The sequence below is a fragment of the Spermophilus citellus genome, assembly GCF_964194105.1.
Source record: "Spermophilus citellus genome assembly, chromosome: 5".
In the NCBI taxonomy this organism is placed as follows: Eukaryota; Metazoa; Chordata; class Mammalia; order Rodentia; family Sciuridae; genus Spermophilus; species Spermophilus citellus.
This window is the reverse complement of record NC_138186.1, coordinates 91309745-91381833: the sequence shown is the minus strand read 5'-3', so window position 1 is coordinate 91381833 and position 72089 is coordinate 91309745.

Here is a 72089-nt window from a genome sequence, read left to right as displayed (position 1 = left end):
TCTGATAAACTGTTCTTCAGAAACAACTCAAAATCTATCCAATAACTCTTCAACATAAGAACCCTTCACATATTTAAAATTCATTTAAATGTTCTCTGCCTGCACATCTCCTCCTCTGGAGTCCTATAAGCAACACTCATGCAGTGAGTTTCCCAGGAGATACTCATTCAAAAAACCTCTTTTGGATGCATTAATTTGTCAATGTGTTTTTGAAATGATGAGCCTAAAAACAGACACACAAGTCCAGTAATAATCTGCTTGTACCTAGACACGTTGTACAACTAATGCAACTGTAGTGACACATATACTTTTCAAGCCCACATATAATTTTCTTGCACCCATTAAATTTATGGTTGAATAAAATGTTTTGACTTTTTCTAGACAAAAATATGTACATACTTGCATATTCATAAATATTTTTGAAAATATTCACACTGGTATACTACCTCAAGGACAGGAATATATCTAAATGACATGGTAAAAGAGATTTCACTGTCTATTAATTTATAACTTTAAAATTTTGAACCATGTGAATATGTCAGCTATTCAAAAGATAACCATTTTGCAATAGAAAAAAATGGATTACTCCATATTTATTAATAAATGGTTAGAATTTCTTTTCTGAAAATATATGAAAAGATAGTTAACAAGAATTATTTTGGATGTGGGGATATTTTGAATTACTTAACTCAATTGTTTGAAGAATCTAATGATAAGTATATATTTAAATGTCAGCTGATATTACTGGCCACATATTTTTTCTTCATTTAGTTTTTTTTTTCTATTAAAAAAAAAAATTACAAAATAGTTGTTATAAGAGTAGAAAGATAGCTTGACAAACCTCAATTCAGAATGTCAGTAAAGTGCATTAGAAACATCATTTCAGGTCCTTCGCAAACATTATTTCAAGAAACAATCAGATTTCTATATGCATAATGATGTTTTTTTTTAACTTTAAATTTTTATTTAATTAATTAATTTATTTTAATTAGACATTTATGACAGCAGAATACATTTTGTTTCATTGAACACAATTGCAGCATAACTTTTCATTTCCCTGGTTGTACAAGATGTATGTAGCGTCGCACCATAAGTGCAGTCATACAGGTACCTAGCTAGGGTGATGATGTCCATCTCATTCCACCATCTTTCCTATCCCCATACTCCCACCCTTTTGCCCAATCTAAGTTCCTCCATTTTTTCCATGCCCCCCTCCATTATGGTTTAGCATCCACTTATCAGAGAGACCATTGGGCTTTTGGTGTTTTGGAATAGATTTACTTCGCTTAACTTGATGTTCTCCAACTCCATCCATTTACCTGCAAATTTCATAATTTTATTTTCTTTTAATGCTGAGTAATAGTCCATTGTGTATATATACCACATTTTCTTTACCCATTTATCTGCTGAAGGGAATCTAGGTTGGTTCCACAGTTTAGCTATGTGAATTGAGCTGCTATGAACATTGATATGGCTGCATTACTACAGTATGCTGATTTTAAGTCCTTTGGATACAGACCAAGGAGTGGGATAAGTGGGTCAAATGGTGATTCCATTCCAAGTTTTCTAAGGAATAATTGATGTTTTTTTTTTAAACCCCAATTCTTCTCTTTGCAGAGCTTGATAAATACATGTCTGATGATTTAACTTGGTATTTTTCTTGTGCTCTAGGTTCGAATTTATTACTGATTACCTGTGTTCTATGTTGCCTTATCTACATTATTTTAAAACAAAGCTAAGGCCAAAGAGATAGCAATGGAGACTCAATAAGGATTTCAACCCCAAATGTACCTATTGGGGGTGGGAGTGGGGATAAAAACTGTAATTCCTTATTTAAAAAGTTAACTGTAAAATGGCCTCAAGCAGGTCCTTCAACTCCATAAATATTCATTCCTGCCCCTGAAGACCTTGCAGATAAGATACAGAGGGGGAAGACAGAGATATTGATGGTCCTGAGCCTGTGTAGATCTAATCTAATTTGTGTGTGTGTGTGTGTGTGTGTGTGTGTGTGTGTATGGATTATAATTTTTAACAAAAATTTAAAAAGTAAAAAAAAATTAAAAATAGAGAAAGACCATATTAAAGAGGATATTTTTTTGTACAACTGCACAATGTAGTAGTGTTGTAAGCTAAGTATTATCACAAGAATAAAAAAGTCTTTTAAAAAGTTTATAAAGTACGAATGTAAGAAAAAACTAATGTTAATTATTATTGAAGGAAGAAAAGTTCATTTTATAAAATTAGTAAAATACAAGGTTTATAAGATCTATGGCAATGTAGAATAATATCCTGGGCTTTACAATTCACTTACCACTTGCTTAGTGACTCATTCAGAGCAAATTTCAGTCTTGCCTGTTCCATTTTGTAAGTGCCCTGTCTTGATTTACCTTTTTAAAAATATTTCAAATGGTTTTCATACTATGCCTTTCCTATGATTATATTTATGTACACAAATGCTTATTATTGTATTATAATTGCTTGCTGTATTCAGCACAGACATTCTGGGCAGGTTTGTAGCTTAGGAACATAGGCTGCACCATATAACATAGGTGTATTGTGGGCTGTGCCATCTATGTTTGTGTAAGTACACTCTATGATATTTGCATAATGACAAAATTGGCTAAAGATGAACTTCTCAGAACTATCTCCTTTACTAAATGATACAGGCTTTCAATATATAAAATATATACTACTATAAATACTACTAATACATGTAAATATATCTATATCTATCTATCTACATATATATATAGATAGATAGATATATAGATAGATACACACACACACACTGCTATTAAAACTATAAAGAAACTCCAAGTAAATAATAGTAGGAAATGTTTTTAATTTGCTTTAAAATTAAGCATTAGAAGACATTATAGTTTAGATTATTAAATCTTGCTTTCTTTGTTGTTTTTCTTTTTTATTTTTGCTATAAAGGTTTAGAGTTTTATTTAGGAAGGGGGATACATAGTCAAGGGAGAATGCAGGCTGTCTGTAGAGTGAGAAATATCCCTGACTTGGGCTGGGGGTTCAATATTTATAGAAGATATGTATCAGGGTCTGGACTGCAGGAGGATTCAGGGTGGAGCTACAATTTTGTACCAGCTTTTCTGTGCTTGTATATTTCCCCCATTTTACTAGGGCATTGGTCAAAGGCTTGGGCCAAGGTTTACAACTGTGTTTTCTGCATTTCAATGGCTTCATTCTGCATTTCTATGGCTTGACAGTGTTTCCCTTAATATTTTATATTTATATCTTCTTTTGCTAAATCCCTATCTTATTCTCCCCACTTAGACTTTGACCCCTTATTCTTGAGATTTGGTGAGGGGTAAAGATCTGTCCTCTATGGCTGCTTCAGTAGGCGGGCAAGGTGCATATGCCACATTTTTCTTATCCATGCATCCACTGAAGGGCATCTAGGTTGGCTCCACAATTAAGCTATTGTGAATTGTGCTGCTATAAACATTTATGTGGCTGTGTCACTGTAGTATGCTGTTTTAAGTCCTTTAGATATAGTCTGAGGAGAGGGATAGCTGGGTCAAATGGTGATTCCATTCCCAGATTTCCAAGGAATCTCCATACTGCTTTCCATATTGGCTGCATCAATTTGCAGTCCCACCAGCAATGTATAAGTGTACTTTTTTCCCCACATCCTCACCAACACTTATTGTTGTTTGTCTTCATAATAATGTCTTCCGCCATTCTGACTGGAATGAGTCGATATCTTAGAGTAGTTTTATTTGTATTTCTCTAATTGCTAGAGATGATAATTTTTTTTATATATTTGTTGATTATTGTATATCCTCTTCTGAGAATTGTCTGTTCAGGTCCTTGGCCCATTTTTTGATTGGGTTATTTGGTTTTTTTTGGTGCTTAGCTTTTTGAGTTCTTTATATACCTTAGAGGTTGGTGCTCTATCTGATGTGTCAGGGGTAAAAATTTGCTCCTAGGATGTAGGCTCTCTGTTCACCTCACATATTGTTTCTTTTGCTGAGAAGAAACTTTTTAGTTTGATTTCATCCCATTTATTGATTCTTGGTTAAAATGTGGCATATATACACAATAAAGTTTTACTCAGCAATAACAGAATAAAATCATGACATTTGCAGGTAAATGGACGCATTGGAGAAGATAATGCTAAGTGAAGTTAGCCAATTCCAAAAAATCAAATGCTGAATTTTTTCTCTGATATAAGGAGGCTGATTCATAGTGGGGTAGGGAGGGGAAGCATGGGAGGATTAGAAGAATTCTAGATAGGAAAGAGGGGTGGGAGGGTAAGAGAGGGGGCAGGGGATTAGCAAGAATGGTGGAATATGATGGACATCATTATCCAAAGTACATGTATGAAGACACGAATTTAGTGTCAACATACTTTATATACAAACAGTGATATAAACAATTTTGGTATATATGTGCAATAAGAATTGTAATACAAAAAAAAGTACATGTATAAAGACAGGAATTGGCAAGAACATACTCTATATACAAAGATATAAAAATTATGCTCTATATGTATAATAAGAATTGTAATGCATTCCTCTGTTGTGTATTTAAAAAAATAAAATCAATTAAAAAAAAAAGAAGAAGGCTGGCAAGGGTTGATGACCCTGCCTAGAGAGGGATCAAAAGTCTCATTCTGATTATTCAAAAGGAAATAGATACTGTTTGATATTCTTGTGTTGGCATACTTTAAACATGAAATTGTTGTAATCTGGAAGATAAAAGCTTTATTATATTTAAAGATCCAGACTGAGCAATAGGAGCAAGTATAGTTAACAGAGGTTGTAACCGTGGAAACACCCAAGTGAGGTTAGGTAAATAAGCATTAATAGTTTTATTTGCCTGTACATATCTCAGGATCTGGATTTTTTGTTTTTTTGCATGTATGTCAGATCAGAAAATTAACTTAGGGCAAGCATTATTTTATTAGTCTCTTCTAATTATTATCAGACACTTATGCATAAGACTTTTTTTTCTATATCTTTTACTTACTTTTGTTAAGGCTGACACAAAAGTACATCAAGTTATATTTAAAAGGGCAAGTATTTTTTTTAATGTACTTTTATGATTGTTCTTTAGTTATACTTTCCTGCCAGGTGTTGAAGACCAAATTTGTCAAAAATTGATCTTATTTCCATCTCTTGTTAGGATTACCTGAGATTCCTCATGGGGGCACTTTTGGGAGCTCACTCAAGAAGCCTCTTGGCTCTTTCAGTTTTCCTCTACCAGTTGTGCCACCTGCCAGGATAGATAAGGGTATTGCTGACCACATGTGCCTTCCCTTAGAAGTATCAGGGTTATTTGCCTCTCCATTGACCTTCCTCTTTGCAAAATATGCACTGTTTGGCTTCTTGTTCTTTAGAGTCCTATTCATTCCCCTGATCAGGAGGTCAAGTTATTCATCCAGAGTTACAGGACACTTAGAGCAGTCCCTTCATGAATCTTGCTTTCAACGTTCACTTTTTGGGTAATAATTGCTTGATAAATGTTTATTTAAATTCAATGAGACAGTAACCCAACAAATAGCAAATATGACCTGTCAGGTCTTTTTTTAATTCAGTAAAGACAGTGTCTTCACTCTTTATTGCTTCCCAATAATTAGGATCTTCATGCTTTGGCCCACAGGTTTTTGAGACTATAGGGTTCTATCCTCATTGCCACCTATTTGTATTTCCTTTACTAGGAGTCTGGTAAGATTCACATTATACCTAGATATGCCAGATATGATTTTTTTTAAATGAATACCTATTGCAAATAGGTCTAATAATTAACCCAATGCAATGATTTGTGATGCTTTAGTCTTTTAAAACAAAATTTAGAAGATAAAGCTAACTAATTTTTACATATTAACTATAATCTATTTTTACTTCCAAAATTACCCAGTATTATAGAAGAGGGTTTATTTCCTTCATATTTTTGAGGAAATGTCATAGATGTATAATACTGAGCTGAAGAGATTTTTTTTTTAAATCTCATTAGAGAAAATATAAATAAGAGCAGATGAGATATGATTCTGTTTTCTACTGAGTCATAAGAAGTTTTACTCATTGTAGTTTATGACATTGGAACAGATCTGTAGATCATGAGTTTTTTTGGTGACATCAGTGAAAACCAGAATTTACATGGTTTTGGTTTTACCCCCAAACTCATGAGCACACCTTTTGTCAGTGAGCTACATGTACAAAGCACATGAGAAGGTGAAAATGTGGTTGTATGGGTGTCTTTCTCTTTGCCCATAATTTATTCCTTCCACGGTATGTGTGAACATCTGTTTTATGTTTAAAACAATTAATAAGGGAACCAACATGGCGGCTGTCGAGGAAGCAGCACTTTCAATATCTCCACATTAACGGGATCAGAAAGACCCATTAAAACAGCTACATTCTACCTACTGAGGAACTTCTAGCAAAATTCCGTTAAAAGGAGACCTTCCAGGAATTAGTAAGATTATTAGAAGTGACAGGTTGTCCCAGACAAGTGAATCTTGGCCGGCCACGCCAGCGCAGAGGTCCAATCCCACGGCCACCGACAGCTTCTACAAGCGGCCGGCGGCCTGGAGCGGCGCCGCGAGAAGGGTCCCCGCCCGACTGGGGACAGTCCCCGCCATCCCGGCTCTCCTGGCGGCCCTGCTCTCGCTCTGCGAATGGCCACCCCGCCTGCCCGGCTCTTAGCCACACGGCCGCAGCTGCCCGGCTCTACAAGCGGCCTCCGGTGGCCTGGCTCGGCGAGAAGGGTCCCGCCCAGCCGGCAGACAGACCCCGCCATCCCCGCTCTCACTCTGCGAACGGCCACCCCGCCCGCCAGGCTCTTAGCCACGCGGGCGCCGACTGCCCGGCTCTACAAGCGGCCCCCGGTGGCCCGGCGCAGTGAGCGAGAAGGGTCCCCGCCTGGCCCAGCAGACGGCCTGAACCCTCCCTGAACCCTCTACTAACAGCCCCGCCCACCTGGCAAACGCCCCCCCCCCCAGACAACGTGAAGGGAATCTAACCAAGCCTTTATGAAATAGCGAACTGGGAACTAAAACCAGAGATTGTGTCAGACCAGAGACAAGCCAGTTCCACCCCTCCCTTCGGACACTCCGGCAAGGAGCCAGGGGCCCGCCATAGCAGAGAGGGGAAGTCACCAAAGTTCAGCCAAAGAGATTCCTTCCCAGAGGAATCTACTTTAGCAGGTGTGTGACTCCCACCCACATCAGATACAAACAACCAGGAAACTTCAAAATCTCTCCGTGGGCGTGACCGTAAGGGCCAAAGGACTCTTGACCCCCAACTCCCCCTACTGCCAGTGACGAGGGCGTGACTGTAGGGGCAGAGGGAAACAGAGGACACTCCAGACCCTCAACTCCTCCTACCGCCAGCGGAGTAGTTGATTGTAGGGGCTGAGGGAAGCAGAGGGGATCCTCGACCCCCAACTCCTATTACCACCAGCAGCGACACCAATGGTCTTAGCCGCCAGATTCCGAAGGTGTGCCCAGCAAAGGGGTCCGGAAAAATTAAACTATTGACTCCCAGACCACAGCTCTACAGCGCTGGGCCTTAGATGAATGACAGAGAGAGTGCTCAGTCGTTAGGGAAATAGAGCACTCGGTGGGGCTGAAAGTGTAACCAAATCCTTGGGGAAATGCCTCCGGTGAGCAGGACCTGGCTGGCTGGCAGGAGGAAGGAGAGGAGGGGCCGTAGAAGTGAAACGGCTCTGGACCAACAGGATTGAGAGACTCCCAGGAGCCGCCTTACAGAGATTGCTGTTGACACATTGAGGGCAAAACTCAGCCCGGAGGGCTCAGCTTTGCCTACGGGAAGAGAAGAAAATGGATCTCTAAGACCTAATTTTATTTCTTATTTCATTTTATTTTTTTTCTCTCCCTTTTTCCCTCTCTCTCTCCCCTTCCAAGTTTTATTGTTCTTTCCATTCTCCTCTATGCTATCTATCTCCCTCTCCTTCTTTCTTTTCAAGAGCACCTTCCTTCCCCTTCCCCCCAACTTTCATCCCAAGCATTACTTCCTCCATTTCGTGTAACTGTCTAAATGCAAATAGGTGAATGTATCGAGGCTGTCTATAGTGCTCCTAAATACCTAGCTTCTACCAACACCCTGATCCAATTGACGGTTAGTATCCTCCTTCAGTAGAGCAATCTTCTAAAGTAGCCAAGACATACTAACCCTTATACCTGCATAGCACCTAACCTAAAGTCCTAAGAACAAAAAACAAACCACTATATGCATACAAAACCTGGAAGCCCTTTATAAATTGAATGAATCAGCTCTAAAGTACAATAAAGCCCAACATCTATAGGCATAATCTCCCACCACAAAGGAGAGACAACAGAGATAAACAAAGCCAAAACAAATTTATAGGAGAAAGCAGTTACAAAGCAGTCAAACAGAGCTGGAAAGTAACGTGAACAACATGAAAAAAACAAGGGAAAAAAGGATTACAGATAATTCAGGACAACTTAAATCTACAGGAGGACCTAGAAGCATCAGAAACATGGACAGGGAAAGAAATCAAGGCATACCTTACTCAGAAGGAACGGAATTTTAGAGAAGACATGAGACAGCAAATCCAAGAATTGAAAGTATATTTTGAAAATGAACTAAACAAACAAATTCAAACTGCAAAGAATGAGCTTTACCAGGAGATAGAGATCTTAAAAAAACAGTAATTTTAGAAATGCAAGAAACCATAAACCAGATTAAAAATGCTAACGAGAATATTACAAATAGACTAGATCAAGTAGAAGTCAGAACATCAGATAATGAAGACAAAGTTTATCAACTTGAAAAGAGTATAATCAACACTGAAAAGATGCTTAAATCTCACAAGCAATCTATCCAAGAGATATGGGATCTCATCAAAAAACCAAATTTGAGAGTCATTGGGATAGAAGAAGGCACAGAGGTTCAAACCAAAGGAATGCACAACTTATTAAATGAAATAATCCTAGAAAACTTCCCAGAGATGAAAGATGGAATGGATTGCCAAATCCTGGAAGCCTACAGGACCCCAAACATGCAAAACTGTAATAGACCAACTCCAAGACATATAATTATGAAGATAGCCAACATACAGAACAAGGAGAGAATATTAAAAGCTACGAGGGAAAGGAGGCAGATTACATTCAGGGGTAAACCAATTAGGTTAACGGCTGATTTTTCATCACAGACTTTGAAAGCGAGAAGATGCTGGAACAATGTATTTCAAATGCTGAAAAATAATGGATTCCAACCAAGAATACTGTATCCAGCAAAATTAAGCTTCAGATTTGACAATGAAATTAAAATCTTTCACGATAAACAAAAGCTAAAAGAATTCACAGCCAGAAAACCAGCACTGCAAAGCATTTTGGGCAAAATTCTACAAGAAGAGGAATGGAAAAATAGTGCCCAAAACCAACAGCAGGAGATATCTCAGTAAAGGGGGAGGAAAAAAAACAAAAAGTAAAAACTAGCCAAACTAAAATAAATAAATAAATAAACATGACTGGAAGTACAAATCATATTTCAATTGTAACCTTAAATGTTAATGGACTAAACTCACCAATCAAGAGACACAGGCTAGTAACCTGGATCAAAAAAACAAATCCAACAATATGCTGCCTTCAGGAGACTCATATGATAGGAAAAGACATACACAGGCTGAAGGTGAAAGGTTGGGAAAAATCATACCACTCACATGGCCCTCGGAAGCAAGCAGGAGTGGCCATACTCATATGGAATAAAATCAACTTCAAACCTAAGTTAATCAAAAGGGATAAAGAAGGACACTATATCCTGTTAAAAGGAACTATCCACCAACAAGACATAACAATTATCAATTTATATGCACCAAATAATGGTGCAGCAATGTTCATAAAACAAACTCTCCTCAAGTTCAAGAGTCAAATTGACCACAACACAATAATTATGGGTGACTTCAACACACCACTCTCACCATTAGACAGATCCTCCAGACAAAAGCTGAATAAAGAAACTATAGAACTCAATGACACAATCAATAACCTAGACTTAACCGACATATATAGAATATATCAACCATCATCAAGTGGATACACGTTCTTCTCAGCAGCACATGGATCTTACTCAAAGATAGATCATATATTATGCCATAGGGCAACTCTTAGTAAATATAAAGGTTTGGAGATAATACCATGCACCATATCTGATCATAATGGAATGAAACTGGAAATCAATGATAAAAGAAGGAAGGAAAAATCCAGCATCACATGGAAAATAAACAATATGTTACTGAATGATCAATGGGTTACAGAAGACATAAAGGAGGAAATCAAAAAATTCTTAGAGATAAACAACAATTCAGACACAACATACCAGAATCTATGGGACACAATGAAAGCAGTTCTAAGAGGGAAATTCATTTCCTGGAGTTCATTCCTCAAAAAAAGAAAAAACCAACAAATAAACGAACTCACACTACACCTCAAAACCCTAGAAATAGAAAAGGAAGAGCAAAACAACAGCAAATATAGCAGAAGACAACAAATAATTAAAACCAGAGCGGAAATCAACGAAATCGAAACAAAAAAAACATTGAAAAAATTGATAAAACTAAAAGTTGGTTATTTGAAAGAATAAATAAGATCGACAGACCCTTAGCCATGCTAACGAAGAGAAGAAGAGAGAAAACCCAAATTACTAACATACGGGATGAAAAAGGCAATATCACAAAAGACACTACAGAAATACAGAAGATAATTAGAAAGTATTTTGAAACCCTATATTCTAATAAAATAGAAGACAGTGAAGACATCGATAAATTTCTTAAGTCATATGAGCTGCCCAGATTGAGTCAGGAAGACACACACAAGTTAAACAGACCAATAACAAAGGAAGAAATAGAAGAAGCCATCAAAAGACCACCAACCAAGAAAAGCCCTGGACCGGATGGGTATACAGCGGAGTTTTACAAAACTTTCAAAGAAGAATTAATACCAATACTTTTCAAGCTATTTCAAGAAATAGAAAAAGAAGGAGCTCTTCCAAATTCATTCTATGAGGCCAACATCACCCTGATCCCAAAACCACACAAAGACACTTCAAAGAAAAAAAACTACAGACCAATATATCTAATGAACCTAGATGCAAAAATCCTCAATAAAATCCTGGCGAATCGAATACAAAAGCATATCAAAAAAATTGTGCACCATGATCAAGTAGGATTCATCCCTGGGATGCAAGGTTGGTTCAATATACGGAAATCAATAAATGTTATTCACCACATCAATAGACTTAAAGATAAGAACCATATGATCGTCTCGATAGATGCAGAAAAAGCATTCGACAAAGTACAGCATCCTTTTATGTTCAAAACACTAGAAAAACTGGGGATAACAGGAACTTACCTCAACATTGTAAAATCTATATATGCTAAGCCTCAGGCTAGCATCATTCTAAATGGAGAAAAACTGAAGGCATTCCCGCTAAAATCTGGAACAAGACAGGGATGCCCTCTCTCACCACTTCTATTTAATTTAGTCCTTGAAATACTCGCCAGAGCAATTAGACAGACAAAAGAAATTTAAGGTATAAAAATAGGAAAAGAACAACTTAAAATATCACTATTTGCAGACGATATGATCCTATACCTAGAAGACCCAAAAGGGTCTACAAAAAAACTACTAGAACTAATAAATGAATTCAGCAAAGTGGCAGGATATAAAATCAACATGCATAAATCAAAGGCATTTCTGTATATCAGCAACAAAACTTCTGAAATGGAAATGAGGAAAACCACCGCATTCACAATATTCTCAAAAAAATAATAAGATACTTGGGAATCAACCTAACAAAAGATGTGAAAAATTTATACAATGAAAACTACAGAACCCTAAAGAGAGAGATAGAAGAAGATCTTAGAAGATGGAAAAATGTACCCTGTTCATGGATAGGCAGAACCAACATCATCAAAATGGCAATATTACCCAAAGTTCTCTACAGGTTCAACGCAATGCCAATCAAAATCCCAACGGCATTTCTTGTAGAAATAGATAAAGCTATCATGAAATTCATATGGAAAAACAAAAGACCCAGAATAGCAAAAGCAATTCTAAGCAGGAAGTGTGAGTCGGGAGGTATAGCGATACCAGATTTCAAACTGTACTACAGAGCAATAGTAACAAAAACAGCATGGTACTGGTACCAAAACAGGCAGGTGGACCAATGGTACAGAATAGAGGACACAGAGACCAATCCACAAAATTACAACTTTCTTATATTTGATAAAGGCGCTAAAGACATGCAATGGAGAAATGATAGCATCTTCAACAAATGGTGCTGGGAAAACTGGAAATCCATATGCAACAAAATGAAGCTGAACCCCTTTCTCTCACCATGCACAAAAGTTAATTCAAAATGGATCAAGGAGCTAGATATCAAATCAGAGACTCTGCACCTGATAGAAGAAAAAGTTGGCTCCGATCTACATATTGTGGGGTCGGGCTCCAAATTCCTTAATAGCCCAAGAGTTAAATACAAGAATAAACAAATGGGACTTACTTAAACTAAAAAGTTTTTTTCTCAGCAAGAGAAACAATAAGAGAGGTAAATAGGGAACCTACATCCTGGGAACAAATTTTTACTCCCCACACTTCAGATAGAGCCCTAATATCCAGAATATACAAAGAACTCAAAAAATTAAACAATAAGATAATAAATAACCCTATCAACAAATGGGCCAAGGACCTGAACAGACACTTCTCAGAGGAGGATATACAATCAATCAACAAGTACATGAAAAAATGCTCACCATCTCTAGCAGTCAGAGAAATGCAAATCAAAACCACCCTAAGATACCATCTCACTCCAGTAAGATTGGCAGCCATTATGAAGTCAAGCAACAATAAGTGCTCTCGAGGATGTGGGGAAAAGGGTACACTAGTACATTGCTGGTGGGACTGCAAATTGGTGCGGCCAATATGGAAAGCAGTATGGAGATTCCTAGGAAGCTGGGAATGGAACCACCATTTGACCCAGCTATCGCCCTTCTTGGTCTATTCCCTGAGGACCTTAAAAGAGCATACTATAGGGATACTGCCGCATCAATGATCATAGCAGCACAATTCACAATAGCTAGACTTTGGAATCAACCCAGATGCCCTTCAATAGATGAATGGATAAAAAAACTGTGGCATTTATACACAATGGAGTATTACGCAGCACTAAAAAACGACAAAATCATGGATTTTGCAGGGAAATGGATGGCACTAGAGCAGATTATGCTAAGTGAAGCTAGCCAATCCCTAAAAAACAAATGCCAAATGTCTTCTTTGATATAAAGAGAGCAACTAAGATCAGAACAGGGAAGAAGATCCTGAGGAAAAGATTAACATTAAACAGAGACGAGTGGGGTGGGAGAAAGGGAGAGAGAAGGGAAACTGTATGGAAATGGAATGAGACCCTCATTGTTACACAAAATTACATATAAGAGTTTGTGAGGGGAAAGGGGAAAAAAAAACAAGGGAGAGAATTAAACAACAGCAGATGGGGTAGAGAGGGAAAATGAGAGGGAAGGGGAGGGGGGATAGTAGGGGATAGGAAAGGTAGCAGAATACAACAGTCATTAATATGGTATTATGTAAAAATGTGGATGTGTAACCGATGTGATTCTGCAACTTGTATTTGGGGTAAAAAATGGGAGTTCATAACCCACTTGAATAAAATGTATGAAAGATGATATATCATGAGCTAAAAAAAACAATTAATAATTTATTATTTTTACTAATTAGAGCTAGTCATCTAAATAATAAAACATTATTAAATAATATGGCTACACAAAAATATTCTTTTAATATCTTGTAGACAATTTCAAGTATTAGTTTATAAAGTACTGATTATTTGGTATATGTACCTTTAGAATAATACTCTTGCCTAAGTAAGAGCATATTGTCTTCTGATAACTGATTTATATTTAGTAAGTCACTGTGAATATTTTACTATCTCTTTGGCTCTCTCCATTCTCAGAAAGCTTGTAGTGTCCCACAGTGTATTTTCATTTAAAACAAAGATAGAAGACAGGAAAGATTTTATACGGAAAAAAAATTTAGAAGTTTTTTTTTTCCCCTGATGGCAAAGCTGAAACTCATTTTAAATAGAAATTACTCTCAAAATTTAGAGAGTATGTCAGATCTTCCCCTCTTGAAGCCATGCCTCTTCTCAAGACCAACATTCTGTTTTATTTGAGGATTCCTTTGGACATTCCATATGGCCAACTTTCTTTTTAAATTTTAAAGTAACAAATATTAATGACTATTTTTAGTCAGTTTTGTGTGGCTATAACTGAAACACCTGACAAAAACAACTTGAAGGAAAGTTTATTTTGGCTTATGGTTTCAGAGGTGCAGTCTAAGGTTGGTTGATTCCATAGCTCTGGGCCTGAGATGAGGCAGGGCATCATGGAAGAAGGACATGGAAGAGGGAAGTAGTTCAGTGCATCACAACCAGGAAGCAAAGGGAGAGTTCTACTCACCGAGGACAAAACATAATCCCCAAAAGCATACCCTCAATGACCTACTTCCTCCAGCCTACTTGCCTACAGTTACCATCCAGTTTATATATATATATATATATATATATATATATATATATATATATATATATATATATATATATATATATAAATATATATATATATATAATATATATATATATATATATATATATATATATATCAGTGGATTAATACACTGATAAAGTCATACTTTTCATAATCTTAGCATTTCACCTCTAAAATTCTTTCAATGTCTCACACATGAGTTTTTGAGGGACACCTCATACTTAAACCATATCAATAAACATCTTCTCTTTTAAAAATATTTTTAGTAAGTTCCAAAGAAAATGAAAGGGATAGTCACTACCTGTGATAGATACATCCTAAGGTGGACTCATCTTCAAAGAGCAACATCTTTGTATAAACCCCTGCCCTTGGGTACAATTAGAATTGGGGACTTATTTGCCTCTACAGCTGGAAGATAGCTAAAGCATTGGGATATCACTTCCTTGATAAGTTACATATATGGCAAATACAAAGAGATTTTTGCAGATGTAAAGTACATTTGATTTTGTGTTAATTTTAAGGCAGATTCACCTTATTAGGCTGGAAAGAAAATCATGTGAAAGTCTTTAGAAGACAAATTTGGCCTTTATATTAGAGTTTTCCTCAGTGTTTTTAAGCAATTATCATGTCATGAAGGGGTTGTGACATGACAAGAAACTCACAGCAGGCAGCCCTAAGGAACCAGGAATGGTTCATAATTGTCAGTAAGAAAACAACAACCTCAATCCTACAGTCATCAGGAACTGAATTCTGCTAACTATCACATGAGCATGGAGGAGGACCTCTAAGGTCAAGAATAGAACACAAGCCTGCTGACACCTTGATTGTCTTTTTGTGAGATCCTAGAGAAAAAAAAGAGTTAAGTTGTGTCTGGATTCCTGAAGCATAGACATCACAAAATAATGCTTTCAGGTTGTGGTAATTTGCTACACTGCAACAAAAATTCAACATACAGTCTTTAGACAATCTTCTGAGATATTTCTGTGGTCCCAACTTGGATTCAAAATAATGTAATCAGAAATAGAACTAATTAAAGAATAATAAATCATCTAATATATCACACACAAACACAATGTTAGATCATCTTTCCAGCATTTATCAAGCTTTGCAAAAAACAAAACAAAAAACCATGAGTGCATCTTTTAAGTTGTTTGTTTGTTCTGGAAACAGTTTTGTTTTATAAAGAAACTAAAATGACTATTGATTCAACATCATTTTATTAACATCTGAAGTTCTGATACAGCCAGCTGTCTTCTTGCTCTTATTACTACTATCCTTGAAAATATAAATTCTTTTTAACTTGAGCCAGATGGGTAAGAGATTTTAGTTTAATTCCTCAGTTCTTATGATATAGATCCTCTGTAAAGCTAAATTATAGTTCTTTAAAGATTATACTTACTTATGGAGCAACAGCTCTTTAGATCTTAGGTATTTTATGACCACACGAATACCAGACTGTTTCATAGAAACCATCAGTTTACTATGAGGAAAAACTTGGAAAATGAAAATTGCTTTTGATAGAATGTATTTTGCCCTTTTGAAGGAATTAAGAGCATGGTTGTATCTGGGTGACCATAAAGTTTATCATTCAACAGGGATAAATTGAAATGAAAAGGGTAAATTTTGAGAATTAAGCTGAAACTATAATAGTGTACTAGGGCTTTGTAGCAAATAAGTTTTTTGGTCCCTCCTGTTATAAACCACCACTCAGATAAGAGATATAATGCTAACTTTAAGTCATGATTATCTTTGGAGATTTGTTTTTCACATTTATGTATAATACCTCCCCAAGACATTTAATATAAAAGTTGTATATTAATATATTATTCTAAATGTATTAAAGTATTGATGGAGCAAAAACGGTGTTTGATGTTTTAATTTTAGGTGTCCTATTAAAATTGTGTTGCATCCCATCTGTCACACGTATTCTGACTTTATTTCCCTTATTCATTGCTCTAAACATCATCTGCTTAGCTCATTCAGTATGAACCCGCCTCTTGTTCCTTTTGTTTCCTTCAATTTGAGGTGTAGCATAGCATAGGGATTAAAAGCATAGTGCTGTTTCAACTGTCTTGGTTCAAACTCTCACTTTAACATTTATGTACATTAACAATTTAATTTATCCTATTGTTCTTTAATTAACTGTCTGGTAAGTGGGAATAAAAATGGAGGTTGAAGAAGTACCTATATTACGGATTGCTGTGAAATATCATTAGGTAGAGACTTTAGCTCTCAGAAATAGTGATTCTTGCTATCTTTCCCTGTTAATAAATTTCCCAAGCAGGCCAATTCACCTACATTTTGAAATGTAACAACTTTTTCTATAACTAGAAAACTAAAGTGAACTCATCTAAAAACTTACCTTGCTAACTTAAAAAGAAACCTGCTTGGTATCTTCTGACAAATGTTTCTACTTTAGACTTTGTTAGGCCTAAAGAGGAATGTAGTAATATGCTATTAATGATGATATCACTTAATAAACATTGATTACTAGTCAGGATAGATTTAATAAAATATTTAAATGAAAAATATCATCATGAATTAAATAACTAAATCTATAAACTGGTATTTTCTTTTCTTCACTTAAGTAATGGTTTTTTTTGGTAGTTGAATTGAAACATTAGTTAGGGAGATACAGACAATAAAACTCGAAGGATTTCACCAGTTCTCAAGGAAATGATTTTAAAAGAAAAAACTATGGCAATGGAAAAATGTCTGCATATTAAAGCCAAAACATACTTCCGTGACTTTAGTCTTCAGAGACTAAGATTCCTGCTGGATTAACCAGCTGAAGTTCTAAGCATGTTTGATAGTTCTGAATCAAGTTCAAGTATTCACATTTATAATCAGTGCCCCAGAATCAGACATGGTATAATCTGTCAATCACTTTCAATGGATAAATCATGCCTCATTAGAACTACAGCACTATTAAGAGTATGGCATATCGCCTTTGGAAGGTGGATGTATTTGCAATAAAAGAGAATTTGGGTGACTGAATAGTAGAAATTTAATAAGCCTGGCCAGAGAATGTTCTATGATTCATTTTGCTAATTTGGTACATTAGCTCAAATTTGGCATTAAACTAAGCAAAGATCCAATTACTCAATTACCAAAATATCCAGTTTTATGTTTCCAGAAGGGGAAAAAAAAGAAAAAAGAAAGGTGATTCTTCATATATGAGTTAAATATCTTTCAATATTTTGGAAAGGTGAGTCATCTCCTGGATATATTGTTTTTGGTTACGTCATTTGATTTGGGAAAAAAAAGTGATGACATAAAACAGAAGCACAATAATATTCAAAGGAGAAAGTTGAGTGAATAGATACATTTTCTTCTCTTCTGTATTTATTGGTAAATTCTGATTAGCCTATATGAGAACATATTGCATAATATAAAAGAAAACATGTTGAGAAATGACTCTTGAACTCAAACTGCATGCCTACAGGACAAAGTGGAATAGATAACTGAGTATTTCTCCCAAGAATCTAAACAATGTCAATAAATAGGAGATTCAAACCTTAACCTTTGCTCTGACATAGGGTGGCCTATTCTTTACTTCTTTCTTTACTTGAGTAAAATTAATATAAGCTTCATAAATAATCTTAAATTTATACACTTATAAATATAATAATATTTATTATATTTATAAGTGTATAAATTAATAGTAATAGTGGTGATAAGCAAAATAGTTAAGAGCCTCATAATTGAATGCAGATTATTATCCACATATGTAAACAGGGAATAATGACCTCCATTTTCTGGAAGGGATGTTATATCAGTGAAGATACACTAAGTTTGTCTTCTTAAGCTTTAGTATGCACCAGAATCAATTGGATGTGTTGAAACGGGGTTCTGGGTCCTGTCCCCAGGGTTTCTGATTCAGCACATGTGGAATGAGACCTAAGAAGTCTCATTCCAAACAAATTCCCAAGTATATTAATGCTCCCCCACCCCTGTCCAGGACCATATTTTGAGAATCCCTATGCTTGAATGTACTGTGGCAACAAACAGTACCAACAGGGGGTTCTGCTTATCATCACTTGAGGACCCAGGTTTATGACGGCTCCACTGCCACACATCCTTCCATGGTCATCAGAGAGGGAGAACAGATGAGTCATAGTTGGCTCTTAAAATTTCAGATTGGAAGTGCTCACTCAACATTAGCTATTTATAGTAAAGTTGTGGTACTTTCTTTTTCTGTTAATAGCATTGACTAGAGATAAGCAGCTTTCAAGGGGATAATGCTACCCTCTGATACTTGTTTAGAAATACATGAGGAAAACAGAAAGGCAGAGAGGAAAGATCATTCCCACCTTTGCACTGGTGTTGTGAAATTAAATGCTTTTATTACTTTTCTCTATCTTCCTGAAGTGAGTTTTCTGACTCTGTCCTTATAAAAATCTCCTTCTGGGATCATTCCCAGCCACAACTTGACTTCCGAATTCCTTTTCGTCTATCATTCCTCTTCTATTTCAACAAAAGAGATAAGAATTATTGATCAGGACATTATTTTACATGTTTTATACATATCCTTTCCCTTAAATTACTAAATCTCTTATTATCCCCACTTTATAGATAAGGAAACTGAGATCCAGAGACATTTGGCTTTAATCTAACAGTTGTTATCCATCTATTTCCTTAATTTTGATCCATTGAACTTTCCCTTATTTTGAGTTCCCCTTCACTTAGTATGTGGGCTTTATCAGCACAAACCTTGAGCTCAAGTCAGACACTTTCTGTCTAGTTTTTTGGAAAAGAGGTTCCAAGCATGATAATCAAAATGCCTGTTCCTATGTTCATCCCAAGTGTGTTGAAGATACACAAGATATTACAAATGCTTTGAGGTAAGTACATTAAGTTCTTCAGAAAATTATAGCAACAGAGAAATTATTTTCTTCCATTTTGGCTTTATACAGGCATTATTTCTTTAATGAAATCTTTGTGTTCTGTAAATTATAGTAAGAGTATGGGTCATTTTCCCTTGAATACTCAAAGATTATTTGAAATCTCACTTTAGAAAGATAAGAAATTAAGTGGGAAGAGCACAGGTAAACTTGGAGCCAAGTCCCTGTTATACTTCTCAGCTAGCTATGGGAATTTGAGAACATTTGACTTCTCTAGGCCTATTTTTTTTTTTTGTAAAAAAGAGAACAATGTCAAAAAATAAAAACAATTTTAGATAAAGTATCACATATCACCTTTCTGTGCTTCAAGAACTTGCTGGAAAATCAAACAGGAGGTAGCTGGATCACTAAGAGCTTATGCAACTATAATTAATAAATGAGCTATGTGGGGCTGTTCCTTACTGTTTTTTTCAACTTATTTGTACAGTTAACAGATGAATTCTCAGTCTCCCAAGACTGGGAATAGGAGTATGAAAACTTGAAGTGATCTTTCTTTTCTACCATGACTGTTTTTCATCTCTGTTCAAATATCCAAATTGATTTACTTCATAGTTCTAGATTTTACTTTTTATTTTTGGTGATTTTTTTAGTCTACAAATAATTTCATGCATTATAAGTACCTTAACAGTGTTGGCATTACTATGGGCACAAGAAAACTATTAAGTCATAACCCCTGCTGCTCTGAAAGGTTCTATGTTAATTGAGACAGAGTCAGCACTCCAGAAACAACTTAGGAAAATTATATATATTTTTAAGTGCCAGAGTGTGCAGGTACATATCTATAGTGTATAACTGAGACTTTTCTTGTCTTAGATTTTGGGAGAAATTTATCACATGAATACTCCATGAGTGGTATTTTATTATCTGGTAAATAGTGTTTTGGAATGCATGTCTGTGGATATTGACAGAAAAATAGATTAAGACAGTGAGGAATAAATACTTTTCTGTTCTAGAAGTTAAGCTCTCCAATGTTAAACAAAGTGTTTCAAAATACATTCCTTATTTCAGTTCATTTTCTACCATATTGTCAAGAGCAGTCTTTAAAAAATGCAAATCTGGTCATGTCAATTACTTTAAAACTTTCACTAGATTTTTAAGGAAAAAGACCCACATCTTTAACAATGCTTAAAAGTGCCCTATGGACTGATAGGACTACCTCTATGTCCTCACCTTTAAGCTAATGAGACTGAGTAGCAGCTATACTGTAGTCTGTAGTCAGTTCTCCCACACCATGCTCACCTAGAGTGAGCCCTAGGACCAACCTCTCTGTGTGAAAATGCTTTCCCTCCACTTCCCACTGCCTAGCTAGCACCCTACTTGTTTTCAGATCTCCACTAACAATTCCCAGATAAGCTATTAAGCTTTCTGCAAAGTATTTAAGCTTTAAGTTTCTCATCCAAAAAATAGAGATGATAATCCCAACTATATCATATATTGGTTGTTGAGATAAAAAAGATACTACATGTGTGTAAAATTCTCATCACAGTGTTGATGTGTAGAACTAAATATAGGTTGTTAAGATAAATATCAGCATCATCATTATTCTGCATGGCAACTCTTAGCTCAAGGAATGTATGAGCTTATTCCTAAAATGAAGTCAGTCCCTCATGTGGTAGATTTTCATATACCTTTTTTTTCCTGTCTTTTTTTTGGTCAGTCTCTCCCACTAGACCATAAACTCCCAGAAAGGAGGACTTTGGCTCACTGTTTTATCCCCACTGATTGTGACAATTTTTTGTACATATTTATATATGAAAACATATTTTTGATCAAATGAATGAAGTGTGGTTAACCTACATTCACTTTGTCAGAGAGATCCATCTGTGAAAGATTCATTTTCCAAAAGTCTTGTCATCAAAAAAAAAAAAAAAGTCTTGCCATCATTTTCTTATGTTCCAAAGAAAGCTTAGAATATCAGGGTTTTGTTTTTGTTTTGTTTTTCCCCCCTTTTCCTTTATATCTCTTACGTGCCATTTTTTTAGGAAAACTCTTTTAGTCTTGAGTAATTCCCATAAAATCAGAAAAGAAATATATCTCTGATCATTTTAGGACTTATCATAGAGATTCTACAGTTGCTGATATGCCACATCATATTCTCTTTTTGAACTTGAATCTACAAATAATTGGTAAAGTGACAAATTTAAAGCTTTCTAATTTGGTCCATGTGAGCAGGAGAAAGGATAATTAAGTAGAAGCCAATTTCCGAGGGTAAAATTAATTATATGAGGATCTTGACCAATTTGCCATGATAGGTAAGTCAGCAAAGATAGATCTTTCAGACCAAATACTCATTGAGGACAATGTGCTGGGTCTTATTGTTGGTCAAGAGCCTTGTTCAAGTGGGTTATGGAGTTAGGACAAAACTCAAAACACGATGAGTACAAAGATAAGAAATGACCTGAAAGAATGATTAGTAAATGTGTCATTTAAACTTTATCAAACACAGTTCCATGTTTGCTTTCCCAAGATGAAATTAGTTTAACATTGAGCATTATTTTTTTGTCAGTTTGTTTTGAAAATTGTTAAAACCAGTAGTGGTAGCATACTGTTTATCCATAGGGACGGATATATAATATTTCAAGAGATTTTTCTTTAACCAACTTCTGGTCTACCTGATGGTTATTTCAAGCTTCTTTCTTTCCCCTCATATCTTCATTCCTTTAGTTCCTTCATTAAAAATGTAGAGTGTCTATATAGCATCAAGCACTTTGTTGGGTACTGAAACTACAATAAATAGAAATAGTATTTATTTGCTCTTTGGAAACTTACATTCTAATTGTCAGGAAACACAGTGTGGTATAATATAGAGACCCACAAATAAGGATTTCCTAACCCAGAAGCAGGAAATCAACAGGGATTTTACAGAGGGTGTGAAGTTTGAATTAATTCACATGTCCCAATGGAAGTGGGTTAAATGAGGGATGGTGTAAAGAAGGTGAAAGTTGCTTTAGTAGAAGTAAGCAGTGATTCCCAAGCATCTGAAAAGAGAAGACATATTTCATAAACATTTCACATGGATTCTGAGATAGCAGGTGGCATGAGCTGAGACTCCATAATAAAGCTCTCATATGGCAAGATTATTGTACTTCATTCTAAAAATTATTAAGAATTATCTTGAGGTTTAAAACAGAAAATAACTGTTCCTTGACATTTTTATACATCATCTGGCCAATGGCAATTATTCTATCTTGCTCTGGAGTCTATGCTTAATCTGCTGGGTATATTTATGCTATGGGGCTATCTTCCTGCCCATGGGTCATTGGCTGAGCTTCAGACAGATGCCCTAATCAGATTGATTTGGTCAAATGACTTATTTTTTAAATTTGATCTGAGGATCAGCAAAATGTAGATACAGTAATGCTAACTTGTGAGTTGTTGATTTACATACTCTCTTTGGAAGCAGAGAAGGGAAAAAAACACAGCAGTTATCAAGAGGAAAGCAGGAAAACCTACAACAAGGTTAGGCTAGTTTCCTGAAGTTACTCTTGTCATCTTTAATATTTCCAGTCTTAGTTCTTCTCCAAGCCTAACTGCTTTCCTCGATTTAAGTCCTGGAAACACCATGCATTTTTGCCATAGTTTGCATATTCTAGATGTAGACCTTAAGATAGAGATTCATGAGAAAATGATTTATTTAAGAACTGTTCCCAGGAAAAAAAAAGTAGAAGAATTAGGACTAGGAAGGGAAGAAGGATGGAATATCAAGCCAAGGCCAATAAAGGGTAATGTTGGTTGAACACATTAGAGGAATTCCAGAGACAATGTAGGTCATAAATTTGGAGTTTTTGCAATCTGGGTATAGGGAGCCAAGATATTTCTCCCCTGTAAGCCATTGATTCAGAATTACCCGCAAGATGAGTCAAATTCCAAAGAAACCCCTGCTCTCTGAGACTGTGGCTGATAGATGTTCTCAAACATGGATTCTAGTGCTGACTGTGAAGAGTAGGAACATCCTAGGGCCAAGTGCTACACCATAGTGTATGGATCCAAGGGGATGTGGCAGAGCATGGACAGGATTGCTTATAATCCCTCTTGTAAATTTCCCTTTTAATACTGTTTTCAGCCACCTGAAGTTATTTTATGTAATCTTCAATCCAAATTGCTAAAAATAACACCATGATGTTATTAGGTTGTGTTTTACAACCAGCCTCTGGCTGCAGTACAGAGAATGGATACTAGAAAGGATATCTAGAATGGAGTTAAACCACTTAGGACTGTTAAATTAATTCTCTGACCAAGTATTAAATTTTTTATTCATTTATTCAATAAACACTTATAGAACACTGGGGATAAAGTAAAGATAAAGACAAAAAAGATACTAGTTTTGGAAGATAATTTGTCTAATGGAGGTAACAGGACAAGTTGACCAAAAATTATTATTGGATGTTGTCTTGGACAGGTGACACTGCTACTATAGGGCTTATGAACAACAGAAATTTATTTCTCAGTCAGAAAGCCAAAAGTCTAAAGTCAGTGTGTCTACATGGTCAGGTTCCCATTAGGTCCTGTTCCATTCAGTAGACTGTCAACCTCTCCGTATAGCCTCACATGGCAAAGAGTAGAGGGAACCAAGCTCTCTTCACATAAGGGCACCAATACCTTTCATGAGGGCACCACCTTCATGCCTCAGAGAATTCTATTTATCTCTCACATTGTAGGGTAGTGTTTCAAGGAATGAACTCTAGGGAGGAACAAAAATTCAGCATATAATATAATAAGTATGATGAAAAATGTGTGTCTTAAGTAAATATTTGAAGACACTCAATCTGCACCTGAGTGTAAGAGAAGCTTCTCTGGAAAAAGTAGTTTGGAAAATGTTTCTTGTAGGCAGTGAGAGAGAGAAATATCTAATGCTAATGAGTACAGTGAAATTCAAAGATATTACAGAGGTAGAAGTAATTGGCCATAGTGACTGGCTGTGAAAGATTTTTCTACTTGGATAAAATATCAACTTGAGCAAAAAATACAGATAGTAGATTTATCAGTGAAACACAAGTATATCTTGACATTATTAAATGGGAAATGTTAGAGGACATCTGAACAGATCTGTATTCTTTTTGAAAGGCTGAGGTATAGCAATGGAAGTCTTATAAAGAACTCCAAATTTCTAGCCATGACCTGACTTTGAAGAAAAGTTTGAGAAGATGAATTAATTGGTCTTAAGAATTTGCTAGACATAATGCTAATTCCATTTAAACACTCATTTCCATTGGAAGATTATTAAGTTAGATTTATTTTTAAAAAATCAGTTCCTTAGTAATTTATTAAGAATATTTAATGTGTCCTAATTGTTCAAAGCTTTGTTTTCTAAAATTTGTTGTTTGACTTATCTATCAGGTTTCCTAAGTCATGTACTACCTATATTACTTTTCTTAAAATTTCTCTTATTGATCTCAAGAAATAATATAAATAAAATATATTTGATTGCTGTTAGGGTCTGTAAACAAGTCAAGATGGCGCCTGGCATTTTGCCAGAGGGAGTGGTTTGTGAAGTAACACCAGCGAGCCATTAAGTGTGGAGATTCCTTATTGGTTGACTGCTGTATCTAGTTTGTGTTAATTAAGATAAACTGTGTGTAATGTATATATACCCCTCCTGTCCTACAATAAATGGCTCCCACTCCTGCTGTATCAATCTATATAAGTTGCTCATCACCCCTCGGTTATTTTGCTGCAGCCGGACTGCAGCAGATTGCTGATTATATTTTTATAGTAAAAATAAAATAAATGCATAACTCTCATGTACCATCATTGTTCAAGTATTATATCAAATTACATATACCAAGAATGAAGTTTATATTTTGGGAAATACTGAAAATTAAACATGTGAAAGAATTAAATTCTGACACTTCTTTAGGTATAATTTGTTACATACTTACTTTTACAAGAGAAAAAGTAGGTTTTGCAAGTGATGGAAATTCCTATAAGTCAGAGACTACATATGCTTACTGGGGACTCTGTATGAATTTTTTTTTTAAGAAAGAGAGATGTTGATTGATTCAGAGATACATAATAACTCTATTCTCTAAGTATTATAGTTTCTTTTTGGAGATGGTTCACTACCTTCTTAAGGAAAACATGAAAGTGAAGAATGTGACATAAGTTTTTAGTTTTCCTAGAACATTGTATTTGAGACTGAGGGAAAAAGCAGTTTTGGTTCATTGCATTTCTTGGTCCAAATTCCTTAGGTTGAAGACTTCATACGGAATAAAAGATAAAATTCTAAGTTATTAATAAAGAGAAATAAGATGAAATGAAATAAATAGTTTTGAAGGTAGAGCACATGCAAAAGTAAACATTCTGCAGTGGGAAAGAACGAGTCTTGTCTGAATTGAAATGTCTAATGCTACTACTCACAAAATGCCCCATCTGACTGAAATAATCAAGTGAGTTCTTCTTAGGGAAGACATTTGAGGCTTGAATTGGCTTAAAACCCTGAACACTTTTTCTGAGGCCAGAGAAGTTGTACATTAAATATTTACATGTTTTAGGCAGCTAATTTGTAAAACAGGGAGCAAACAGAGGGGTGTTTTGTGGTGTTCCTGGGGCCAGCGCCCTAGAAACTGTTTGGGGAAGAGACTGTCAGTAAAACTGCCCTCCAGCTGGGTTTTTGAGGACCCACACCTTTTACTCATCACTATGAGACTGGTATCCAGGCCTCATGGTCCAGTGGAAGTTAAATCGCTTTTGGAACAAAATTAGAAAGTAAATTTAATAAACAATGTGCATGTGCACATCTTGTCCTGTGATTCTATGGCAAATCCCAATAGCAATTTTAAACAACATCTAGGTTATAGCTTGAGTTTAGTTGTGAAGTACTTCAAACTGTTTTTGTTTTAAATTAGTGACTTTATTTTTTTAGAGCCATTATAGGTTTACAAAAAAAAAATTGAGCAGAAAGTTCAGAGAATTTCCATAAACTCCCCCTATCCCACTCATAGCTTTTCTTATTAATCTTTTGCACAGGTATGGTACATTGACTACAGTTGTATAACTAAAATTGTTATGTTATTAACTAAAGTCCAGAGTTTGCATTAGGGGTCACTCTTTGTGTTTTACAGTTATATTGATTCTGATAATGGCATACGTTCATCATTTCAATAGCATACAGAATAGCATCAATACTCTAAAAATTCCCTATGTACTACCTATTCATCCTGCCGTTGTCTCCCTAGACACCTGGAAAGAACTTGATCTTTTTTAGTATCTCCACCATTGTGCCTCCACCATTTAGCTTTTTCTGAAATGTCATGTAGTTGGAACCATACAGTATTATTCTTTTCATACTGAAATCTTTACTAAGCAATATACATTTAAGTTCAATCCAGATATTTGTTTTGCTTAATAGTCCATTTCTTTCAATTGATAATATTCCATTATAAGGTTGTATCATACTTCTTTCACCCATTCATCTATAAAGACATCTTTGTAGATTCTAATTTATGATTATTTTAAATAAAGTTGCTCTAACCATCTATGAGCAGATTTTCTCCTCCTCCTCCTCCTCCTCCTTCTTCATAAGTTTTCAACTCATTTGCTTACTGGAGAACATGATTGTTGGATTATATAAGACAACATACAGTTTTGTAAAAAATGTCAAACTATTGAAGTGGCTGTACTATTTTTGAGGCTGTCTCTTTGTGTTTTCTCAGATTTTATTTAGTTCCCAGGTGGCCAGGCCTCTCTGTATGGCCCACACCAAGCTGATAGTACCTAGAATGCCCTTTTCAAGAGGACATGAAGTCCTAATTTTTCTAGGACCCTAATATTAACTAGGAAAATGTAATGCAGATGAGCAGAAGTAGTATTCACTCTGTACAATTAACTATCACTCACAATTTTTAACTCAATAATTCTCTGATGAGTTTTTATTTACCTCGATTTAATATGTAAAAACTAATATTTAGCGAAGCTTCATACAGCTAATCAGTGGTATAAATGGATTCAACATTCTTTAGTCATTTTAAAATCTCATATAGAATAAGGAATAATGCAAATTTAATAGGTATACAAGTAAACCAGCCACTTCTCCTGATTCAATTGGATATTTTAATGACCAACTTGGCTAACATGTGATTCTTCCAGATGATGCCGCCATTTTAAAAAAGTTGGTGTTTTTAAAGTCGTAATCCAAAGGAATAACTAGCAATGGTTATTTTAACCTATTAAAAGATGCTTTAATGATCAAACTGTCCTAACTGCAACTAGTTAGAAAACATCTGCCTTTTAAAAATGCCTTTTACTGCTTTTTAAGTAGAATAAAGAATTAATGATGATCCTTTTTGAAACAAGAAAAAATTGTTAATGGGAGTATGGTTTATAAGGGGAAAATTTTTATAGGATTGTTTGCTAAGTTTGAAAGGGATTTTTTATGTACAAGTTAATCATGCACATTAAAGTGGTATATAAATATTTAAATTATTTCCATTTTATCTATAATAAAGGCAAGTCCTGGAACTAAATACTGACATTGCAGTTAGTATATGAAAGAGAAAAAGATTAACAATCCTCCAGAATAACTGTAGCATTGTGTTTAAATTATGTGAGTTCATATCAACAGTCCCTGATGATTCTTATTGTTCCTTTGCAACAGCCTCTACCCATTACAAGGTTTGTGAACATTGTGCTGATTTCCTAACACATTCAATATATTGCTCCCAAATTATGCATAGTTCAGAAACAATGAGGGGATTCAATTGGTTTTCTTTGTTACTCCCATTCAGCTCTTTTCCTCAGATATCAGTGAAGTGGAAATGCACAAATTTCTCTCTTTGGTACCTGTCTTAGTTTCCTAGGACTGCCATAAAAAGTTAGATTATGTGTGGTCGGGTGAATTCTGTAGTGCAGAGTGGAATTGAAGCCTTTATGTTTCCTTGAACTATTTTGTTTCTGCTTCTTCTCCCTTGATAATAGCAGGAAAAATATTCCTCATTGTTACTTCATAGTATAGATGAGGTCCACCTAAAACCAAAATGGCTGCTATTCTCAGCTTACCCATAGTTATCTAAACTTTATGAAGTTCTGAAGTTGAGATATAATGAAAATGAAAGTATATATAGAGAAGTCATTTTTAATTTCAAGGAAATTTAGTCATGGTTTTATACATCTTTAAACCTTGTATTGGGTTCGGTGTGGTGGCACACATCTGTTAATACCAGGAGCTCAGGAGGCTGAGGCAGGAAGATGGTGAGTTCAAAGCCACCCTCAGCAAAAGTGAGGTGCTAAGCAATTCAGTGAGACCCTGTCTCTAAATGTAAAATCCAAAATAGGGCTGGGAATGTGGCTCAGTAGTTGGGTGATCCTGAATTCAATCCGTGGTTACCTGCCTCCCTCCCTCAAGGAAAAGAAAAATCTTGTATTAGAAGAACTGGGGTTTTTTGGGGCTATATTTTAAATTGCAAATGAATAATAAAAGTGTCATGGTATATATTACCTGTCATTAACTTTCACTTTATATTACATACTTCCTGTCTCTGTGTCTATTTTCCTAAAAATCTGTGCCTGCAGTACCATAAGCAACATGACAAAGAAACACAAATACTCACTTGCCGCAGTCTGGCTGGGCACAAATCACAAGCCACTGAAGCAGGAACAAACATTATTTCTGAACTCCACCAGCACACTCCACACACACTCCCCGGGAACTATCCTGAACCCCACATGCTCCTCCAGGAACCAGCAGCCTGAAATATCTCCTCTCGAAATCCCTCCTCCTGCACTTTCCCAACCAATGGGAACTCTCCAGGAATCCCCGGGAATCCCCACGAGAACTCCAAAGTAGGGGCCAAGGTAGATAGTAATGCCTCGCCAGTCAACCAATACTGTTGGCAAAATGCCAGGGGCCATTCTGACTCAGCTGTGGCTCTCAGCACTCACTAATACAAAATAATACTTCCATAAATGTAGTGTGTACAAGTGATTTTTATTCTTTACTTTTTCTGTAATCACAACGTTTCCTATGATTAGGTTATTTTTATAAATAATTTATTAAATGCAAGAAAATTCACCATGTCACTTTATTATGATGACAATTTTATTTTTTTCTATCAATATTTCTAATAGATTGTGTGTTTATTTATTAATACATTAAGAACGGTCATGAATATTGGGCTATGTGTACTTTTCTGTGTTTTTAATTTTTAAATTAATATGTTTAACTTTTGACAATATCTCTAAAGCTTACTTGTGCTGTTTAATAAATACACTTTTTTGCAATTTTTGAGAAAAACAACACAAGAAGAATTATAATTTCAGAATGGGATTTTTCTTGCTGAATGAAGAAGTGGAAGCTGATTTTATCCTCTCCAGGCATCATACTTTGTCATATAATATAGCAGAAATATTTTCAGAAAATAAAGTATCAAAACCATTTTTATTGAACAACATTTTTGTCATTGAGTAAAGTAAAATGATCTGGTGATTCAATTTTAAAAATATAGTCTGTTAACCATATTCAATTTGAATCTCAAGGACACAATCAAGGTTCATGTAAAAAAACAGTTGTTATGGTTTGAATCTTACATGTTCATATGATGAAGGTTTTGTTGCCACCATGTGTCATTACTGAAAGATGGCAGAACCTTTAGGAAGTGGGGTCTAGTGGAAGCAAGTGAGGTCGGTCATTGGGGGAAGTGTCCTTTAAGGGAGCATTGGGAACCCAAGCTCTTTTTTCACCCTCCTTCTTTGGCCACCATGAAATGAACAATATTGGTTTACCACCTGTACCATTGTTTTATCACCTGTTTCATGATGTTTGGCTTCACTACAGGCTCAAGAAAGACTGAGCCCTCTGAAACCATGAAACAAAATAAATCTTTACTACTTGTATGTTTTCTATATTGGATATTTTGTCACAGCAAGGTAAAACTGACTATTAATAAAGTGGTGAATTCAGATTTTTGAATGAGTGTTTTTGCCAAATTTTTAATGTGGAATAAAAATCATCCAGGTATTTTTTTTGTGGATTTTCAAAACTTAATGGATACACACACATAATCATAACCACCTCCAATAAACTTAAATACAACTATATAATACTAAAAGAGATATCTATTAATAAGAGGAGCAATAGGGCTTTGGGGTAGAATGGACTCTCTCTCTGTGTGTGTGTGTATTAAAAACTAAAATCAAGTAGTCATGAAATATTCATCCATAAATATATTCAAAAATATTCATAAATGTTGAGTACACACATTTACACTTCTGTTACCTTTTTATTTTCAACAGAACTCATATAAATGGGACTGAATCTAGTAAAAAATGTTAAATAGATGGATTGTTTTTCAGTTATCACAGAACTTCCTGTTAATTTATACCCATTCTTCATATATTTCATGGGGTCTCTTCCATATCTATTCTCTCAAAGCCTACTCTTCACTAAATATTGTAAAAAATTACCTGTTAACTTCATTTCTAGTAAATTACAGATTATTTAAATAGAACAAATACAATATGCCTGGCACACTGGAAATTTAAAAGAGGAGTTTATATAGCACATCAAGATAATAATGATAATAATAATATCAATAAAATTAAAGGGTATGGATTCAAGAGATTAAAGTTTATAGCATGATCTTTCTATTTTTTGACTTTTTGACCTGGAGGAAATCACTTCTACTCTCTGAGCTTTAATTCTGTCTTTGATCAAGTAAAGATAATGAATCTGCCTTTAGTGCTGTTGTGGGAAGTAAAATTCTTGCTGATTTTTCCCACAGGTCCTGTCTGTAGTAGATAGTTGGTAGTACTCCTGCCCTGCAGTTAAGTTACTGAACCCTAATGGATAGAGTTCTAAAGTTGACATTTCAGATTGTACTTGTAATATACAAAGAATAATGTTTTGTACTTTTAATCTGCTAAGGATTGACCAGACACTTTGGTGAGCAAATAATCTTTAGGGGGCTCTTCTTGGACTTTGTTCTATAACTTTACAGTTATGCCCCTCTGAATGATCTAAAACCTATGTGTAGTTTAAAAATCTTTTATATTTTATGCTTATTTATATCCTATTTTTTTCCATGGAATACAAAACCGTGGGATGTGAGGACAGTATAATAGCATTACCAAAGATTGTTTATGGATAGCTGTCCAGTTTAGTTATTCCCATGCTTGGTAATCTCTGCAGTGCATCCTTGTGACCAGCGATGATGTCTGGGTGCTGCAGAATACAGCTGATGAACACACTTCCTAAGCCTCCCTGTTTCTAAACTCAGCCAAAGAGCCACACATGAGTCTAAACAGATGTTTCTGTTGTTTAGGCCAATGAAGTTTATAGAGTGCATGTTTATCTTTCAAAAGAGAATGTGGAGAGTTCATTCAGTCTTGAGATCCAATCTTTCCGGAGGTTGGACTGCCTAGTAAAGTTGGAAAAGAAACTGGATGATCATATGAAGTCATTTTGGGGCTAGCATGAAAGCTAGTCCTTTACTAGCTGCTAGGAAAGAAATGAGATACGGAGAAATCGATTTCCCTTAAAATGGCTGACATTTTGAAAGGCAAAATCTGAATAAGTGTTTTCATTTTAATCAGTTCACTGCATCTTCAATAGGATGCATAGAAAATGTTCCCTAGGTCAATTTAGTAGATGTGCAATAAGCACAGATATCAACATTTCCTACACATAATTTAAATGAACAATTTTAAATATCATAATATGAGTCATTTGTGATTTGAAGTGCTGGCTATGAAAAGATTCTGCTTGCCCAATTTACATTTGTTGTCTAATGTTTAGCAGGGAAGACAGGAGGTACTCAATTTCTTTGAAAAAAACAGTGAAACACATGAGCTCTACCCCCAAGACATTTGCCTTTTGTTTACTAATCAGTTCATTCTTAAATATGAAGAATTCAATTTGGGCCCAATAAGTGGGCCCTGTTCTCTGATGTAAAGCCAGAAAGGAGTGGACAGAACTCCTCTGAACTCTGCTGGGCCCATTGTGGGTATGCCACTGAGCCTGTGCTAGCATCATGGATGTGTGACCTGCGCACAGAAGGGTCTTAAACTTTGAAAAAGAGGTTTTGCATTTTCATTTTAAACTGGGCTCCTCAAATTACACAGCTGATGCTGCTGAGAGCGCTATTTTGCCCAAGTAGAGTGAATAAAGCAAAGTAGCAGGGAAGTTAGGACTGGTTGATGGTGTCTGGGGCTGAGCTGAGGATCTACTGGTGAGCAGTGAATACCAAGAATATTCTCTGATATGTGGATGCTAATTTATAATGAGGGGACTAGGGAAGAATAGAGTTACTTCAGATTAAGTAGAGGAAAGTGAAGGGAGGGGAGGAGGTATAGGGGTAAAAAGGATAGTAGAAGAGTTCAGACATTATTAACCTATATGTGTATATAACTATATAACAGGTGGGTTTCTACATCATGTACAACTAGAAGAATGGGAAATTCTACTCCATTATATATGAGGTATCAAAGTGCATTCTACTGACATGTATAGCTAATTAAAACAAACCAAAAAATTTTTTTTAAAAAGTGGAGTCCCATCAGACCAGAGCATTCCTGGAGTGTGTGTGTGGTGCTAGCAAATGTCAAGACACAGTTTTATAAATTAATCATTCCCAGGACTGATTTCAAAGGATTTTAAAGTCCCTTAACTCACTAGACATAGAACATAATTTAAATCCCTCTGTTGATTATGTAGGCTATGGTAGTAGTTTCCTAGGGCTATGATAATAGCCTCCATAAACCATGTGTCCTAAATCACAGAAATTTATTTCCTCACAGTTCTGGAGACTGAAGGTCTAAAATCAAGTTTTCATCAGAGCTGTTCTTTTGCAGGCTCTGATGAGCATCTCTCTAAACTTGGCGTCTCACCTTGATTGTGGTGCTTGTTGGAAATTTTTAGATTTTCTCAGCCTATAGATGCATTGCTCCAGTTCCTCCCCAGCTTCACATGAACATGGTGCTCTCCCCTGTGTGTTTGTCTCTTTGTCCAAATTTCCTTTTTCTTATAAGGGCACTAGTAGTAGTATGTAACGTAACTTAAGCCCATAAGAACAAAATATGGACTCATCTTATTTTGCTTATATCAAGGAATTTATTTACAGAGAAGGTATCATTCACAGGTCTGGGAAGACATGAATTTAGGGGACACATTACTCAACTTAGCAAGGTTACTACTATGCTTTTAATTATTTTTTAAGTTATACAGAATATTTTCTATTAGTTCTAATTATGAACCTTGGTGAGTAGAGGTATTCAGCTTAGATAGTTAGGGAAAAAAGGCATTCTCAGACAAAGTTAGTCTCAAACCTGTGTTTTGAATAACAAATTTTTACTAACTAAAAAAAAAAATCTAGAGCAAGGGGGTGACATTCCATGTGACATACACAAGCAGGGAGGCTAAAGGACAGCAAAATATCCTCTAGATCTTCAAGGTGAGAAGCATGGAGGATTTGGAGAACTGGGAGCTGAGGTTAAGGATTTGGGAGACCAAGAACTACACATATTTTAAAAAGCCAGCCAAAAACAGGTCCGGCAACTTGAATGTTATACAGAGTTAATGGGACCATTGATGGTTTTTATATGGAAGTGATATAAATATATTTGTGTTTTGGAAAAATTTTGCAAATAATGACAAGAAGCCTGATGTGGAGTCAGGTTGAAATAGGGGAATTAATAAACAACAGGAATCCAGGAAAGACAGTGTATTAAATCATTGCAATGGGGATGGCAACATAAGGTTCCACTGTGCCTAGAATCTATGAGACTACTGAACTTCTACATGTAGCACATGAGAAAGATAGAGAAAATAGGGATGACTTCTCAGAGAAATTAACCCATTAAATGTTAAATTAATCATTTATCAGTCATTTGGGAAATTAGTCTTCCCATACTCCTGTCCCAATTGACATTTTTGACTAGAAATTCTTTTTGTAGTTGTGGAAGGCAATGTCCTGTAAACTGTAGGATGTTTAGCAGCCTTCCTGGATCCAACCATCATATGCCAGTAATAACCCTCTAACTCCAGTTGTGACAGTAAAAATGTCTCTGGATATTGCTAAATATCCCTTAGCAGCAAAATTGCCTCTGATTGAAAGCTACTGTGTCAATAAGATATGGAGTGGGTTCAAGGAAGAGGGGAATATGTCTTCTTTTGTCACTTCTAAGTATGTTACACCTGGGGTACCTATATTTGGAGACATTCACAATGGACTTAGAGAAAGGAAATGGGATGTGATAAAGATTTGAGAATACTATGTTTACATGAGATAATTGAGACTTGGGTAAAGGCAAATAATCTACAATGCTTAAGAAAAAAATAAAAGATCATGAGCAGGTCCTCTGGGTCCACATGGTTGAGAGTTGGTGTAAGTGGTGGTGATGATGGGGTCACTTAATATATCAAAGACACCAAAGGAGGGCTTGAGAGTTTTTCTCTCCATTTTTTGTTTCTCTTAACAAGTGTATGATTGCAAAATCCTTCCAATCGTAACTATGGAACTATGGAAGTGGGGATGAGGATGTAGTTCAATGGTAGAGTACTTGCCTAGCATGTGTGAGACCCTGAGTTTGAGCCTCAGCACTTTGTAGGGTATTAGAGGAAAAATTGTTGAGAGAGTATCTTAAATTTTTTGGCAGTGCATATTCATCTCCTAGACATTTTTTTTTTGTATAAAACTGCTGAAAGTTAAAATGTTAAATCCGTTTAACATTTGAAAATATTTCAACCTTTTTAAGGTAAATAATTAAGAATACTTAAAATCACCTGGAGAAATGGATTATTAATGAACTTCACAAAAATTAATCTTAACTCAACATTGTGAGTAAAAATCCAATTTCTCATCAACTGAATGAAGCTTTTATTGTCTTTTTAAAATCACACAAGTCATACTTGAATATGTTATTGTTGTAAAAGATTCAAACCACACAGAAAATATTTATTAAAAAACATGAATATCCCCTTCTCCAGTCTGCCCCCCGCCCACTACCACCACTTCCCTGATCTTTCCCCAGATGTAACAATTCTCAACTGTTTGGTGTTCAGCCATTCAGTCACCAGTGAATATGAGACATTGTTCTGAAACTTACTTTCCCCCCTTACCATATCTTGGAGGTTTGAAAGAATCTTTAGCTCCACATAAACAGAAAAATGTTTTCTTTACACAAGGAGAGAGTGAGCTAATATTGTTAAATCAATCCAACATTTATCACACATAATGACAATAACCACACCACTGATAATTCAGTGAGTTGACATAAAGTCTTTGGAACCCATCTGCAGGATTCATTTGGAGATGAGCATACTGAATTTCCCAAGTCTCAATATTTAGATTTGATAACTGCAGAGGCAAAGTACTGTCCTTCATCTCATAGCAACAAGAGACCAGGACACTGATAATATTCTGTTTTGCTAAAATAATCTCTTCATTATACATCAGACATTTTGAGAGGTAACATAATAAAACTGCCTGAAAAGAAAATCTTGGAAGCAAGGTGAAGTAATCATTTTCTTTGCAACAAAAGACACTTAGCTGATTTTGTATTCTTGTTATTTCTGTGCCTTAGCCTCATGAGGAAAGGACGAGGAATATTTCCTAATGAAGAATTAACTTGGCTGAGGAGAAGATTATATTAACCTTCTGATTTCTTTAGTGCCTTTTTAATTCTAATTCAATCATTACATGACAGATAGATGCAAGTATGGGTACCTACAATGAGGCTAACTCCGTAGAACTCCAAGAATGTTCAAATCACTAGCTTCATTTTTCAGCCCTGGTTTTCATCTCCAAACTAATGCTGTCCTGATGATATTGTTTATTATCTTGGATGCAAATGTGGAGTATTTTAATATCATCAGAGAAAAACTGCTGTTTACTCCACTTACAGGGATTCTTTCCTAGATTAGGCTAACAAATCTATTTTATTCCTTACTTTACTAGATAAATCCCATTAAAAAGTTTACTGCTTCTTTCTAAATAAATTCTGTCTCTGCTATCATTCTCATAGATTGTCAAATCTCTCATCAGGACCTTGTCAATCACCTTCTTGAACATTAACATCCTCCTTCCTAGTGAAATAAGCCGTTCTTGTTCTTACTCCCTCTTCCCCAAGACTGTCTTGAATACACAAATCAATAGACATGCAAATAGGAAGAAGACTGTGTGGGAATTGAGATCCTGGGTCAGAGTATGAGTTCTACTCCCACTTTCTCACATGTGACTGTGGGGTGAACCACCTGTGAACTTGAGTTTCTTTGTCTGTCAAAGTGGGAGAGAACACTTTTTACTTATATACCTGTGCTTGTTTTAAGAATTTTTTAAAAAGGGAAGAAAAGTCTATGTAAAAGAACTTTGTAAACCATACACAGTATTTTAGTGTATTTTAGGGAAGTCCTATACATAAAGTGTATGACCAGGAAATTCTTTAAAATGTTGGTTGACTCCATACCTCACACTCATTGTTTGCCTCTCACAGGTGCTACATGTGGGAAGGGGTGAACTTCCTAGCTTACATCTTTGTTCCTGCCCCTTTCTCTCAATTTCACCCATTTCAGAGAGCAGTGAACACATGCAGGTGTGTGTCCAGGGACAACATATCAATCTTGTGACATCTGCTACTCTAGGCAGAGCTGATTGATCTGTGGGGTGGGTACCTGCCCCATCCTATGATAAACAGATCCCTTCTATTTGGAATCTGATTTTTGTAGAGATAAACTCTCCATGCTCCTGAAGCTCTGCTCTAGAGAGAAATCTTTCTGATCACTGCAGCTAACACTTTCAGTTTTACCATGCTTTATTTTCCTTTACTTATTATACATAGAGCTCTCTACCTTCTTACCAATGTATCATATTACCCAATTGGAAATATTTGCCAGTGAGATAAGTTATGGGGCACATTGCTTTAACTTGAGTTTTTCTGATTTCTACCGATAAGCATTTCTATATGTTTATTGACCATTTCCATTTCCTCTTTTGTAAAGTATCTGTTTTCTGTGTGATTATTTAGTGTCTGACTTAGAAGGTCTTCTTTTCCCCCCAGGTGTGATGGGGTATTGCTTGAAAAACTTGAAGAATGTGCTCACTTCTTCCCCAAATTCACAGCTTCTGGTTATGAAAGAGTGAGAATGAATTCTTTTAGAAAAATCTTTCAAATAAGATTTTGAGCTCTTAATTATAAACTTTCAACAGTGCTATTCAAAATGGAGTCAGCAGCATCAGCCTCACTGATTTTAGACAAGTGCATTATGTCCTCTCCAGACTACTTAATCAGAAACTCAAGGGGCAGCCCTAGCAAGCTATGGTTTAGTTTAACCAGTCTGCTAGGTGATTGTGAAACACTATATTAAAACACAGAAAAAACTTAATGATGATAAAACTAGATTATGATTATGTTTACATTTGTCTTCCTATAGTAATAGAGTTGACATTTACAATTGTCATTAGTATATATGACATCTTATATGACTCTTAAAGGAATTATTGTCAGTGAAAAAAGAAAGCCATTCTCATACATACCACTAGATTTCATTTGTTACATTTCTGAAATGAGAAAATTAAAGAAAAACAAAGGTAATGCGGAGTTAGAAGGTAGCTGTAGCAATAAAAAGACACAACAAAGACTTTTTACACTGAAGGAACTGTTCTGTATCTTGACTATAGTGTTGGGTACAGAAATTTATACACTGATTTAAATTGCATGGTACTAATACACACAGACAAATTAACTACGAGTAAAACTGAGTAAATCTGAATAAGATTATTGAGGTTGTATTCTGGTTGTGATATTATATACCATAGTTGTACAAAATGTTATCATTGGGAGAATCTGGGTACACAATACCAGAGACCTCCCTTTATTACTTCTTATCACTGAAAGTGATTCTGCAATGATCTCAAAATAAAAAGTACAATTAAACAGAGACACCAACAATAACAAAAGTTTTAATGGGTTTAATTATTATCAGTTCCTTTGAATAGTGGTAGGAAACTGGGAAAATGGCTCATGGTCATTTGCGAATTTGGCAAAATGCTCCAAGTTTCTTACTTGTAAGTTAAAGAACTGAAAAATAAATTATAAGAATGCTAGATCGAGAACAAGAACACAATTTCCTGTTGAACATAACTCAAGAAAAATAAAGATCGTTTTAAAACACAGTTCTAATTCTTCTTCAAACAGTTTTATCTTCAGTAAAGATAAAACATTAGTTTTATCTTCAGTTTTTTTCTTATATTATAAACTATTTCTGGCTAATAATAACAAGATGATATAAAAGATAGAAATGCTTAAAAATGAACGAAATCATAGACTCGAGTTTCCCAGTGTTGTTTATCCTTCTTCTCATAGTCACCTGGAGGAGGCTTTTGCCTTATATACTATAGGAATCCTTTGTTGCCTCTTCCTGTAATCTTAATGTTCTGAGCCATTTTGATTCAGACTTTATAGATGACAATTCTAGACACGGACTGAATGCTTAGTTTAGGCTTTGGTGGCATATTCAAACACATCCTTTTTACCTGTGAATTCTTAAAGCAGCCAATAAAATTAAGAGGATATAAGAAAGAGGGAATTCCCTATTTTCGAATTGTAATCTTCTTTTCCTTAATTTGACTGGCTTATTCCTCAACTTATGGAGGTAGGATTCTTCATGTAATAGCCTCTTTCTCCTGGAATTTCAAAACCTGCCACAAAAAGAACTGACAGCAGATTCTGTCATATTTAGAATTCTTACATTACTATCCTGACAAAATTTATTTTGCAATTTTTAAAAATAAAATCAGTTACATATATTTATCTAACATGATTTATTATTATAAATATTTTATTTATAAAAACAATTATTTATTTCTATACATTTATTAATTTCCTCTAGCATCCTGTGAGGTAATAGTAGGATACTGCCTTAGAGATAAATGTAGAAGAGAAGCTGGAAGAATATATTAACTGGTAGCTTTTCTTTGGGATGAACTTCCTCACTGTTGGTCTCCATCCTCAGAAAACTTCTGGAAACACATTTGTGTGCTTTGTTGTCTGAGGGAAACTACACTACAGTGGTTATTCAAACTATAAGAAAGTCCTACATTCTAGAAATTTGAGGTTGATTTTTATTTGTGTTTCTCACTGCATTTTGGCAAAATCTTTGTTATTTAGAAGCAGGAAGATTTCTAACATGGGTTTGAGCTCCTTTTTAAAACCACATAGAGAGGAACTTGCTTTTGTGATTGTGCGTACTGAGTCATAACATATCATGTTGCTGGTGCCAGAAACCCATACTAGACTCACTCTCCCTAGACAGCCTCTTCAAACAGGTCAATGAAGGGCTCCTGGAACTTTAATTTATGTTGCCTCATGCAGCGATAAGGAAAACGCTGGACTGAGTTCAGAAACAAGGGTCAAAAGATGATGATGAGAGCAAACAACTTCAAATTGTTGTAGCTGCAGCTGACTACCAGGCTTCTGTGAGAGAATGCACATTACAGAGAACTAAACAGTGGTAACTAAGCCAGGTTTCTTTGTATCCATTTATTTATTTATTTAACCCCACTTGGATCACTTGGGGAAAATGCTTATGTATTTCCATGTTCCTCCTAAAATAGGCAATTGCAAAAAACCAGGAAAGATCTCCTTTTTTTTTTTTTTTTTTCCCATGTACTTCCAATTATGTGAGCTGATTAAAAGCATTTAGGAGCCTTCCTGGTGCTAAGTTGTTCTCTGCTTGTGCTGTCACAGAGCTGGGCCAGAAGATTTTCATTTTCTTATTCCCTAAAGAATGCAATCTGTCTGTACATCACTGTGGCACATTATTATTCACCATTTTCTGTTACCATTTAGATTCTTCCTGGTTGTTAGCATGCTATTCTTTGGGATTCCTTTTTTTTTTTTTTTTTTTTTTTTTACAATTTCTCATTTTTCTGAGTGTACAGGTTGCAGAATCGCATTGGTCATGCAGTCACATATATACATACAGCAATAATAATGTCTATTTTGTTCTGCTGTCCTTTCTTTCCCCCCTTCCTCTCCCTTCCCCTCCCATCATTTCTCTCTACCCAATCTAAGACAAAAGTAAGGCAACAAGTTGAAAAGGAAAAAGATATGTCTCAAGTCTTGTTTGCCTCAGAAGAAATTTGAAGTCTTAATGAATTTTCTATGTGACAGAAAAAATCTCAAATATTTTGAAACACTCCTACATTATTTATATTCACATTGTAAAGGAAAACAAATAAAATAGAAAGAAAGTAGTTACTATATTTCCTGCTTCCTCTGATTTGTGACAGGGTAAAGCTCCCTCTTCTCAAGCAGGGGTGCTTTTACCTCAGGTGGAGTTTTCACAGACCTTTCTCTTATCTGAGCCTCTCCATGAACCTTTCCTCTATTTCTGTCACTTTATCTAATTTGGGAGATAAGCAGAGTCAAAAACAAACAAAAGGAGCTGCCAAAGAAATAATAGAGGCTTTTGTCTCCCTCCTGAATCTTACCCACTGAAGTAGACTAAATTAAAATGTGGTGAGTCATCCTTCTCCAGCATTTGCTGAGTATCACACCTGTTGTCCACCTTCTTAAGAAAGGTCACCCACTGAGAATGATGACTCAACCTGCCCTTCTCCTCAAGGACTTTCTAGCTGTCCATGCTCATCAGAAGCATCAAGAAAATTAATTTCACCTGTCACTTTCTTCAGTCTAGGTCCTAGAAATTACCAGGCAAGGGCTGCCTCTGAGCTAGAATCTTCTTATCTGACGTAAACTCCCCTGAGTAATTCAGGCACATGATGCTCACCCTTAGTACCCTAACAGAAGCCCTGGAATTTAATATGTGTAAAGCAAACCACTTCCTTTGTCTGCAATAGAAAAGGCCAACATCACACAATATCATTCATTCCTTGTCAAGAGAAAGTTTGAATTTATTCTACCTTTATTGTTTATCAAAAGTTTGATATTGTGACAAACTTGCATTTTTTACTTGAAAGCCATTAAATACTGTTGAGAAAATAGTAGTATTTATCATGTCCTACAAGACCAACACTGCGTTAAATGATTTAATCCACGATCATCTGCAGTCCACACCCAAACCCATATGTACTGCCAGTGATCTTTCTCAGAAGGAGATACTGAGGTGTAGAGAAATTAAACTATCATCCCACAGCCAATGAGGGATGGAGGAAGAACCTGAACAATAAACTTGAGAACAAGTTTATTTCCACTTTTTTATACTACCTCAGGAAAGGATTGTTCTAGTTCTGAATCTGCTTAAAGGAATGATGGTGCAATCAGGCCACAGCTAGCACTCATTCACTTTTGAAACTGAGGATAAATTTATTAATTCCACAAATATTTACTGAGTGAAAGATATGTGGTAAGTGATTCCCTTTCCCCTTAAGTTCTTCAAATAGTTGCCAATTTTAGTTATGTAAACATCTGTTTGAGAAGATAACACTCATTTCCCAAGCAGAAATTAAAGATCATGATTTCATCTTGTACAGGATGTCAGAACACTGAGTCTATTAGAAATCATTAATGCATTCTGTTTCTTTCTTTAAGCTTGAGTGTGAATCTTAAGAATTATGTTTCTTGTGAAAGAATTTTATAAAAACTAAAATTCTTTGTTGTCACTACAAGATAATTAAACCTATCATTATGGAATACTTTGAAACTTAATGAAACATTTATTTCCACAATAGTTATGTTACTGCACATTTTACTTGACTGTTATCTACTTCTAAAAGTTCTTTGCTCCATTTTGACTTTGTTAAAATTGCTTTTGAAACTTTCCATAGAACTAGCCCTTCTCCATAGGTTTTTCTCAATCTCTGAAATATAGTCAATATTTATGAGAATCAGATGAAGAGAAAACAAAGAGAAAGATAAAGGAAAATGTCCAACAATATATAAAAAAAAAAAAACAAGAAAAGGGGAGAAGAGTTTAGAAGAAGCTAAGTAAAAGTAGAATTCCATTAATATGTTCAAAATGGCTATATTATCAAAGCACTATACAGACTCAATGCAATTCCAATTAAAATCCCAGTGTTATTCTTTATAGAAATAGAAAAAGCAATCATCAAATTCATTTAGAAAAATAAGAGACCCAGAAGAACCAAAGCAATCCTTTGAAAGAAGAGTGAAGCAGGAGGCATCACAATACCAGACCTTAAACTATACTAGACAGCCATAGTAACAAAAACAGCATAGTATTGGCACAAAACAGACATGTATACCAATGGTACAGAATAGAAGACACAGAGACAAACCCACATAAATACAGTTATCTCAGACTAGTCAAAGATACTCAAAACACACATTGGAGAAAAGATAGCCTCTTCAACAAATGGTGCTGGGAAAACTGGAAATCTATATGCAGCAAAATGAAACTAAACCCTTATCTCTCACCATGCACAAAACTCAACTCAAAGTTTATCAAGGGCATAGGAATTAAACGAGACCTTGTGCCTAACAGAATAAAAAGTAGGCCCATATCTTCATTGTGTTGGACCAGGCCCCCACTTCCTTAACAAGACTCCTAAAGTGCAAGAAATAAAATCAAGAATCAATAAAAGGGATGGATTCAAACAAAAAAGCTTCTTCTCAGCAAATGATGAGGTGAACAGAAAGCCTACATTTTGGGAGCAGATTTTTGTCATACACAGGTCAGATAGAGCACTAATCTCCAGAATATAAAGAACTCAAAAAACTTAACACCAAAAAACCAAACAACCCAATCAATAAATGGGCTAAGGACCTGAACAGACACTTCTTGGAAGAAAATATAGAACTGATCAACAAATATATGAAAAAAAAGTGTTCAAAATCTCTAGTAATTAGAGAAATATAAATCAAAACTACTCTAAGATTTTATCGAATGCCAGTCAGAAACTCCGTTATGAAGAATACAAACAATAATAAGAGTTGGTGAGGATGTGGGTGAAAAGGCACAACTCATATGTTGCTGGTGGGACTGCAAATTGGTATAGCCAATCTGGAAATTAGTATGGAGATTCCTTAGAAAACTTGGAATGAAACCACAATTTGACCCAGCTATCGCAGTCCTTAGTCTATACCCAAAGGACTTGGAAACAGCATACTATAGGGACACAGCCACATCAATGTTCATAGCAGCACAATTCACTATAGCCAAACTGTGGAAGCAACTTAGATGCCCGTTAATAGATGAATGGATGAAATAACTGTGGTATATCTACACAATGGAGAATTACTCAGCAATAAAAGACAATAAAATTATGGTATTTGCTGGTAAATGGATGGAATTAGAGAATATCATGCTAAACAAAGTTAGCCAATCCCCCAAAAACAAAGATCTAATATTTTCTCTGATAAGTGGATGCTAATCCATAATGGGGGAGGGAAATGGGATGAGAGAAGGAACTTTGGGACATAAGAGAGGTGGTGAAGGAGCCCAGGAGTAGGGGCATGTGGTGGAATAAGATTGTCATCATTACCCTAGGTACATGTGTGATTGCACAAATGGTGTGACCCTTCTTTGGGTACAACCAGAGAAGTGAAAATTATCTGCTCCAGTTGTGTACAATGAATTGAAGAGGATTCTGTTGTCATGTATAATTGATTAAAATAAATAAATAAATAAATAGTAGAATTCCAACAAAATGGAGCATTTCTAGCATTATCTTGCGCAAAGATGGATAAGCGGAGTCTGATCAGTGGGAAACCCATTTTTGTCAGTCCTTTCTATTGCCCAGGTAAATGAGGTATGGCCCATGACTACATGATAGTATTTGTAGTAGCTCTGATAGGACCTAGCTCTCTTTGACCGATTCATGAGCCAGGCTAGAGGATGGGGTAAGAACATTATAAAACTCTCTCAGCTCTTTGGGGATATGAATGCATTCACTTACTTGTTCACTTCCTCATTCATAGTTGTTTATTAATTTAAGAAAATATTTATTGAAAATTAAAGCTATGTGCTAGGCACAACAAGAAATTATAGAACAGAAGTATATTTAGAAACTTGCCTGAATACTTCCATGATAAATATCTCTCCAATTTATTTTATAGGACTCTCCAACCTTGGCAAATACAAAACTAAACTAAGCATGCTTTTTGTCCTATGCCATATTAGTAATCACCTTCTCTTTCCATCTCCAATCAAATATCTTCTTTCATAAAAGTTTTGTGTTTTGTTTCTGGTAAAAACCATGTATTTTGTCATCTGAACAAGTACTTCAAAGTCATTCTGCTCTTTTTGGTGCCCTCACCCAACTTTTCTAATCAGACATCAAGTTCCTTCAATTCTGCTTCTGATTGTATCTCCTCCTCTCTGCCCCTGTCATCTCTCTCCTGGACCTGAGATAGGCTCCTGGCCAACTTCTCCTCCAGTCCCATTTAACTCTCTTTGATGTACACTGTCATCTGAATGAATTCTCTAAAATGTAAATCTTACCATATCACTTTCTTGTGAAAAATCCTGCTGTTATTCCTCATTGCCAAACAGGGAATAACATCCCTTAAAATTGAGAAGAAATACCTTCACATATATTTGAATTACAGGTCCATCTACCTAATTTTTTCATTTATATCTTTTATATTTCTTTCCATGAATACTTGGTTTGTGGTATATTGTATTTTTCTTGAAAAATCTGTTACAAATCTTTATTTTTAGAACTTTAAAGGAAGTAGAAACATAAGATTTATCTTAGAGAGAAAAAAAGATCAGGATATGATGAACAAGGATGGGTGTAGTAGCAATTTGAAAGATGAACTGAAAGGCAGACTAGAAACTGAGGAAATTGGCTGCAGCCAGTCGTTCCTGCATTCTGGTGAGGGTCAGGAGGAAAGGAGATAACATGTACAAGATGAGATTACATAGAAATCTTCCTGAGGTATTATGATCCATTTCACCTACCTGGTTTCTTGGCATAACACACATGAACAACTGGTGGAATAGACAGAGCAAAGGGACTTATAGATTTTCTTAAAAGTTAAGATGAAGAATTTAGTAAATAATTGAAAATGCAGAAAACTGCTATACAAATAAGAGCCATTTGTATTTTGCTTAGGTATTGTATAAAATAATATTTCTAAGGTATAAAGGCATTTTTTTGCCATCTGAACCATTTTACAGTATTAATTTGTTGGCAAACTTTTTATAAAATTTTTAGGAACAAGCAAAATCTAAAGTTAAGAGTTATTTTCTTTCTAGTCTGAAGTCCTATTTTATGCTGAGCACTGTATGGAGCCCTGTGGAAATAAATAAACACAAGATAATCCCTACCCTCGAAGGAAATTACAAACTCGTTGAGGGTTTATAACAAGCAAAACAAAAATCTAGAATTCAGTCAATTAAGTAGAAAATTTAGGCTCCAAACACTTTCCTCTTAAAGGTGTATAACTGAAGCATGTAAAAAGGGATATTTAATTTGTTTTGCTTAATTTATTGGTTACCTACTAGAACTGGAGGCCTCAAAACACTAAACAAAAAGAAAGTATTCATGGGAAATATTCAACATGCAAAACATGCCTGCCAAGAAACCAAACAACCCACACGTAGCCAATAAAAGTGAAGACTTACTTCATACTCTAAATGCCTCCAGACTCAAACTGTGTCAGGAAAAGAACATTTCACAGCTGTAGAACTTCTTTTCAGAGAGAGTTTTCTTCTAGTCTCAAAATTCTGTAGCACAAATCATTACCTAGAGAATTACATTCAAACTTTTTAAATAATGAAGAAAATGAACAAGAATATTATTATTTTAAAATTTTAAGGAAGAGGATGCTCTGTTCATCAAACAGCTACTTTGCAGCCCTTAGCATTTTAAAAAGATCACTTTCATAGCTATGGTCAGGGTTCATACCATCTACTTAGAAGGATTAAAGTCCAAAGCACCATAACTTTAGAACATAAGCAAGTACAGATACTTTCTAATGTTTGCTTTTAGAATCTCTACTTCAAATATCTGTCATTTAAAATAAGAATTATTGAAAATGCTCTCCTGCTATAAAACTGTAGATATTGACCCTTTTCCAATCTTGCAAAAAAGCAAAATTCATGCAAAAATTCAAAATATATTTATTTTGCTTTTATTTGTTTCCTCACATAAAGCATAATCAGAACCATTGCTCACTGGCTTGGGGATAAATTATTAATATCTAGAATGCAATTTTAACATCTATTTTCTGTTTTATCCTCATTTTCTCTCTTTATGCTGATAAATAAATGATCATTAAATGTTTCTTACTTCTATTTAATGTTTGAAAGTTTATCCCATCCTACATAAACATAATGAGAGAGCAATATAGAGGAAGCACTTATTGGGAAATTAGTTTCTATGAAAAGTAATAAGGTTTAAATTTAGAGAAGGGGCATAGTCACATTGAAAATGCCAAAATAAATTTTTCTGCTAAAATGGTCGAGTAAAATGTGTCCTGGATCCCTTGAGTATGGACTGGACATAGTGATTTGCATGTAACCAGTAGAGTACAAGAGGAAGAGTACTTCACAGACACCTGAAAGAACACCTTAACCAAGTGATGAAGGTAACATCTTTAGGAATAAATGAAGCTCATACCATGTGCCATTTGCTATGATGTGATGGGTGCCTGGCCTCTGGTATTATTTCCTCAAAACCATATACTCATTAAAAAAAAAATCACAGAAATCCCAGTTGAACGACATTGTACAAAATACTGACCAGTACTCAAAACTGTCAAAACAACAACAACAACAACAACAACAACACACACACACACACACAAACACACACACACTGAGAAATAATCACAGATTGGAGGAGAGTAGGAGACCAGATGACTAAATGCAATGGAATATTCTGGATTTCATCTTGGAACAGTAAAAGAACATTAGAGGAAAAACTGGTGGAATCTGAATAAAGTCTGGAGTTTAATTAATAGTAATGTACAAATGTTATTCTTAGTTTTGACAAATGAACTATGGTCATGTAAGATGTTAATGTTAGGACAAAGGAGGTCAAGGGTATATGAAAACTTCCTCTATATCTTTGCAATCTTTTTGCAAATCAAAAATTATTCCAAAACTAAAAAAAAATCAGTGAAACACACACACACATTCATATGCATACACACAATATCAAAATCAAAACTTAGTTACAATTATAAAGAGGATAAAAAGCCATACTACCTTGATTGGATCCTTCTTTTCCTGGGCACATAGCAGTTTATTAGTTTCTGGTTTTCAAGTCTGGACTTGAAGTTAGAGTACCTATAAGACTGTAGTTGCATTAGAAACTTAAACAGCCCAAATAAGACTATTAAATTTACCTTCATGTGTGCTGAAAAACAATGGTGTGTGAATCATGAAAATAATATTTACTCAAGTTTTCTTCTGTTATTTATTGAATACTGTCAAGATATAAGAATATTTTAAAGCATTACATTTATACATAAGAAAGAACATGATACCCAGAGAATTTATTATGAGACCTGAAATCAAAGCACAATCCTGTGACTCCTGAGCTACGATCTTTCAGCCACACCTTGAAGTGTACTAGATCACTCCACAGTTCCATAGGGCATGTGATATATTGGGTGAAACCATCTTCCCTCCAAGTGGAATTTTGTGGAGACAAAATATTTTGTGAAGTTTCTGACTTGGAAACCTACTGAATGGCCAGAGGTTGTAGGAAATTTTCTATAATAATTTGTTAGAAAAAATTGCTGCATACTTGATGGAGATTTGATTATCCTATTTAAGACTTTACTGTTTAATTGCTGAAATCATCATTTATGAATTATATATAGTAATAAAATCACTTTCAATGTTCTTTTTAAGGTTGGTGTAATAGATTCAGATATGTGAACTAATGATCTTTTTGTGTAATTCTTTTGTGTAATTCCTAGGAAATTAGTGTGGACTGGATTTAGTGACTCCTTCTCTTCCAGAGAATAAAGTACAACATTAGTGATGCAATATCATTTTTTATATTATGTTATAAAAGATTGTGACTTCTATCTTGGGAGTACTTGGGTTCTTTCATTCTAGCTTGAATCACTTATAGATTCTGAGAAGTTAGCTGCAAGTCAGAAGGCTCTCCTGTAGAGAGACCCATCTGGTGAGGAACCAAGGCCCACAAGTACCCTGTAAGTGAGCTTGAGAGTAGATCCACTCCAATTCCCTGCCACCACCCAGTTTAGTCATGAAACAGCCCATGGGACACCGTAAGGCAAAGCCATCTGTCCAAGCTATGCCTTAAATTATCTATTGGAGATATGAGGTAATAGATGTCTATTATTTTTAAGATGCTAAATTTTGAGTAATTTGTTATGCTACAGTAGATAATTAATGTAGTTAATTAAAAATGTGATATTTTAGTCAAATACCTATATCTTCTTAATGCTAAGGACCCTATTATTGTTGTGTGTTTTAATCTCTTTTGTAAAGATTGATATTGGGTTAGTATAAATAATTATTTTCTTATTCAATTTTATCTTTTTGAAAGATGTGGTTTATAATTTCATAATATAAAATCATATTTTGGTTCATTCATTTTCTTAATTTGCTTTTGTTGTACTTAATGCCATTTTTGAGACTACAAAATTAACACTGAAAAAAATGAGCTTTGGTTTTACACTATTATTCTTAAAATATTTTAATAAGATGAAAACTTATCTTTATGTCAGAAAATTTTTCTTTAAAATTGTGGTGGATTACCTAGACTTATATTCATTTAAACATATTGTAGGGCAACACATATAAGTTCATACAAAGACCAGATTAATACTTAATTGGCACAGCAGCTCATGCAATACTTTGAAAAAAGCCTGTCTTTCTATTAATAATCAAATCATCTTTTCACATATCCAAAAATTTTCAATAATTTTTTTCTGTATCTGCTATTTCAGATTAATATTTTTTTAATTTGAGCTCTGGTAGAATATTCCACTACCACTTAGGTGTCATATTTATATCTATTTATATCTATAGCTTTCAAACATATACAAACAAATGTGTGTATGCATATGTATATATATATACACACATATACATACATATGTATATAAATATACACATGTGTGGTACACATACAGCTTCATATATATCTTCATCATCTTTCTGATTGTGATAAATGAAAATCCCAAAGAAAGGAAGCTCAAATTTTAATTGCTGTGATTCTAACCCAGAGCCACATATTGGGATTTTCTGGAAATTTTCTCAAGTAATACATATTCAGTGTGAAGAAAATAGTATGTGATTTAAACAAATTTTCCCAGATGATTCTGTTGTTCAAAGTCAAGTACAGAAATTTATCTCTAAGGGAGTTTTATTTCCTCTCTGAAATCAAAGATTTTAATGAATTGATAAATTAAAAATATATATCATTGTGAATTATTTTTATGGATGACTTATGATATGGGAAATCCCATAGACATTAAACATGGATCTGATGTCAGACACTTTGCAGTCTATTGAAAGGAATAGATAGAAAGTAGCTGCCTAGAATTTTGTGTCTTATAGCACCTTTCAATTTATGGTCCACAAGAAGGGTGACTCTGCTCTGCAGGCCTAGATAATTGGCTTGACCAGTGAAGTATGAACATTTTACTTCCTGTCTTCACATTTACACCAGATTACTATAATTTTGTCATGCTTTTATTTTGAGATAGTGACCATTAATAATTTTAGTTTTATCCAGAGATACAAAAGCAAGGAGGGTTTTAAACACAGACTTTATGGTGATGATAAATACAGAAAATTGACTTATTGGAAGTGAAATGTTATTTGATGGTAGGAAAAAATTCAGAAGGACAAAAAGTAAATAACTCAACATGTGATAAATGTTATTATTCAGCCAAGGATATAGATGGAATAAAAAATGTTAACTATGGATAGAAAGATTGGCATCACAATTGAATGCCTGTTATCTTAATGCCTATTATCTGAAGGGAGGATAAGACTCTGAGAAGGTAGAAATGGAAGAGCCTCTGATGAACTGTTTCCTGGAAAACCAGGTTGAATCACAGTCTGAAGTGGCCAGTTGCCCATTCTACTGTGTGTTGGTACATTCTAGCTTTGAAGAGAGTGATGTGATCCTCATTAGGAGAGGCTGTCTTGTTCCATTTTGTGCCACTCTAATAGAATATCAAAGAATGGGTAATTTACAAATAATAGTAATTTATTTGTCTAATGGTTATGAAGACAGAGAGGTTCAACAGGGTGGCCTGATGTTGTGTCCTCTCATGGGGGAAGCTAAGAGTATGAGAAAGAGGATGTGGCCAAGTGGTAGTGTGCTCGCCTGGCATGCGTGCGGCCCGGGTTCGATCCTCAGCACCACATACAAACAAAGATGTTGTGTTCGCCGAAAAACTAAAAAATAAATATTAAAAAAATTCTCTCTCTCTCTCTCTCTCTCTCTCTCTCTCTCTCTCTCTCTCTCTCTCTCCACTGTCTCTTTAAAAAAAAATCAGTAGTCTCCAGACCCTTTAGAGTTGACATTAATCCATTTATGTGGGCAGAGCCCTCAGTAGCTGAACACCTCCCCTTGGGCTGCATTGCCCAACCCTATTGCAAAGGGGATTAAGTTTCTACCAAAAGCTGTTATTCTTTAGATGTGAAATATCTCCCAGAAGCTCATGTGTGAGACAATGCAATAAGGTTCAGAGATTAAATGATTAGATTATGACCATTGTAAACTAATCAGTGGATTAGTCCACTGATATGAATTTACTGGGCGGTAACTGTAGGCAAATAGAGTGTGACTGGAAGAAACGGGTCACTGAGGGCATACCTTTGGGGGTCATAGTTTGTCCCTAGTTTGCAGAGCGTAGACCTCTCTGTTTCCTTGTTGCCATGTTTCAAGTTACTTTATTCTGCCATGTATACCTTTCTGCCATGATGCCTTACCTAAAGACCAAAGCAATGAAATCGGCTCTCTATGAACTAATTAATACCTCTGAAACCGTGAGCCCCGAATAAACTTTTCCTCCTCTACAGTGTTTTTGTTTCATCTTATGGTCATAGCAAGGAAAAGGTGACTAAAACTCCTGCTCTTTGAGTTAAAGGAGCACATTAAAACCATAGCAGAGGCATTACCTAAACCAACAAGTTTTGGTAGATAAAAGAAGATTCCTTGGGAGAAAAAACTTGGTAAATGACAACATATCAGGAGAAGAAGAGTGTTTTAAGCTTCCAAGGACCCACATGAGTACACATTCATTTTGTGAAAGTGCAAATTAAGTCTGTGCACCAAAACCTCTCTTAGTCATTCTAGAAGTAAGCACCAAGTAACTTTTGAGAGCCCTACTCTGTGAGTGGAAGATAGTAGAAGTTTCAAAAAATATTTATAATTTAGAGCAAACAGGAAACATTCTGAGACTACCTTCCAAATTGGAGTATTTGACAACCATTCTGAAGCGGTCTGTGTCTTAGACCCTAATACAGACCAGTGGTTTCTTTCCTTTTCTTTGAATACATCATCCCAGGTTCAGCTCCCCAGCCTCTCCCTTTTGGCACTGTGACTACACTGTTGCCTGCACTTGACATATTCATTTATGTCACACTTCACCTCCTCTTCTAGTTTTACTTTGTTTCCTGATTTCTTTCATTACAAATTCCTTGACCCACACATTTAAAAATAATAGGATATATTTGAGGAGGATGAACATAATATTCTGTATTCTCCACTGAATAATAAAACCCCAGTAGGTACAAATGCACTATTCTGTACAGTTGAAGTCATGACTTATTCAGGTCACTAATATTTTAAAAGAAGCAGTAATTTCTCATATTGCATGTACACTGAAGGTTTTTGATATATGATCTAGATAGATATATGCAAATAATATTTGTTTTATTTATAGAAAGAATCAATAGTATGGCTGCAATAATCTCAATTTAACCACAATTCAGTTGGTCACACGTACATTATTCGTAAGAGCAAAAGACATGAAGATAAAGTATAAAAGCCATAGAGTAAGCTTTTTAACTCACAAACATATGTGACATTGTTTACAAGTAGCCTGGAGAGTTTGGGTGGGGATTTATCATATTCCTTCTAGTGTCCAGTCCAAGCAGTAAAGGACTATGTAAACTTTCTTCATTTTTCTGTCTGCCAAAATGATTTCATCCATTGCTAGATTTTGGTCAGTTTGAGGGTGAAATGAAGCAGCTGTTCATACCACGTGTCTTTGCTTGCTCTGTGGTTGAGGATAGAACATAGAAGGGTCTGAGATGCAATGCAGGAAAGTCTCCACACACAAAGCTTAACTATCACAAGTATTTCTGATGACCAAGGTTTATTTAGTCATACTAAATTATCCACACAAACCATTTTAAACCACCCAATTTTGAGTCTTACTAAAATTCTAGGAAAAGTAGTAAGTAACTCAAGATTTGATTAATCGTCCTTACAACCCAATCAGAAAGAAAACCTAAATCATAATTAACTTTGGTTGTAATACATTGTATTTGGTTGTAATAGAGTTTCTCTATTCCTGTGCTCTGTCCTGTGAACTTCAAGTGCCTTGGTCTCAACTCAGGTTGTCCATGTGGTCTGAAGGAGTTCCTCCGTTTCCTGCTGCCCCAGAAAACCTCCACAGGCAGGGGATGTGGCCAACAGCAGGACTGACCTGTTTATTTCCTTTCTCTTGGGAATCACTGTTCTTTGCCTAATGTTCAGCATCTTCAAAACTATCCTTTAATATATTTTATCTGTTTTTTGGCTGATTCAGTTAGGAGAGTAAATATAGTTTCTCATTTCATGTTGGACAGAAGTGGAAGTCTTACTGTATTTTAATTAAACAGTTGGATTTTCCTGGTTTGTGCTAGTTCTAAGTAACTGCCAGTCTGGCCCAATTTGAGTTTTCACATTTGGAATGAGATAGAGAATGATGTTCATTTTCTTTTTCCATGGATCTCCAGTTGATCCAGCACAATTGGTTTAAAAGAATTTATTTTCTCAATGAATTTACTTGACAACTTGGTTGAAAATCAATTGACCATACATATGTGAGTCTTTGTAATTGTTATTTTGTTACATTGAACTATTATTTATTAATTTAGGTATTCTTTAATTTTTTAGGTTTTTTTTCTTAATGTAGAATCTTGCTTGTATTTTGTGGGATTCATTCTTATATCTTTGAGAGGTTAGATACTAAAGCAAATATTATTTTAAAAATCTTATTTTCTAATTATTGTTAGTATATAAAAGTATTTCATTTAGTTCTAGGAGCATTTTAGTAGATTACATAGGGCTTTCTATATACATAATCATGCCATCAGTGAAAAATTAGATTTAATTTCTTTCTATCTCATTTTGGAAAAAAAAATTATTTGTTTTAATTAGTTATACATGACAGTAGGATGCACTTATATATTTTGATATATCATACATAGATGGGATATAATCTCTTATTTTTCTGAGTATACATATTGTAGAATCACATTGGTCATACAGTCACATACATACACAAAATAATAATGTCTGTTTCTTTCTACTATCTTTCTTATCCCCACATCCCCACATCCCCTGCCTTCCCCTCCTTTCACTTCCCTCCATCTAAGGTAACACTATTTTTATTTTTTGCATTACAATTCTTAATACACATATATACCACAAATTATATCTCTTTATATCTTTATATATAAAGTATGTTGACACCCGATTCAAGTTTTCATACATGTACTTTGTATAATTTTGCCTTTTATTTCTTTTCTGTGCACCTGGACAGAAATGATAAAAAATTTTTCTTGTCCCAATTTAAAGAAAGATGATTTAATATTTTAATATTGCATCTAATATTAGTTTTAATCAACTTTTTCATTGCTGTGACTAAAAGACCTGACAAGAACAATTAGAGGAGGAAAAGTTTATTTTGGGTCTCATGGTTTCATGAGTACTGTGGCTACACTCTAGCCTGCACTTGACATATTCTGTTATGTCACGCTTCACCTCCTCTTCTAGTTTTACTTTGTTTCCCAATTTCTTTAGTTACAAATCCCTTGACCCCACACATTTAAATATAATAGGATATATTTGAGGAGGATGAACATAATATTCTGTATTCTCCACTGAATAATAAAACCCCATTAGATACAAATGCACTATTCTGTACAGTTGAAGTTATGACTTATTCAAGTCATTAACATTTTAAAAGAAGCAGTAATTTCTCATATTGTATATACACTGAAGTCAGGACTGACTTCTTGACTGACTCCATTCTTTGAGACTCAAGGTGAAGGAGATACCATGGCAGAGGCAGGAGACTGTGGTAGAGGTAAACAGCTCAGGACATGGCACCAGGAAGGAGAGAGAGAGAGAGTGCACTCAGCCTCACCAAGGACAAGATATATACCCCAAAGTCATGCCCCAGTGATCTACCTCCTCCAACCACACCCTACCTGCCTACAGTTACCACCCAGTTAATCGCTCTCAGAGGATTAATGCACTGATTATATTGAGGTTCTCATTACTAGTCATTTCACCTCTAAACCTTCTTGCATTGACTCACATATGAGCTTTTGGAGAACACCTCAATGAAATCATAACAATGTTAGCTGTAAGCTTTTTACATGTGACCTATATAAGACTAAATCTTTTTTTCTCTTTCTACTATGGTAAAATTTCTTGTCACAGATGAGTGTTAAATTTTGTCATATCCTTTTCCTGCATCCATGAGAATAATTGTAAGGTTTATTTTCTCCTTTATTTTGTATAAAATATTAAATTATTCTAATTGAATATTAGAACAATATCCATTCCTGGGATATGTTGTACTTAATCATAAAGTATTATTCTTTTTATTTGTTACTGTATTTGGCATGTTATTATTTTTAGATAATTTTGTATTTATAAGAAATAATTCAGAGTTTAAAAAAAAACTTTGTTTCTGGTGACTTTGCTTTCTTTTGATATCAGAGTAATACTGATGTCCTAAAATGAGTTGAGGAACACTTTACTTATTTATTTTTTTGAAAGGTTTATATAGGGTTATTTTTATTTCTTTCTAAAATGTGTGATAAAATTCATCCATGCAGTCTTTTGGACCTACAGTCTTTATTGTGAAAGTTTTTAATCATATATTTAATTTATTTAGATTATATAGATTTATTTTTCTTTTTTAAAGTTTGTGTCTTTAAAAGGATATGTATATTCTATTTAAGATATCAAATGACAGTTAAGATGTCAAATGTGTATACTAGGCTCTGTAGTAAAAATCCTTGATTTTCAGAGATGGTTTCTTTTATCTATTTTTTTCTTGTTAAGTCTAGAGATTAGTCAATTTATTAGTCTTTTCAATAAAGTAACAATTTTTTTCATTGTCTTTGTTATTTGTATGTTTTTATATTTGTGTAGGAATTTTTTAAATATTTAAATGATGCCATAGTAGAGATAATCCATACTACATAGATTATAATTAATAACACAGATGATTTCTAAGATTAGCATATATTTATATGTCAAATTGGACTTTCATTAGTATCCTTAGAATCTAATCTCTTAAGTGTAGTATTAAAGTTAATAATTTAATTATTATTTGTATATTTTTCATTGATTTCTAATCTTTTTATTTCCTTATTTGTACTTATTTTGGATTTAATTTGTTCTTGCCAAATTTTTTAATAGAACCTTCACTTATTGACTTTCCTATTTTTTTCTTTTTAATTATGATTATGTAAATCTACATGTCTTTCTTTACTCACACTTCTTATATTTCACATTTTGATATTTTAATTTTATTCTTTCAGTTCAAAGTTTTATTCTTTGAGCTCAAATAATTTTTAAATTTTATTATGTTTCTTTAAACACTGATTATTAAGTGTGCTTGACTTAATTTTTAAGAATTTTGGAATTTTTCCAAATCTAGATTATTTATTATTGCTTATTTCTAATTTAATTTTTGAGTGGATGAGGAATATACTCTATGTAACTTAAGTCTTTTTATGTTTGAGATTATTGTATGGCCCTGAGTATGGTATATTATCAATATTACATGTGTAATTGAAAATAATGTGCATTGAGTATGATACTCAAAAGTATCACTGACCTCTAAAAAGTAGTCAGAATTAAAGTTTTCTATTAAGTGCAAGTACATTTAGGATTGTCATTACTTCTTTGTGAGTTGATTCTTTTACCATTTTGTAATATTGTCTTCACTTTGTTTGAATACTTCTTTGCCTGACAATAATAAAACAACATTAGATTTATTATGCTTAATATTTGCACATATATATTTTTCCTACACTGTCATTTTCAATCTTTTACTGTTTATATTTATCACGTGCTTCTTAAAAATAGGATCTTTTGGACTTTGTTTCCTTTTAATCCAGTCTGACAATCTACTAATTGTCATGTTTGGCCTTTTACATTTAATTTAGTTATTGATATTGTAGGATTTAAATATACAAAACTGTTATTTTCTATTTATCTGATTTTTAAATTTTCTCCTCCTTTCTTGCTTCACTTGGTTGAATTGAGTGCTTTTTTGTCAATTTTAATTTTATTTCTTATCTTCTGTATTGGCTTTTTTAGCACACCAGTGTATGTGTGTGTATGTGTTTTTTAGCACACCAGTGTATATGTGTGAGCACTCTGTGGTTAGGAAGATATAGAGTAATATGAATCTTCAATTTATCACAGTCTACCTTCAAATAATTGTGCAATTCTTCATAAAACTTACAAAAATATAACCCTCACTTTTGTGCTATAATTCATCGTATTTTCCATATACATGTGTTTTAAACACCAAATACATGATTATTTTTTAAATAGTAAAAAAGTCTTAAAAATAGATACAAAGGTGCTGGGGATGTGGCTCAAGCGGTAGCGCACTCGCCTGGCATGCGTGCGGCCCGGGTTCAATCCTCAGCACCACATACAAACAAAGATGCTGTGTCCGAAAACTAAAAAAATAAAAAATAAAAAAAAAATAGATACAAAAATGTTTTAGGAAAGATATTTTATATTTCATCAGTATGTTTTTGATTCTAATACTAATCTAGTTTTTCTTTTAATTACAGGAATTTTTCTGCTGAATATAAAATACTAGAATTTCTTTTCTTCTTTTAGTTAGTACTTCTAAATATTCATTTTCCTTTTCGTTCTTTCTCCAGCAGTTTTTTTTTTTCTCGGTGAAAAATCAGCTATCATCATTATTGATGTTCTTATGTTTGTGATGTGTTATTTTTCCTTAGACTACCTATTTGGGTGTGGTGGTGGTTGTTGCTCTGAGGTTCTAGAGGTTGAATCTAGGTCACTGTGCATACTAGGTAAGCACCCCACCATGGAGTTCCTCTTGGCCTGCTTTTAAGATCTGTTCTTTATCTTTGATTTTCAGTATTTTGTATAGAAACACTTAGACATGATTCTTATTTGTATTTATTCTTTTCTGGTTTTATTGATCCTCTGATATCTATGGGATAATTGTTTCTTAAATTGTGGAAAGTTTTGATACAACATTTTTTTTCTCAAATATTTCTTCTGTTTTCTCTCTTTTCTTCCCTCCTAGAAGTACTCTTACATGAATGCAGACTATTTGCTATTGATCTACAGATATTGAATATTCTCTCCTTCCTTCAATCTACCTTTATGTTATAGTTTGGATATATTTTATTGCCTTGGCTTCATGTGAACTAATCTATTCCTCTGTCCAGTTAGGATCCTATGTAGTGAATTCTTCATTTCTGATAACATTTTATATTTCTGTCATTTCCTTTTAGTTCATTTTCAAAGATACTATTTCTTCAATAAAAGTTCTCATCTCTTGGGCTGGGGCTGTAGCTTAGTGGCAGGGTGCTCGCCTTGCCTATGTGAGGCATTGGGTTTGATCATCAACACCACATAAAAATAAACATATAAAATAAAAATGCTGTCCATCTACAACTACAAAAAAAATTTAAAAAGTTAACATGTCTTCACACACCTGTTCCATCTTTTCAACTAGATCCTTTAGTATTTTTATTGCATTTGATAGTCCCTCTTATAATTCTAAACTTACAAACTGACCTGGTTGTAGAGTTACCTTTGCGTTTTACAGCCAGGGCACCAGCTGCGAGCTCTTTGGGATACTGCTAAATTTTTGCATGGTAGGCAATCTCTCTTCAACCTCCCATTCTGACATTAGCTTGGAGGTCTGTGTTGACCCTGTGAAGGCTGGGATGACTCAAGGATTTTCTCACCTCCTTATGGCCAGCCTTCTGCAGTTGCTTGAATTATGTTATAGGATGCTCCATATACCTAGAAGGACCTCTTCCTACTCTGCTGTTGGCCTTTGGTGTATTACATGTGGAGAGTGGTGAGAAAGTGTTGTTGGTGGGTGTAGACTTGCTCTCTGATTATATTTTCTTGGAATTGTAATCTGTTTGTTGGCCTATCCATGGCCATTAGAAGTTCCTCAAAGTTTTGGTTGATTTCTTCTTGTTTCATTCAATGGCAGATTCCTTCTCATTCCACTTCACCAGAAATGAAAGTAGGCTGGTTTCTTCTTTCCTACAAATGGCCTGTCACTGCTTGAAAGTTAGTTGAACTGAGGTCTTTGCTTCTCCGGTCTCTGGTGGATTACATACAATAATAGTAATTTAAAAGTTTATTCATCTTGTTTTGATTGTCATGCCCAAAGCAAAATTGGTTTTGACTTTAATAACGAAATACGAAACTATTCCTAAAAATATAGCTTTAAAATATTGGCAATATAAACAGGTGCTTTCCCTATTGCTATTGGGATGCCTTCTGGTAAGAAAATATTTTTGCAAAAAGCCATGAATGATGACCCATACCTGTAATCCCAGGGATTTGGAGCCTGAGAAAGGAGGATGGTAAATTCTAGGTCTGCTTCAGAACTTAGCTAGATCCTGTCTCAAAAAGTAAAAGGGACTGGGGATGTAGATCAATGACAAAGTGCCCCTGAGTGCCAAGTTGCCCAAAACAAAACAAAACAAAACAAAAAAGTATTTTTGCATTAAATGTATCACAATAAAGGGTAGGTAGTCCTCCTGTGTTCTAGCTATATTCTAGGAAAAAAAAAAAGGCAAGAAGTTATTTACCCAGTACTGTGGAAATGGGAGATAAAGAAACAAAGCAGGCTTGTCCAAGCAAAAAGCTCAACCAAGAGCAAACTTCTTTAATTCATAGATGTGTTTATTATATGATCTATTTATTTAACAAATGAGCCAGCAAATATTGATTGAGGTATTTTATATGGAGGTTCTTTGGAGAGATAGGCATATAAAAGGAAAAAGGAAAAGTTTCCACACATGCAGTAATAGAGTGCTCAATGAATGTTAGCTTTTTTACTACTAATTCACTGCCAAGGCCCATGACCATATCACAAACCTGGATAGCAGAGAGCTACTAGAGGATGCACTGAAACACTTTTCTGACTGGAGACTAAATCAAGTTTGTGATGGTTGAGTAAATGTAGTGTTCTGGTCCCTGTATTAGGTAGAATTTCTGAGAGGTGAGTGGAGTTCAGCAAATATATTAAGTAGCTGGATGGTGGTTCTCAGAGACACAATGTCATATTTGCAGTAGCATCAGGGCAAGAACAGGCAAGGAAAAAGGTGAGAATTTTTAAGGAGGAGAAAAATACAACTCACACCATTGTGATGAACTTGGCTGGATCTATCAGGCAGTAGATAAGACTCAGATGTTTCCTGTATTTCAAAAGAGCTCATCCTCTGAAAATGGGGAACTTCAAGATATTAGCCTCTCTTGGCTTTTTTCCTAGTGAATTCCATCTTCAAAATTTCCTAAATGTCTTAAATTGAGGGCATTATGTTGTCTAGCTAATGTAAATATTTCATTTTATTTCAATTTCTAAAATGCTAAGCATTTAATAAGCCAGAATTCTGAGTACTGGTAATACAGAAATAGGACAAGTCCTTACTTTAAGTAATCCCAGAAAGTAATAGGAGAAAAAATAATGTAAATAAATAAGTAAAATTGTAGATCTGATTTCCTCAGGAGAGACAATAGCATTGAAATGATTGTATGGAGTTATTATAATGTCATGCCATCATTGCTTAATGACTTAATACATTTATTATTTCAGCAATCATTATTCAGTACCTATTGTGTTCTTGTAAAGTGGTACCAATGACATACTACTCCTTTAATCTGAATCTATATTCATGTAACAATCTTCTGACTTTGTTTCCCCTTTGGAAAGAGATCATGCCAATCATTTCATAGGAGTACTATGATCTATTTGAAAATGGTAATTTTTTTCCAGAGTAAATAAATGTTAGAATACAAGAATTTTTTTTTCACAACATTGTAAATTTGGTTAATGTAAACTAAACTAAAAAGTGAAATTAAGTTCCCACATAGGTTAAATTGAAAATAGTTATTAAAGAAAGTGTCCTCTCCTCATTGTTAATTCTCTGTGTGACTTGGCCTACATCAATCCACCTAAATCCTTGCTTCCATGTTTTGCACACAAACCTTTTCATGGGTGGGATTAGCCACACCATTCACTTGCAGTTTGATTTAGCTAATTAGATAAAATGGGTTACTTATGAAATGTGAAATTTAAATTATTTGACTTATTTGCATTGCCATTTTCAACAGGAAAACCGAAATAACTGATTATCCATTTTGAACTTTTGTGCTTACTGGTTGAGCATGGTGATTAGATTTAATTTCACAGTGAATTTTTACTTAGAGCAGATTTAAAATATATTGTGAAAGTAGAATTAATGTATATCAGAAACACAAAAAGAAAAATCTGATCGGTTTTTTAATCATATACTGCTTTGTCCTTTTAAGATAAGAAAAGCAGATGAAGTACATTTTGCTAGGAAACAAAGAAAAGCACCCATCTTCTACTCTGACTCAGGATGGAATAACATTTTTTTTTTTTAAAGAGAGAGTGAGAGAGGAGAGAGAGAGAGAGAGAGAGAGAGAGAGAGAGAGAGAGAGAGAATTTTTAATATTTATTTTTTAGTTCTCGGCGGACACAACATTTTTGTTGGTATGTGGTGCTGAGGATCGAACCCGGGCCGCACGCATGCCAGGCGAGCGCGCTACCGCTTGAGCCACATCCCCAGCCCAGGATGGAATAACATTAAGGAAAAAAAATACTTATCTTTTGAATTATTATATTGAACCTAAATAACTGATAAGAGAGAAGCTAGAGCTACTGTCTTCTTTCCAAGGTGTACTTCTTGTGATTTCAGAGCAATCTGAGAAGGTCAGAGCTGATCATTCTCACCGACTGCAAAGTAATAGAAGACTGTCTCTAATTGTGAGATTAGATGAACATATGGCCAGTAACCTCAGATGGAAAACAATTAGATAGATTTCTGGTTTAGAGAGATAACTTTTATGAAAGGTGGCAAAGAAATTAAGAGAAAAATTGAAAGCTATTTTTGCTTTTTACTTAGCCAAACCGGCATATATACATTACATTATAAAATAATATATAATGTAATTATATAAAATACATAAAGGTATATTGAAAATTATTATATATAATCTCAATGATTTAAATTTTACTTGGAGTTTATAAGTACTCTTTGAAATTGATTAGAACAACAAAAAAATTCTTAAGAAGTCTACTTTTTTGTTATTATTAAAAGATAAGTATCAAGGGCATTTTTTATCATTTTGATTTTCATAGAACTACTGAAACCGGTGACTCTCGTGTTAAATTCAGTCAAGAGTTGGAATTTAACTGGCCTTCTCATTTCTGAAGACTTTATTATAGCCCAAGATAATTTTATGACACTGGCTTTTATAATTCAATAAAAGTAAAATTTATCTTCATATTAATAATTAGACATATGAAGCACTTTAGGGAATGGTTGATGTCATTTAGATAAATATTTAAGCATATAGGAGATAACAAAAAACGTTTTGCAGGTCCACAGTCCAAGTGAGAAGCTAAATCTAAACTCTCATTATGAATCCAATAAACATATTCAGGGGTTTATCTTTGCTTTTTCCAATTTCATTAAAATGACAGAAATTTGCTTCATAGAGAAGTAAAATCCATTGTTGTATGCAAATAGAAAGTGATACTGTCTATCATTTGAAATGGAAATTGGAAATGATTTCTGGAAAACAGTTCATTGACAGATAATTCAGATTAGGGAAAACCATAAATTCAGCATAATCAAAGGTGACTTGTTAGATGTGTTGGAAAGATCTCAAATGCAGTGTGCAGGTCTAAAAAAGATAGTGAGACAGTAATCAGAATAATTACATGATCTGTCTATCGCTAACATGACCAATGTGGCTCTTCACAGCCACCCCAGTGTGAATGACAGCAGTGACTTTTATTCTTTAATCTAAGCCAGAGAAGTTCTTCCTAAAGAAATCAAGAAGACTCCATAGGATATGCTGCCATTTCCAATATGACATTTACCACTCGACAAAGAGTCAGCTGATTTCCAAATATGGCAAGGCTCTGTAATAATATGGAAGGATTTGAAAGGAAAGATCTGTAAGTTGGGAGAAAAATACAGTGAAATAGTTCCTTCCCACAGTAATATTGTTATTTTGGCATTTGAACTGTCTACTGATTTCTCCTTGTTCACATATCTTAAATGATGCACACCAATCTGCATGCCAGTACCTATTTACTGGCAAAAATTCTTTGTTTTGACAAGATTTTCATCTGGCTTCTAAACTTTTTCTAGACCAGTCTGTGCACTGCCTCATAAAATTCAGTTTTGGCAAAGAAATCTGCTGAGTCAGTTTAACCAGAACCACCCCACTCCATTCTTAATATCTGATCATCCTGCATATCTGATCAGGTTCCTCTTCTTCCAGTATCCTCTGACATCTGATCAGGCTGGCCTGTTTCAGCAAGAATCCTGTTAGGTTGGTCTGGCCAAAACCCCATGATGTTTCTTTCCTTATAGTAATTGTCTTTGGTTATAAATTCCCACTTGCCCATCCTGTATTTGATGATGAACCTAAATTCTCTCCTTCAACACAAGTCCTCATTGCAGTAGTTATCGTATATGTTGTGATGATCCTGAAAAAGCCTTCCTTACCTTCCATATCATTCTTAATCAAATATCACTCAATAATTTTTTCATTAACAATACACAGAGAGGAAAATAATTTGTTCCCTTTTTGGGAAACACATCCAGATCTGAGCAGAAAAAGGTATGCAACTCTATTTCATCCATCCAGGTCTTCATTTATAATTGTGACTGTTTGAGTAAAGATCATTAGAGAGTTTAAGAAAATCAACAATATATACAAAAAGAAGCAATCTGAAGACTCAGAGGAAATGGAAGTAATGGGATGAAGAGAAGAAAACCTGAAAGATACACTGATCACCTTCTCAGAAAGATTTGAAGGCATGCTCTGTATTTTATGCAAGATAGAGCAAGCAAAACTGGGTGACTATTAAAGCCAGGCAGGATTTTTTGCCATTAATATACCTTTTCTGAAAATTTACGATGAGAATCAATATAAAATTTATATATCAGATTAGCGATATATTTTGAAAGATAAAGTTGATACACCCATAAAGCATAGGATAAAAATATGGGAAACATGAACAGAATAGTACTGAGTCACTGAAATCATGTTGGGACCTCCTGTCTTCTTAGGAGTTTTAGAAGAAGAATATGGGAAAAAGGCAAATGATGAAATGAGTTAATATTAGAAAGTAAAAAAAAAAATTGTGTTAAACAAAGATGGACAGAGCAAGTCTTCAGATGGGAAAAGCCAACCAACTGATGACATTGCAGAACTCAAAGGATAATGAGAAGGTTGCAAAAGTTTCCAGAGAGGAAAGCTACTGAAAGGTGCAAAATATTGCTTTAGCAATAGGAATCAAAGAAAGGAAAGCAGCAGGTTTTCAGCTTGCTCAAGGAATTGACCACGAGAGCAATGAAAAATTTGTAAGCTAAGTATTACAACAAAATGACAAGGACTCAGGCTGGCATCAGTATAAAGGCGGCTAGAGTTCTGGAGGAGAAAGAGATGCTGGCCCTTGGGGAATTTGGAGAGACTTCAAAGAGCAGGTAGTGTCCTTCTGACCCATCCCTTGAAGCACAAAAAGCAGTTTTCCTTAAATGTCAGAAAATCAGAGGCAAATATGGTAATCTATTCATTTCAGGTTACTTTGCTTTCTATTCAAGTTTTCTTTTCTATTTTATTCCTGTTGTCTTATTTATACTGTGCTCTTTCTCCTGTAAGAGACTGAAGACTTCTTGTTGTAAATAAGAAGTGTAGTCAAAATAAATGAAAACATTTTTTTAGTTAAATATAAAAAGCAGTTGGTTGAAGATTTTATATTTTTTCAGAGATTTGAATAAACATAATTACATTGATCCTTAATTTTTTATAGGAGTGTCTCACTTCTGTGCCAGAGGCTTTAGTTTATAATATTAGTGATTTAGTTACCTAGATGGTACTGCTAGTGGAGAGATATAGTTAACCTAGACTCTTCAACAAGAAATGAAATCTCTAGATGAAGCATTCAGATTTTACTTTTTTAAAATGCCCAAACAAGAAAGACACAGTAAAGATGAAATGCCTTGTGTGAGTGGGAGGGAAGGAGACTGAGATGTAGCTCTGATGGTTTTGGTAATCTGATTTGTCCTTGAATGTTTATGAGTGACAGGGAAAACAAGATGATGAAATCTGCAGATGATGTGGTATGCTTTTTCGTTTTCAGGGACCACAGATTTCCATAAATTATTTTTAGATAAAGATGTTTTAAATTTATGACACAAAGCCATGGCAAATCTGAGTGAGTCAGTAAATTGATGAGTGTGCTTTATCGAGTACACTGTGTTGCAGGACTCTTCGTTGGCTATTTTAGGGAAGGGATTGCCAATATCGGTGCTGACAACTACCTTGAGGGATAAACTGTGACATTTAGAGTTTCCAAAATAAAGCCAAGCCTGTTTCTATGTTTTCCTGTCACATGTTCTTTTCATCATAATATTTGGAAATAGGAGCTAACAGTTTAATAATGCGATTTACCTTTGGGTCAGGAAAAAGTTAATTTAAATAACACTGCCTGTTCAATTATACATAAAATTTAGAGTAAAATAGGTTATTTTGGGGTCCTCTGTGCCCAATTATATTGAATCAGACTTGTTAAAATTGACTCTCATGTTCCTTCACTCTGACTGGTGACCATTCAGAAATAAGGACACATCAGTGTTTCAAGACAGAGATGCTATGTAAATTCAACCCTTATCTTAGAGTAAAGGAGCATCTTTTTTTTTTTTTTTTTTGAAACTTTGACCATAGGGAAACCTTGAAATCCATCCCAGAACTTGTTTTCTGTGTCCTTGCAGAAGCTCAAGGAGGATTGTTTGAAACAGCAATGAAAGATTACATCAAACATATGATTCTGAGAAGAGATGTTGCTAAAAGGCATGAGAAGGGTTTGGAACCCAAAGAGTAATTTAGAAGACTTTTTGATTTTACCACTTAACTAGGAAACATTGTCACCATTGAAACATATCTTGTTATTCCCAGGTTGTTAACTTATGTGGTCATTTGGACAGAAAGCTCAATTCCTCAATTCCTGCTGCTCTGAGACTTCAGGAAATCTGACCTCTTACAAAAAGACTTCTTCCTCCATGGATGGGAAATTGTCATTCCCTCCCTCTATACTCTGTGCTTGCAGTTTTCTCTTCTGTACAAAGACGCTCCTGACCTTGATGTTCTCAAAGCCTTTATCAGCTCTAATGATTGGAAGTTTTTTCAGTTTATTTTTATTTCATTTTCCCCCACATAGTACAGGTTCACTAACATTTGTAAATTATACACATTCTTCATGAGGTTTGATCAGCTATACAAATGCCCATGTGATTATTTGTGTCCCCATTGTCTAATTTATACTGGAATTTCTCCTAAGGCAAGGACCATGTCCTATTTCTTTGATCTTAGCACTCAGTTCATTGAGACATGTTGTAGGAAAAAAAAAGCAATAAAAAGTGTCTATGTGTGTTCATAGATAGATTGAGGGCAGGTTTTTTAAGTTCAGAGACACACAGAATATTCATGGATGTGATTATGAGAAAGTGGCTAAAAGAAAATACAACTGGAGACTGAGAAGAGAGGGGACACTTATTTTAAGCTAAGATTTCCATTTTCTTAGGCTTTATAGTGTCTTGATGTTTTATCCAAATATGCCAAAGTAAAGGAAGCAGAGTATAAATCTTCTACCTACTAACATATTCTGGATTTATGTCATTTGCCATTTTTCCACAGAGTCTGAAAATTTCCAAGGGTAGAGCCATTAATCAGTGGCTGAAGAGACAGATTCATTAAAGAAAGAGAGAACGGCTATACAGGTTTTTCTCGGAGTTTTCTACAGTGTTTTCTCAATAAACAATTATACTGAGGTTCAGAGAATGCCTGCCATTGAGAATAGTCCATGAAAACAATAGAATGGAGGATTTGGATTTTAATGTACAGATCATTTTGAGGCATCTTCAACAGCACTTCTTGAATTAGATTTAAAAGCCCTAGAGTGGCACTGGGCTTACACTGTGCTTAGAGGTCCATATCATGACTGTTGGAGCTAAAAGTTACACAAGAAAATGTCAAAGGGACAGTCTAGTGACTTTCTCAGTTCCTGCTCCCCTCTAGCATTTATATACCTATATATACCATCACAGCATTAGTAAATACAAATGTATGGAGACATTTGGTGAATGAGGTAATTGTTATCTCATTTGAAAGTTAAGTCAGGTGACTGTCTCTCACTGTTATCCTCTGGGTAGCAATTCTTAGTTGCTTCAAGTCATTCTTCAGAGGACATGTAATCTGGGATGAGTCTTTCACCCTCCTCTGGATGGCTCCTCTTCAGTCTGGGATAACTGCCAATCACTTGGCAAATACATGCCATTTTAACTCATTCTATTTCTATCTATCTCAATGGGATTATCTATTTACTTGTCCATTGGGAGACTTCCTGAGAACTCAGCATGATGTGTTCATTTTATACATAGTATATGGCCCTGGTTGTAGAACATTAGTATAGAGGATGTTTGATACATGGTGTATAAATGACAGTCTAGACAGGTCAATAAATTCTGCCCGCTATCTCTGTATGATCTAATTTAATGTAATGTTTGTAGTGGGATAATCTTAGAAATTATACCCTGGGATGCTTTACATTGTTTTTCTTTTTATACTGTTTTGTCCATTCAAACCCCTAACTAAATAACTGGAAATTTATTCAAAGAAACAAGCTGATTAATCCCAAGTAGAAGGGCTCTCTAATTATCACTAGAGGCAAATATCGTTACTCTACAAAAATAAAATAGCAACAAACACTCTTTAAGATACAGACATATTCTACCATCCAAATCAGTCAGTAATTTCTGTACTCCTAAAAATATCTTCTCTCATAAAATGCCCCAGCTTCCATTGCTCTGAGGCTCAGTGTCTTTTATTCTCTGCTCTATCATCATTAGGCAGATTTTTGGCATCTAGTATACTTGGCTTATGACTTTTTCAGCTACCAAGAAATGTTTTTCAAAGAAATCTGTTTTTATTATTTTGAGTATTTTATTCAATTAGCTAATAATAATGAAGCCTTCAGAAAAACAAAGAATTATCTGCAACTATAATATGCACATTAGTCACATATTTTAGATGTAAACATTCAGTTAATATTTAACTATTTTATTCTACAGTCCCAAACAGTTATTTCACACTTAGAAGAAAAGTCTTAGTTTATCCCATGAGTAAGATTATCATATAATATGGCTATACCAGTTTTAAACTTAATTGTGAGGAAGTAAAACTTAGGTATCCAGATGTTTTTGGAATGAAAAAAAATGATCAGTAATATTCTTTAGATTTGTTTTCAGAGGCAGAAGGAAAGTGCAGAGGACAATCATCATCCTTACCAAATAATGCATGCTTGCCAGATTTCTCAAAAGTAGCCAAATATTGATTGGGAAAATTTTTTTGAAAGGCAAAATTACACCATTCTCAAATGTTTTAGGATATTCATGAACTAAAATTTAATGCTAAGAACAGATAGTTTTATTTAATGTTTAGAACAGATATCCCCTGGAATGTAGGATAGTGTTTTTGAGACATAATATTAGCATTAGTAAAAGAAATTTTAGTGGTTTTAAATTCCATTCTATTAGTCAAATCAATTAGTTTTGGCCACCACAACTATTTTTTAAGCACTAAGTCCCTTTATGCAACTATAGTACTTAAGCTGTGGATAAAAAATAAGGTCAAACATTCTGTAGTTGATCATCCAACCCTGGCTGCAGGTGTTACCTGTGTCATTTCACTGGGCTTTATTTGTAATAGGCAGCTGCTCCCTGGGATTGGTACAACCTTGATTTTATTCTCTGCCAATTAATAAAATAAGGTTGGGTTTGGAGACTGCTTTAGAGGAAATTACTAAAATAATTTATTTGTATTCTATCCACATCATTTACCATCTTTTACTTCTATTACTCTTAACATTTGGAGTAAAAAAATAAGGAAGAGTAAATAGTTAATTAAAAGCAATGGCAATAAATTAATTTTCTTTAGAAATATGCCTTATTTGGATGAAATCCTGTCAAAGTCTTCTGATTCTGATTCTTCTGGTTCTGAGAGTAGGAAAGGAGGAAGTAAAACTTAGGTATCCAGATGTTTTTGGAATGAAAACATTTGAGCAAGGGGACTCTCAGACAATCACTTTACTTACTGATTATCCCCTTGGTTTACTCTTACTTTCTCTTAAATAGTCTTCTGCCCAATTCTTGTATTTAGTCAGGTGTGTCAAACCAATTAAGTATTTTCCTGGTAGAATGTTCAGTAATAAGTCCACACATCTCAAGAGGCTTCTATTTATGTGTCAATCAAAGGGGCAGAAACTTTTTTTTTAATTTTTTTAAGCTCTGAATACAAACCTTGACATTGCAATGTATTAGATGTGCAATGCAAGTTATATACCCTTTTGTGTACCAAATTATCTGCAGAACAATGATATTACTATCACCCCATCAGGGAAAACATTAGGTTTTCCTACTTTATGTGAGAACGTGTGTGAAACATTAGCAAACATTTGACAAAATTTAATTTCTTTACTTTTTCTAGGACCACATGAAGTAATATCTATTGAACACACTTTAAAATGTCCATAATTCAACATATAGTGTGTCACTTATAATAATTATCTCAATGCTTTGGTAAGATGGGATTTTCTTTCTAGTTTTAGAGATAAGTAAAACAATTGATCTATAGAGAGGTTGTAAATTATATAGACAGGAAGATCTCAGGCTTGTTTGGGTTTAGATGTAGTTCACTCTAAAGTTTCTTTTCACCATCTGAAAAAGCTCTCTTGCTAGCAGTTATATATATTAAGTTAATATGAGTATTCTAATTTTTAATTTCTGAGAAAATTTTCTACTTCATAAGCAAAAAGGGAGATAATTGGACTGATTCTTAATATAAAATATTTGGTAACTATTAATATTTGTCATTTGAGGTTAATCTTTACCAAGCACTTTTTCTCTTTAATTTTAAACTAGTTTTACAGCATTTTTTGGTTTATTCATTTCTATTTGATATAGTCAGTTGATAATAGAGACAGCTGATGCAAAGAGTTGAAGACTCATGTAATTGTGGCCTTGCTCAGTAGATATACTGAATAGGAATAGAAAGTTATAAAATTGCTAAAAGTAAACCCTATTTTTCCATTTTGGCTATGGGAGAGGAACAGTTTAATTACTTCGTTATTCTTTTCTGCTTGGCTGTCTTTCATGGTTAAGAAGTGGTAACATGACACTTGGACTTCACGAACACATGGCCTACTTCTAGCTGCATTTGTCTGTTTGCTAGATTGTAATAAATACTCCATAGTTTTGGCTCAAGGGTCTTCCAGCTAGACTGTAGAGCCTAAGAACAAAATCACACTTATTGCCATGAAATATATTATCATCTAGTGAAGTATATCATACCATTAACATCTTTAAAGAGACAATGAATACAGAAAATTTTAGACCATAATCCCATGAATGCCTAAACTCCCTAGGCACTCACAAATTTAAAATAAGGAAATATGCTAAAGTTTATCCTGATAATAGGAAAACAAAAGGCTCCATAAATATTTTATATGTTGATGTATCAGCAATACTAAATATTGAATGGTTGACTTCTCTCTTTATAATTTTCATTGACTTAGATGCCAATTCTACCCATCCTTGCTTCATTATTTAGTATTAAACATATTTTCTCCAGATTTTTGTAGACAGCTTGTGTGAAAATCAGAAAATCAATTTCATTTACTATATAATATAATGAATTTGTATGAATTAGTTACACATTTATGTATATATGTGTAATTAATTCATATGGGGGGAGGGAATATTTATTTTGCTAACCATGTGCCAGACATCATGTGAGGCAATTCAAACAAAAGTAAGTGGTGGAGAAAAACTGCCTTCCCTAGGCAGCTTATAGACTAGAAAAGAGACAGAAGAGCTATTTAAAGCAATAATGAAAATGCCAAATTCTTTGTAAAAGAAGCTGCTGATAGCATGAAATAATATTTCTGTCATGTAACACTTAAACTGACACCTAGAAAAAGAAAGAGCTACACAGCATTTTGAGCAGAAAGAATAGCGTAAGTGAAATAATTTATGCATAGAAGGTCAAATATATTTCAGGAACTGAGAAGAGGTCAGTGTGATTAGAATAGAGAGAGTAGGTGGGCCAAGAAGTAAGGTGATGTAGGCATCAAGAAGTTTGAGAGCTAGTCAATAATTATGAATCAGAGGGAGAGAGACAGAAAGAGAGAGAGAGAGAGAGAGAGAGAGAGAGAGAGGGAGAAGTGTCAGGTTTACTTTCACTTTGTTCTTCTAGCTATTATACAAAAAGTGAACTGAAGGAAAATAAAGAAAAATAAAAACAAAACATTAACAAAAAGCAGCAGGGAGCATATTATGGGTGAAGAAGGGAGTCCACATGGTTTGAACTAGGACAGCTTTGTGGAGAAGTATATGGAAAGAGATGGGAGATACAACTCAGAAGTAGGACTGAAAGGATTTGCTGATTGATTGAATATGAGACGTGGGATTGGGGAGAGAAAGGAATGAACCATTTCTACCAGGAATATGGCTGGAACCTTTGGGTAGGTAATGATACAATTTAGCAAATACCTGGGAGGAATAGTGTTTGAAGTGAGGGATCAAGTCCACTTTTGTATGTCAGAAACGTCAGAGACATTGGTGGCACTTTTACATATGAATCTTAAGTTTATTAGAGAAGTCTAGGCTAGAAATACATGTGGAAAATTTATATTTCATGCACAAGAATAGAATCGAGTAATATTACACAGATAAAGAGGTAGAGTGAGGCAAGGGGAGGGCCAAGAGCTAAGCACATCATAACTACTACAACTTTATTGTAATTGTTATTTTAAAAGGACAAATTAAAATTGTATAATTTACAGCATATAACATGATGTTTTAAAACAGTCATGGATAAATTAAATACAACATATGTATTAATATATATATATATATATATATATATATATATATATATATATATATATATATTGTGGTGAGAATGTATAAAATCTACTCTCACAGCCATTTTGTATGTTTTGACCAATTTCTTTCTTCCCAATCTCTATCAACCACACCTCAACCCAAGCTCCTGTTAATCTCATTCTACTATTAATTTAACTTTTTAAAATTCAATATGTGAGTTCCTGCATTATATTTTAAGTAACTACATACACAATTTATATCTATTTCCCTGGCTTATTTCACTTAACATAATGTTCATG